The 72,089-nt window shown below is 36.7% G+C and overlaps 2 protein-coding genes across 3 annotated transcripts in view; one reads left to right on the top strand and one right to left on the bottom strand.

The window, feature by feature from the left end:
• Positions 1-2,109, bottom strand: part of LOC136203181 (inactive protein kinase SELMODRAFT_444075-like) — a 5,143-nt gene extending 3,034 nt beyond the window's left edge. Inside the window, exons 1-4 of the mRNA XM_065994267.1 lie at positions 1,511-2,109; positions 1,127-1,281; positions 956-1,050; positions 1-658 (exon numbers count right to left, since the gene is read on the bottom strand). The exon at positions 1-658 is cut by the window's left edge and continues 364 nt beyond it. Coding sequence (XP_065850339.1) covers positions 1-658; positions 956-1,050; positions 1,127-1,281; positions 1,511-1,676 — 1,074 coding nt within the window. The 5' untranslated portion in view covers positions 1,677-2,109. The remainder of the gene's footprint in view (positions 659-955; positions 1,051-1,126; positions 1,282-1,510) is intronic.
• Positions 2,110-56,784: 54,675 nt separating this feature from the next.
• On the top strand, positions 56,785-65,683 carry LOC136203503 (protein EFFECTOR OF TRANSCRIPTION 2-like). 2 transcript variants are annotated; one of them, XM_065994667.1, is made up of 5 exons: positions 56,785-57,005; positions 57,126-57,488; positions 60,893-61,262; positions 65,104-65,388; positions 65,494-65,683. In XM_065994667.1, exons 1-5 carry the CDS (start codon positions 56,904-56,906, stop codon positions 65,574-65,576), a joined length of 1,203 nt encoding a protein of 400 aa, XP_065850739.1. In that variant the 5' UTR covers positions 56,785-56,903; the 3' UTR covers positions 65,577-65,683. The 2 variants fall into 2 exon arrangements, with proteins under 2 accessions (XP_065850739.1, XP_065850738.1); XM_065994666.1 differs by having other exon boundaries at positions 56,786-57,005; positions 65,104-65,683.
• The last annotated feature ends 6,406 nt before the right edge of the window (positions 65,684-72,089 follow it).

Below are 72,089 nucleotides of genomic sequence, written 5' to 3'. Positions count from 1 at the left end.
ATGAGGTATATGTGTAGATAAAGAAATTGCTTCCCTTACACTTCTGCTCATATTCAAATCGATTCGGTAATTTTTGAGTCCAATTTGAGGTTCTAAGTCCAATTTAGATAAGTTCTGCAGCAAGTTCTTGTATGTGAATGTTAAACCATCCCCTAAACTTCTTGTAAGTTCGCCACTGGAACTCTGACTATCATCCATCCATGGCTGGAAATATAACTTTGTAGAGGAAGCCAAATGTTTTTCAGTGTCGGAATCCGATGCAGATTCATATATACTTTGAGTTTCTTCAGTGAATAATAAATGCTCTTTCTTCCGGCTACCGTAAACTCCAGAGAGAAAATACGGTGAAGTCCCTGGATCTGAACTTGATACTGATGATGATGTTCCAACATCTGTTGTAGTCAATGATGATTCGTGATCAGGACTACTTACAGGAGTAACATCTGGCCCCTTTAATGTATCTAGTTTTTCATACTTGTTCTCAAACTTCTTCATAGATGCTTCTATATCAAATGACAGTGACCATGAAACTTCTGCTGGTTGACTCAATGGTGATCCAATCAAATTTAATCGAAGAACCTTCGGTTCTGACCGTTTCATCACCACAACATTACATTGCAACTCTTCCATGCAGTATCTTGTCTCATGTTTCAAATTTCTGTCAAGAAACATGAGTAGCAATTTTACTTGAAAGAGAATAAAATGCTTGCATATCTCAAGAACAAAGTTAATAAAATGGATAAGATCATAAAGAAAACCTTGTGTTTTCGCACTTTGACACTTTCGAGGACTGTGATTTTTTTGTGACAGAAATGTTAACTTTGACACTTCAAGTCCAGTCCAGTCCTCAAAGCATCAAAACGCGAAACCATAGAGTTTTTCTTTTTGAACTTTTCCCTTATTAAAATTCTTATCACATCAAGTGCCAAAGATTGACATGATTTGTTATAGTTACCTATCCAATACAACCCAGTTTGAATGAACTTTCTTAGCTTCAGCAGCCACCAAACCACATGATGAACCAGAAACAACTTTTATTCTGATTTTGATCTGTGCAAAACAACCAAAAGGTGTAAATTACTCAAATACTAGACATTTAGAAGAAATCAGAGCTTAAAAATCACACCTTATCAGGGTCATAAACATCATGGAGAAGACTCAACATTTCAGAGCAGGAATCTGAAATATCATCCCTCTGATCTAATCCGGTTCCTGGCAATGATTTCCGGTTACTCATAGTGCAGTCACTGGTGAATCTTGAGAATCCCCATGCTTTTCTACCTGGAAAAGGTATTAATTTGATCTACTTTAGCCATTTCAAATCATCAACCTCTTGAACTTACTATAAAAACCTAACACAATCAGAGCAATTGAAACACATGAAATTGAATAGCAATTTATCTTGAACCAATCAAAACTTCAAGAGAGAAAAAAGTCAACAACAAATGATTGGAAGGAAACAGAGGAAAGTAAATGAGAGAGAGAGAGAGATTAGGAATTAGGAATTTACTTGGGGAATGAGAAGGAATAACAACCAATAGCTTAATGAAATCACCAGGTTGAACAATATGAGTCAAAGCCCAGACCAAAGCCCGCTTTGGTATCTCTTTTGATACCTTAACAGCAACCACCACAACTTTCCCAACCACCATATCTGAAACTCCATTTCCATTCATACCCAGAACACCCAAAAATCAAATTTTAGAAAATAAAAATCAAACCTTTAACCAAAACTCCCCCATTCAAACAAATTTCTTACTTCCCCAACACAAGGATTGCATAGTATCAATCAAGTGGGTACAAGCACAGAAACCCAAATAAAGTTGAAGAGGGGGGACTTGGTGTTGAAGAAGTGACTTTCCTATCAGGGGGCAGTGCTGTTTTTTACATGAAAAAAGAGTGTAGAAAGCTTTGGATCAAACAAACGGAGATGAGGTTCTGAAAGCACAAGTTACTATCATGGAAAAAGGAGCTGCCTTTTATTGATATTATTCATGGGGAAAGCGTGAGTTTAGAGAAATGAAATGAGAAGAAGTTTTTTGGTTCATATGGGAATGGGAAGGAGGAAAAGCAAAACTAACTAACGAAAAGCAGGAGTTGGCACAGTTTCTAGGACGTCACTGTTTGGGCTGTTTTGTGAAATTTCTTTTCTCTTTGGGTTTTTACATAATTGCGTATCATAAAGCGCCAAAATCCGATGCAGTAAAAGGAAACAGACAAAACGACAATATGAAATTCCACAAACGCCTTCTTCAAATCCCTAGTTTTTTATTTAAACCATAAAATTAGTAGTAGTAGAAAGGTCTAAAGTAGAAAATTAGCTATTTGATTATTGGGAACAAATTTAAACTTTAGGTACAAAATTGTGTAATATTAACATTAATATTTTTGTGATCCAACAACTTTGTACTCTATTAACAGCCTTATTTTCAATTAATGAGCTACATTGGTAGTCACGAATATAGGATTAGTCGGTTGGGAGGCCGATTTTATATGTGCATGCGTAAAAAAAATGTTAAATTGAACTTGTTCAAAAAATTCGTGTATATATATACGTGTCTAATAGAAAATTCGGATTTAAGAAGGGTCTAACCCCAAAAAAATGTAGAAATTTGGAAAGCATGTCAAATAGATCAAAATAAATTAGAATTTTGAATTTAGATATGATCTAATAGGAAGTGGGCCAACTATGGAGATACTAATTCAGCACTCCATCAAAATTTATTGGAAAAGTGGATCGAAACCACCCCAACGTCAAATTTTATGGAGACATTGTTAGGAATAATTGAAATTACGATAAACGAAAAATAAGCAAACACATAAGAATTGTTTACCCAGTTCGTCATTCAATATGAATGACTACGTTTGGGGGCACTACCAAGCTAGGATATTTACTATAATGAATAAGATACGGATTACAGAGAAAGAGGTTACATTTATACTCCTCAAGAAACCCTAACCGTCTGAAACCCTAACAGGCCGAAACCCTGATCGCCCAAAAAAAAAAAATTTGGGCCGATGGCCCGATAGGGGCTACCGCCCCCGTACCCCCGTCCAACTTAGCAGCGAGTTGGATCGCTTCAGTTGGGCCTATATATATTAGTCTCCAAAAGCCCAACAATCTCCCACCTGGAGACTAACTCCGTCATCTGCTGGTAGTGCCATGCCTTCAACTTAATTACCAAGGCCAACTGAAGCCATACAAAGCTTCAGCTTCTCTAAGGTTACAACCTTAGTTAATATGTCTGCAGGATTCTCTGTGCCTGGAATCTTCATTAACTGCAATATCTTCTTGTCCAAGAGATGTCGTATATAGTGATACTTCAACTCTATGTGCTTTGTTCTTGAGTGAAAGGCGGGATTCTTTGCCAAATGAATGGCACTCTAACTGTCGCTGTACAGAATAGGATCATTCTGCTCCTTTCCCAACTCACGCAAGAAATTCTGCAACCATACCATCTCCTTATTAGCCTCAGTCACTGCAACATACTCAGCTTCTGCAGTAGACAAAGCCACCACCTTCTGCAGCTTTGAAGCCCAAGAGACAACAGTACCACCCAATGTGAAGACATATCCGGTTGTACTTCTTCTCTTGTCAAGGTCACTAGATGCCAAATCTACATCCACATATCCTGTCAACATAACTTTCTTGCCCTCAAAATATAAGGCTTGTTCAGTGGTTCCCTTTAGGTATCTCAGAATCCACTTTACTGCTTCCCAATGCTTCTTACCAAGGTCTCCCATGAAACGACTAACAACTCCCACAACATGTGCAATATCCGGCCTTGTGCACACCATTGCATACATCAAGCTGCCAATTGCTGAGGCATACGGAGTTCTCCCCATCTGGGCTCGCTCTTCTCTGCTCTTGGGTGAGTACTGTTTAGATAGCTTGAAATGGCTACCCAAAGGAACCGTAGCTGGCTTGGCATCTTACATGCCGAATCTAATCAAGACCTTCTTGATATACTCAGCTTGTGAGAGATACAACTTTCCAGCCTTCCTATCTCTTTCAATCCTCATGCCTAGAATCTGCTTAGCTTCCCCGAGATCTTTCATAGCAAACCGCTCAGATAACTACTTCTTTAGTTTTCTCACTTCTCGAGCACTCGACCCTGCAATCAGCATATCATCAACATATAACAGTAAAATTATGTAGCCTTTATCCAATTTCCTGAAGTAACAATAATGATCAGCTTCACTCCTCACGAACTCAATTTCATGCATGAATCCGTCAAATTTCTTGTACCACTGTCTTGGAGCTTGTTTCAGACCATACAAGCTCTTGTTCAACTTGCACACCAGTTCAGCGTTATCAGACTCATAGCCCTAAGGTTGCTTCATATATATGTTTTCATCTAAGTCCCCATGAAGGAATGTCGTTTTTACATCCATTTGATGTAGCTCCAAATCTTCTGCAGCTACCATACTCAACACTAAACGAATAGTAGTCAGCTTCACCACTGGAGTAAAAACGTCAGTATAATCTATGCCGTACCTCTGCTGAAAGCCTTTCACGATGAGCCTTGCCTTGTAGCGCTTGCTACCATCAACCTCTTCTTTGATTCTGAAAATCCACCTGTTTTGTAAAGCCTTCTTACCCTTTGGAAGCTCAACAAGTTCCTACGTGCCATTGGTCATCAAGGAATCCATCTCATCATCTATTGCAAGCCTCCACTTGCTCGCATCCTCTCCACGAGATGCCTCCAAGTAGCTTTCTGGTTCACCACTATTTATCAGCAGCATGTAGTTGCTTGAATGCGTGTACCTATCAGGTGCTCTACGCTCTCTAGTGGATCTGCATAGTGTAATCACTAGAGTTTGGGGTTCTTCTTCCTCCTCAACAACTACCTCCTTGCTCCCATCAAAATTCGTGATGTCTATCTCCACGATCTCTGGTTCTGAATCAGCAGTATTAGATGCTCCCAGACTATCCTTGTACATCATCTGCTCATTGAAAACAACATCCTGACGCGGCCTCACGCGGTTGTGGAGTGAGGCCGATCTTAGGGATAAGTGTACCCCGTTGTTATCAAGTAATAAATTCTGGTTAAGTCCAGGTTATCGTCCATAGGATTTATTTCTGCAAGTATCGAGTTACTTGGTTTCAGGTGTTATCTAGGCTTAGGGGGTTTTGAGTTGGTTTTTCTAAGTTAATCTACTCCTAGGTTGAATTATAATATTCCTAGCTAAGTTATCTGATCCTAATTAAGTTACTCTACCCCTAATTAAGTTAAACTACTCCTAAGTGATCTTCTACCAATGCAATTATCCGAAGGAACATGAAGGGATACGATGATAATGAAAATAGATTGTTTAAGCAATTGAATTAAAACCTAAGTCACTTGTGTCCGAGGCGATTAACCCGACCTATCCTCCTAAAGTCCCTAGTTCGTGATTCCCTTGTAAGGCCGAAACTAGCTCTAAGGCTCAGCAATTTGGGCTTAATCTTCTATAGGGTCGTCAATCCTATAGGCACTGACTAGGTCAGATTCAGCTCGCAATATGTGCCAACTTGATTTTGGGATTATCGAATGAGTTAAACCAATCAGACAAAGCGTAAAACAAAGATTAAAGCATTAAAACAATTGAATGAACAAGAACTATAATATATATCAAAGATGAAAGTATTGTCACGAAGTTACAATGAGCCTAGGATTCATAACATGTATCAGAGGCTAGACAGAATATAAAAGAAGAAAAATCCCTTTCAGGGAACCTGTCTACCAATGCAGGCGTCTTCCTAGGACTTAAGGATGGAGCTTGAGCAATCCTCGGTGAACGGAGCTTCGGAGGTGTCTTCAATGGAGGTTTGAAGGATATGGAAGAGGTGGAGAGGATTTCTCAAGATGAAAAGCTAAGAAAATTACAAAGATAAAAGATGCCTAATTACATTGGAAAAATCCTATTTATAGGCGTGGCTCGGGCCCTTTTGATGACCTAATTCGTGTCCTTATGCAGGTAGGAAGTCGTGGGGTCCATCGTGGCGTCGTGGGGGCAGAATTGGTCTTTTTGACCAATTCCCGCAGGCCTGCTCGTCGAGCAGGGCGAGCTGCTCGGCGAGCAGGCACTGCTCGTCGCGAGCAGGCACAACCTGCTCGGCGAGCAGGCACAGTGCCTGGGCAGTGCCTGGGCGGTGCCTGGGCAGTGCCTGGGCAGTGCCTGGGCGGTGCCTGGGCAGTGCCTGGGCAGTGCCTGGGCGGTGCCTGGGCAGTGCCTGGGCAGCACCTAGACTGCTCGCCGAGCAGCGCCTGGGCTGCTCACCGATGCTCAATTCGCCGAGCGACTGCCGAGGGTCCCGAGACACGATTTTTGCCTGAAATTGATCATGTTTTAACCTGCACACGCACATAAACTCCAAACAACATTAGTCCAAAGGCTAAATTGACCCGCCAATCGCTTATTTGAGCAAACGCTTCGTTTGGTGCGACTTTTGACGGATCAATTAGCTTCAAAAGATAACAGAATTATAATATGCATGTCATTTTGGCCGTATTTGCCTAAATTGATCATAAAACGAGCCTAAACAACGAAAAGTAAATAAAACATTTCCAATTTCTAACTAACTCACACAAAAGCATTTAAATGCGAGAATTGCTCGCTTATTAACTAAATAACGCTAAAAACCGTTCTAAAACCGTACCCAAAGATAGGGGTTTTTGACCCCTATCAAACCTCCTCGCACTTAAAACTTTACTTGTCCCCAAGTAAACTAAAAAACTAAACCCGCAATCACAAGCAAGCTAGAAAACCTCCCAATTTGACTAGGTGCTTGACACAATTTCGAGCATCTGTAATTACATGCATTCGGAAATACAAAGTAGAGACACGATATCCAAAAGCCGCATTTCAATTATCATAGGTCATATGTTTTAAGAAAAAGGACACATGTTCAATTAAACGAGCTTGAGGGGATCACTAAGTAAAATACCTCACCATAGGTAGTTCACTCATTTCACACAATTTTGGTGGCTAAAGTGTTTACTCTCGGCTTATGTTCTTGCTTAGGATTACGTTGATTTTGCACGTTCATCCAAGTTCCTCTACTATGCTATATGACTCCGATGATATCAAAAACAGCCTCGAATTGGGGTTGTAATGTGGTTAGAGGGTTAAAGGTACAACAAGGGTTAATAGTTCTAGCGTTAGAAAAACAAAGTTCAAATGGCTTTAGCAAATATGAAGTGACTGAGCTTTTTATTCATTCCTTATTCTCTTTTTAGGATGTTTTCTTGAGACGTTTTGATTTTAAGAACTGGGGAATGAAGTTCTCCCCTTTTTGTTCGTCCCTTTTCTTTTCTTTTCTTTTTCTGTTTTTCTCTTTTTCCCCCTTTTTTTTCTTTTTGGGATAGCGATGCTCATTCACTTTTTAGCCTTTTGGCTTACTACTATGATGCCATAAACAAAGATAAAGCGCTAGAAACGACAAAGGCTCGATGTGAGCTTTGCAAAAACTTTGGGTTAAGTAGCAAACCAAGTGATGGTTTGCAAAAATTGGGTTAGAATGAAAGAAAAATCTATAAACTACAAAAATATAGGCTCAAAGGGGCTTCCTAGAGTGGATGAAAAAGAGAAAATAAGGTAAAGAAAAAGGTTAATTCTAATGAGGCTGATTCATCGTTTATCATCTCAAATCATTGCATGTAGGTTCAACACAGTATTAGGTGCAAAATCTGTAATCTTTCCACAAGTCAAAGCGTTCACACAAAAATGTCAAGAAAAAGAGCTTTTTGATGTTCGCTCTTGGGCTCAAATTCAACTCACAATTTTTTGGGTTTCAATTTTGTGTTTACTAGTTCTCCCCAAACTCAAGTTTAACATCACATGCCTTCAATTCTTAAGTTATCTACCTAAGTAATGATTTTAGCATTTCTTCAAAAGTAGGGTCTAAATGCAAACTTTAGCTCATGCTTTTACAGATACAAGGATTGTGTCCTACACCTAAACTAGTTGTCATGCAATCTTAGATTCGGTTCTCAGCCCTCAAGGACAAATAACGAAGTTTAGATTCGAAGGAGGTTCACGGTTTTAGCTCCTAAACATGCAAAACATAAATAAAACCCGAAAAACGCAAAACTAAACTAGACACGACGCAACAAAAATTTAAAAATTATACAATTTTTGTAAGTTTGTCTGCCCCTCCTCCTCACACTAAAAATATGCAATAAGTTCCAACATTGCATCACAAACCATAAAGTACAAGTGCAAAAAGTTAGGGTGGAGAAGACAACTTACTGAGTTTATCGCAATTGCCAAAAGCTTGATGATTTGCGGTGGCAAAAAAAGTTTTTATTTATTTTTTATTTATTTTATTTATTTTTTATTATTTATTTATTTATTTCAGCTTCGTTCGGGAAAAAATCCCGAACCGTTGCTTATCTCGGCCGAGCAGGGCGGTAGTGCCCAGCGGCGGGCTGGGCGCCAACGCCCAGCTCGCGGCGAGCAGTGCCCTGCTCGCCCGAGCTGGAGTGCCCAGCTCGGCGAGCTGGGCGTCCTGGGGCCAATTTTTTTTTTTAATTTTATTTTAAACCTGAAAACTTAAAAATAAAAAATAAAATAAAAAATAAAATAAAATAAAATAAAACTAAACAACTAAAAAAAATATTTATTTATTTTTTTTTTAAACGAACATTTTAAAAAAAACGTAAAAGAAAACTAAAAAGACTAAACTAAAAGATCAATGTATAATCTAAATAAAATAAACCTGAAAAGTTTTATTAAAACTTGGGTTGCCTCCCAAGAAGCGCTATGTTATAGTCGATGAGCTCGACATAGAATTCCCGCCTAGGTGTATGCTGACATTCGCGTTAGGAATTCAAATTCCTGACTAAATAATCCGTACCTGCAAAACGGATTATCAGTTTCAAAGAATTTTAATAAAAAAAAGGATAAAATTTAAATAAGTTATGAAAAAATTTAGTTTGCTCCCTTTTTGATTCCCTTGGTAAATCAAAGAGAATGAAAATTTCTGGATTTGGAGCAAAACCGAACTATTCTATTTTTGGATTCTTCTCTAGAGGCTCAATTTCAACTGATTCCTCAATTAATATTGAAACTTTTGGTTTCTCATAATTAGGGATCAGTTCTTCATTGTTAATGGGAAAAGATATTACCTTATCAACATGACCTACCAAATTGGGTTCTTTAATTGATTCGTCCGCGGTTGAATCAACTAGGATCCCTTTTTGTATGCATAAATTTTTAATTGAGGCATACAAATCGTCAGTTTGATCTTCGTGAGTAGATAGAAAGTTAAGCAAATGCGTAATAGACTCCTTATTTCCATTGTTTCTAGCTATTTTCTCAAAAAAGAAGAATCATTAGAAATAACAATAAAAATTAAAAACAAATATTCACAAAAGTATAAAGGATTATATATAAACAAGTATAAACGATTATAAACAAAGGATATTCACAATGAATGCATAAACTAACAAATCGACCTTTGGTTCGATATTGCAGAAGAAATAAATCCCCGGCAACGGCGCCAAAAACTTGACGCGGCCTCACGCGGTTGTGGAGTGAGACCGATCTTAGGGATAAGTGTACCCCGTCGTTATCAAGTAATAAATTTTGGTTAAGTCCAGGTTATCGTCCACAGGATTTATTTCTGCAAGTATCGAGTTACTTGGTTTCAAGTGTTATCTAGGCTTAGGGGGTTTTGAGTTGGTTTTTCTAAGTTAATCTACTCCTAGGTTGAATTATACTATTCCTAGCTAAGTTATCTGATCCTAATTAAGTTACTCTACCCCTAATTAAGTTAAACTACTCCTAATATCCGAAGGAACATGAAGGGATACGATGATAATGAAAATAGATTGTTTAAGCAATTGAATTAAAACCTAAGTCACTTGTGTCCGAGGCGATTAACCCGACCTATCCTCCTAAAGTCCCTAGTTCGTGATTCCCTTGTAAGGCCAAAACTAGCTCTAAGGCTCAGCAATTTGGGCTTAATCTTCTATAGGGTCGTCAATCCTATAGGCACTGACTAGGTCAGATTCAGCTCGCAATATGTGCCAACTTGATTTTGGGATTATCGAATGAGTTAAACCAATCAGACAAAGCGTAAGACAAAGATTAAAGCATTAAAACAATTGAATGAACAAGAACTATAATATATATCAAAGATGAAAGTATTGTCACGAAGTTACAATGAGCCTAGGATTCATAACATGTATCAGAGGCTAGACAGAATATAAAAGAAGAAAAATCCCTTTCAGGAAACCTGTCTACCAATGCAGGCGTCTTCCTAGGACTTAAGGATGGAGCTTGAGCAATCCTCAGTGAACGGAGCTTCGGAGGTGTCTTCAATGGAGGTTTGAAGGATATGGAGGAGGTGGAGAGGATTTCTCAAGATGAAAAGCTAAGAAAATTACAAAGATAAAAGATGCCTAATTACATTGGAAAAATCCTATTTATAGGCGTGGCTCGGGCCCTTTTGATGACCTAATTCGTGTCCTTATGCAGGTAGGAAGTCGTGGGGTCCATCGTGGCGTCGTGGGGCGGAATTGGTCTTTTTGACCAATTCCCGCAGGCCTGCTCGCCGAGCAGGGCGAGCTGCTCGGCGAGCAGGCACTGCTCGTCGCGAGCAGGCACAGTGCCTGGGCGGTGCCTGGGTGGTGCCTGGGCTGCTCACCGATGCTCAATTCGCCGAGGGTCCCCGAGACACGATTTTTGCCTGAAATTGATCATGTTTTAACATGCACACGCACATAAACTCCAAACAACATTAGTCCAAAGGCTAAATTGACCCGACAATCGTTTATTTGAGCAAACGCTTCGTTTGGTGCGACTTTTGACGGATCAATTAGCTTCAAAAGATAACGGAATTATAATATGCATGTCATTTTGGCCGTATTTGCCTAAATTGATCATAAAACGAGCCTAAACAACGAAAAGTAAATAAAATATTTCCAATTTCTAACTAACTCACACAAAAGCATTTAAATGCGAGAATTGCTCGCTTATTAACTAAATAAAGCTAAAAACCGTTCTAAAACCATACCCAAAGATAGGGGTTTTTGACCCCTATCACATCCCAACTATGAATAATCTTCCTGTTCTGACTATCCCAGAACCGATATCCAAAATCATCACCACCGTATCCAATAAATATGCACTTAACAGACTTCGCATCTAACTTACTTCTCTCAAGTGGAGCAATATGAACATATGAATCACATCCAAATACTCGTAGAAAGGACAGATTTACCTGCTTGCCACTCCAAGCCTCTTCAGGAATGCCACTCTGCAAGGGAGTCGATGGCCCTATATTGATCAAGAATGCTGCAGTGTTAACTGCTTCTGCCCAGAACATCTTCGGAAGTCCGCACTTCAGTCTCATGCTTCTAGCACGCTCACATAGAGTTCTGTTCATTCATTCTGCAACTCCGTTCTCCTGAGGAGTTCCTTTCAGAGTCTTCTCCATGCGGATTCCATTCTCACCATAGAATTCCTTGAATTCCCTAAGCTCATACTCCCCACCATTGTCAGACCTCAAGCACTTTACCTTCAAACCTGTCTCATTCTCAACCAGAGCCTTCCATTTTTTAAAGGAATCAAAAGGATCAGATTTCTTTCTCAGAAAATAGATCCACACTTTCCTAGTGGAGTCGTCAATGAGGGTCATGTAATACAAAGCTCCACCAAGAGATTTCACAGGTGCAGGACCCCATAGATCGTTGTGAACTAACTCTAACTTCTCTTTCTTCAAAGTTCTTCCACCCTTAGAGAAACTGACTCGTTTCTGCTTCCCGAAGATGCAATCCTCACACAGCCCAAGATCAGCAGATTTCAGACCCAACAGTAGACCCTTTGAACACAACACTTTCATCCCCTTTTCACTCATGTGACCAAGATGATAGTGCCACAAATCTGCATTAACATTCTCCCTCACGACATCAATGTTATTGAAAACGTTGTCTGTTAAGTACAACGATCCAACCTTCTCACCATGGGCAACCACCATGGATCCTTTGGTCATTTTCCAAGTACCACCTGCAAAGATTACACAATAACCTTCATCATCCATTTGCCCAATTGACAACGGATTTCTCTTTAGGCCAGGAAGATGCTTCAATCCAGACAGCTTTATCACAGATCCATTCGGGGATTTGATCGAAACATCTCCCTTCCCTACAATCTCCAAAGGCTCATCATCAGCTAGATAAACCTTTCCGAATTTCCTAGGGGTATAGTTTTCCATCAAATATGCACTACTACATGAGTGAAACGAAGCTCCTGAGTCTAATACCCAAGACTCCAAAGGACTTCTTACACTCAATACCAGGGCTTCTGCTGCTGTTTCTACAGTTGAATTACTCAGAATCAACGCATCACCAAAATCCTCGCTGGCTGAATTCACTGACTTCTCCTTCTGCGGTGCCTTACATTCACTCTTGTAATGACCATTCTCATTACAATTCCAGCACTTGATGTGGCTCTTGTTGGTCCCGTGTGATTAGTTCCAAGGGGGGGTTAGGAACTAATGTAACTTTTTCGCTTAATTATACTGACTTAATCAATCCTTTAAATTACTTAACTCGGTTTTGGTCAGCACGGCCGAGAGAGATGTAAGACAGCTTTAGTCAAAGGCTGACTAGAACCGTTTTACTTGTGAGTTGGGAATTAACACTTAAGGTCAGCTTCCAACTCAGCACTCTGATTACTCAGTGTCGGCTTATACAATTTATATCCTAAGTAAATTAAGCAAACAACACATACATATATATTGAGAGAAAGGGTTAGAAATTACTCAGCAGATTTATCCTGGTTCGGCCTCACCACCTACGTCCAGTCCCCAGAGTCCTTCCGGGCTTTTTTAATCCAATACTGAGCTCTTTAAAGGTAGAGCACAAACCGTTTACAAAGCAGATGAGTATGCAAGAGTACCGTCCTCTATTCATCTACTCAACCGCACTAAGCGCTATAACCGAACACTTAGATTTTCTCTACCGCTGAGTACTAAAACCGAGTACTCAGCACCACTCTCTCAATCTTTACAATTGATACAAATCTGTTCTTTCTAGATCAAGAACACTTTAGATGAATACAAATTCAATCAAGACTTTTACACAGAAATAGGAATTTGGTGTAAGATTTTTCTTTTCTTGTTTGAATGTGCTTTGTATGTATGCTCTTTTCTTTTGTACTTCGGTAAAAGATCCAAGAGTTGGACTTGTCCTTTTATAGTGAATTTCTAATGCCTCAATCATTTGAATTCGGATGTATCCGTTGAATTCAAACGGCTCCTTGCGTCATTCACTGGTTAGCATACAGATATTGCAGGCCAATCCTGTCGTCTGAAATTAGCAGGCGTTAAGCTTGTCTTCTTTCGTCAGGTTTGTCTTCTAGCGCCAGTTTCGTCTTTTAGCCAACGGCCAGTTGACCCATGCATCTCGAAACTGTCTCCGTGGGTAATTCCAAAGCTTTTGAATTGACGCAGACAGTTATCGGATCTTGTCTTTTAGCAAACGGATCATTCGCGCTGTCCTGACGAGCACTCAACTTGACTCGAATAGACGTTGCCTTTGATATTTTATCTTTGGCGAGGCTGAGTCATGTTCCACCTAGTTTCTTTGGTCAGCTTCGTCTTTAAGCATTGGTTCTGAAGAAGACTTTTCTTCTATTATGCTGAGTCGTGTTCTACTCAGCATCTATGGCTCATGCTGACTTCGTCCTGTCTTACTTTTTATTTCTTTTCACATTTATGATCATACTCAACATTGAACAAACACATTAGTACAATTAAATTAAGGCACTTAAATTTAATTGTCTTAATCATGGATTGACTTAAATAATTTTTTTAAATCAAAATCATGTGGAAATGTGTTTCAACAAACTCCCCCATTTTGATGTTGGAAAAAATATTTAATTGTGGAACTCAGCATCGACGTTCCCCATGATTAAATCACTTTTCATACTTCTGAAATTTCTCCCCCGTAAGGGTTGTATCTGTTGACTTAAATTAACTCTAAACCTTCTAAGATTTAATCGAGTAAAAATAAGACATGGTTTTACTGACTTAGTTCAATTCTAGACCTTCCAAGATCTAATTCAGATGAGCCTAGGTTAGTTTTCAAAAGATTGGCAATACTTGGAACATATAGTTATTACTCAGTGTGGCACATAGGTATCAGAGTTGTTGTATAGGTATCAAATTTATGTGTGCTGAGTATATTTTACTTGTATTTTCCTTATGTTCGCAAGATTTTTACTTTGTTCAATGTTTAGTTTAAGTATGACAGATCATCATAGAATCATAATAGGTAAGCATCGCATATAGATAAGCCAGTTTGGAAAAGAAAAGATGCTTATATAGATAGTCAGCAACAAAATGGGACATGCCACATATGAAGTTACAAGTCTAAGGCTATTTTTAATCTATCTCTTTATATTGACTTGAAGTTTGCCTTTGCCTTTGGCAGTTCTTTTTTGCTGACTTGGATTTTTTGGGTCAGCAGAAGATGGACCAGGCTTCTGCTGAGTTTCGGCGGCAGGCTGAGTTCCAGCAGCGCGTTCTTTCTCCCCCGTTTTGCCAGCATCGGGATTGGAAGGAGGAGGAAAGAAGATTCCCTGCTGAGCAGCACGAGATAATTTAGATGAGTACAGTTGAAGTTGACTCGTACTTTCCCGAAGACCGTCGAAGACTGCCATGCCATCGGCCATAGTGGAAGCGGGGATCTTAATGTTGGCACTGAGCATACTTAAGAGATACTCTTGAGATTTCCCGATCCAAGTGATAGATTCTGTCAGTTTGGCATAGGATTGATGATACATCCTGAGTAGGGCAGTGTCATATTGTTGACGTTGAACGTTGGTGTACCGAACCTGCTTAAGGGTAGATTGAGAGCATTGAAGAATCTCATTAGTCTTCACGAGGTCAGTGTCCATTTCCTGTTTATTCAGGTTGAGTAGGTGAACGGCTTCACCAATCTGTTCGATGGAACACTAGGAGGAGGAGGAGATAAGCTCACGAGCTCCGGTCAGCTCAGAGGTCAATTGGGAGAAGTGTTGATTTACCTCAGCTGAGGTTGCATATGTTGAGTTCACAGCTGATAAGGTATTGAGTTGACCTTGAATGGAGTTCATATGGTTCACCATCATCAGCTGGAGTTCAGCCAGCTTTACTATTGACTCTTGCTTGGGCTGTTGAGAAGCAAAAGATGTCATGACACTCATTAAGTCTTTGAGACCCTTGATTTCAGTTAAAAGTTGAGTGACAGAAGAGAGTTGAGTTGGCTCAACATTAACAGACCCAGCAGCATCGGCATTGGTTTGATGAATATCCTGAAGTAAGGCTTGAGCTGAGTCAATGATTCTTCGTCCAAACTCAGTAGCATGCAAGTAAGCATAGGATTCATCATTATGTGGTTCAGCGGCCGGAATATGAGTACCACCGGATGGAGGAGGTGTTTGGTGCTGGCCAGAAACAGACGTACCAGCGTGGTCAGTGGCTGGACTTTTATTCAGGTCAGCAGCAGGAGCTGACTGGTTATCATTCTACATTGAAGGATGAGGAAGAGGTGGATCAGCAGAAATATTGACTTGCTCAGGGTCAGTCTGAAGCTGAGTATTTTCAAAAGGTTGAGGTAGTTCAGAGCTGACTTGAGTAGGATTTTCCTTTGCTAACTCTTTGTTTTGAGCAGCAGGAACTTTGAGCATTTGCTCGGCAGAAATTGGACCTTCAGGAGCTTTGGGATTGGCTTGTTCCTCAGCTTGAGAAACAGAGGCTTGCTTTTTCTTGAGTTGGTCTGGAGTTGGCTCAGTGACCGTGGAGAAGAATTGAAACTGGAGTTTGGTGAGGTCAGTGATTGGTTCCCTTAGTGGAGAATCGTCCAGAAGGTCGATGACTGGAGATTTCTGAGCCTTTCATTTGAGTCATTTGCCTGTGCTGTCCTTGTTGGTTTGAGAAGGGGGGTCAGCAACAATAGAGTCAAGTGACTCAGAGGCAGAGATAGGACCAAGGTCAGCATCAAGGCCTTCCACAACCTTGTCCTGTACTTGTTGCTCAGTTTGATTCTCAGTCTGCTCAGCATCAACTGTTTTATTTTGCTCAGCAGCAACTTTCTCACTTGGCTCAGCAGAGCCTGTCTTGTCAGCATGAGACTGACCTCCAATATCACCCAGTTCTTCTTCTTGGTCAGTAGGGGTTTTCTCAAGATCAATTTCTTGGCTTCTCACAAAGTGTGAGTCTTCAGAGATTACAAAGTCAAGAGGAGGTGCATCAATCGGTTTCAACCCAGAAGTTTTCTTCTTCTTTTTCAAAGGTTGCTCAGGGGTTTCCTCACTTTCTTCCTCGAGCTCAGCTTGCCTTTTCTGTGCAGCAGCTTTACTAGAGATTATTCTCAGCTTCCTTGGAGATGTGTTGACATCCCTTGCGGATTGGTCAGCTTTTCGCTTCTTATCTTGCCTTGTTCGGTCAGCAGGTTCAACCATTACCTTCTTTCCTTTCTTGGTTGGCACATCATGTGCTGCTTCAACCATATTATCCCCTTCTTCATTTTCTTCTGCACCTTTCCCTTTCTTGGACTTGATGGGTTGGTTGTATGCTAATCCGAACAGCAGTGTCGCTGTTATTTCTGTTCCCCAAGTCTCAACTTCTTTGACCGTGCTTACTTGATGGTCCTGGAGAATTTTTGTGATAAGGGAGCCCATCCTGAGTTTTCCGGTGCTCCGTTGAAATGCGCCGATAAGAAATACGGGCATATTGAGTGGTTTGTAGGTCATCATGTGCCAGATGAAGCACTGCTCAAAGTTTGAGGCCGATGAGGAGGAGTTGACCTTTGGGAATAGGAAGTTGGTCAGGATGTAATGAGCCATTTTCTGAGGCCGACCCATGCACGTGCTGGCTATTTCTCCTTTGTGGGTTTTTGGCTTACAGAACTCAACAGGATGTCAATTTTGGCGTGGTCGTTTGTGGTCCTGAATTCTGTACCCTTGGCCAGCAGCTTTAGTAGAGTGGCGAGATAGGTCGGAGTGATTGTGATATCCTTGCCCTTAACTTTGGTGATCAGGTGGTCAGTATTGTCCTTGTTAACTCTGAGGTTTGTGTAAAATTCCCTTACCAGCTGTGGATAGGTGTTACCGGGGAGAGAGAAGAGTTCAGACCAGCCGTTTTTGGAGATCCATTCACAGAAGGGTTTCTCAGCCTCTACGAACCCTTTAGAGAACCAACGACAGCAGAGTACCTCACAACCCTTAACGCTGTTGTATACAGGAAGGAATACATTTTCCTTAGGCTGCTTCTCCTTCTTCTGTTTCTTTGACGGAGTTGCTTGGTCAGCTTGAGGGTTCTTGCCGGAGGTGCTGACCTTAGATTGGTCATGCTGACCATCCCCTTGAGACTCACTTGAAGTCTCTTCATAGTCCTGCTAAGCAGGAGAAGGTGGATTTTCATCAGAGCGATTGTTGTCGTAACCGGCACCGAAGATGTTTTGAGAATCGTCAGACATGATTCTGTTTGAGAGATTTTGAGAAGATTTGGGGATTTAAGAAAGAGAGAGATTAAATGCCAAAGATTTCAGATGTAAAGAGGGATAAGTGGGAATTTGTCCACTATTTATAGAGGTGCCGAGTTGATCTGATAGGTCGGAATGGAGGTTTGACATCGAGATGATCAATCGACAGTTATCCCTAGAATTTATGACACATTCGGTGCATGTGTTTTCTAATTATTGCGCTTACGTCATCCTAGGTGGCTATTCAATGCGCGTGCTAGCAATTATTGTTTTACTGGCTTTACCCAGTTTTACGTAGTGGGAATATTCATATGTTTAGTAACTCAGCTTATGATAATCACTCAATACGTATGTCTACTCAACATAAGGTGATTTTATATAATTCATATTAGCTCAGCATGCAATAGTTACTCATCAAGCATAGATCACTCAGCATGGTAATCACTCATCATTCAATTAAACATAGATTTTTATTGAGGAGGATTAGACATATAGATAGCTTCCCTTAGTATGTTAAATTGCTCACGAGCCAGAGGCTTCGTAAAGATATCCGCAAGCTGTTCATCGGTCGATACATAGGTCAGCTTGATCTCACCTTTGAGTACATGATCTCTAATGAAGTGATGCCGAATGCTGACATGCTTCATCCTGCTGTGTTGGATTGGATTTTTGGATAAGTCAATGGCACTCTTATTGTCGCATTTGACTTCAATTGTATCAGTTTGTACTCTGTAATCCTCCAGCTGTTGCTTAATCCATAGGACCTGGGCCACACAGCTTCCAGCAGCAATGTACTCAGCTTCAGTTGTTAACAGGGCCACTGACGATTGCTTCTTGCTGAACCAAAATACTAGACAGCTTCCAAGGAAGTGACACCCTCCTGAAGTACTCTTACGCTCTAGCTTATCTCGTCCATAGTCAGCGTCAGTGTATCCAATGAGTGTGAAGTCATTTGTATTTGGATACCATAAACCTGTATTAACTGAGCTCTGCAAATATCTAAAAATTCTTTTTACAGCTATAAGGTGAGATTCCCTGGGGTCAGCTTGGTATCTTGCGCAATAACATACTGAGTACTGAATGTCAGGCCTACTAGCAGTAAGATAAAGTAGAGTGCCAATCATACCTCAGTATAACTTACTGTCTACTAACTTACCTTTCTCGTCAGCACAAAGGACAATGTCAGTACCCATTGGGGTAGATATGGGCTTACATTCTTCCATATCAAATTTCTTTAACATTTCTTTGGCATACTTGTCGTTCTTCCCTTGCTTAATTTATAGTCCAAGGAAGAAATTGAGTTCCCCCATCATTGACATCTCGAACTCAGTTTGCATCTGTTTACTAAACTCTTTGCACATAGATTCATCAGTAGCACCAAAGATTATATCATCTACGTAAATTTGTGCCAGCAGGGTATTTTTACCTTTTTTCTTAATGAATAAAGTTGTGTCAGCTTTGCCTCTGACATAGTTCCTGGTCAGTAGGAAACTGGTCAACCTCTCATACCAAACACGTGGTGCTTGTTTCAGGCCGTACATGGCCTTCTTGAGTTTATAAATGTGGTTTGGAAATTTTGGGTCTTCAAACCCTGGAGGCTGACTAACATATACCTCTTCGTTTATAAATCCATTAAGAAAAGCACTTTTGACATCCATTTGATATAGTTTGAAGTTCATAAAACTAGCATATGCACATAATATTCGTATAGCCTCTAACCTAGCTACGGGAGCAAAAGTCTCACCATAGTCAATGCCCTCTTGCTGACTATAGCCTTGGGCTACAAGTCGGGCTTTTTTCCTGACTACATTGCCTTGCTCATCTAGTTTTTTTCTAAAGACCCACTTAGTTCCTATGGTCTTTTGATTCCTAGGTTTTGGTACTAAATCCCATACCTCATTTCTCTTGAATTGATCAAGCTCTTCTTGCATAGCATTGATCCAGAATTCGTCGTGCTCAGCTTCAGTGAAATTCTTTGGTTCATGGACTGAGACGAACACAACATTGCTAAGATATCTCCTGAGTTGATTTCTTGTCATCAGGTTGTTCTCAGCAGCATCAAGAATGGACTTCTTCGAGTGTCCTCTTGGAATTTTGATTTCTTTGGGTAATGTTGAGTTGTCAGCAGCAGGTGTTTCAACAATCTCTGCAGTTTTAGATTGGTCAACAAAGGTAATTTCAGGTTCGTTTTTACCTTTGGTCAGCCCGTGTGGTAATGACTCAGCGGCTACATTTTGGTCAGCGAAGCTGAGCCTGGGTCATCTTCGGCAGACCGACTTGACTTTGCTGCAGGGTCAGTTTCATCGAACTCGGTATGGACAGACTCTTCTACTACTTGAGTTTGTTTATTAAACACCCTATATGCTTTACTGTTAGTTGAGTACCCTAGAAAGATCGCTTCGTCAGCTTTAGAGTCAAATTTGGTAAGGTTGTCTTTCGTATTGAGTATAAAGCATTTACAACCAAAAGCACGAAAGTATCCAATATTGGGCTTTCGTCCTTTCCAAAGTTCATAGGGGGTTTTCTTAAGAATAGGTCTAACTAAAGCCCTATTGAGTATATAGCATGTTGTGTTAACAGCTTCTCCCCAGAAATACTTTGGAAGCATATTCTCACTTAGCATTGTCCTAGCTATTTCAACTAATGTTCTGTTCTTCCTTTCAACAACCCCATTTTGTTGAGGAGTTCTAGGAGCAGAAAAATTGTGGTCAATGCCACTAACTTCACAGAATTCATCAAACTGTTGGTTTTTGAATTCTCCGCCATTATCACTACGGATGTGAGCTAATTTTAAATCTTTGTCATTTTCAAGTTTTCTGATCAGTGTTGAGAACGTCTCAAAAGCTTCATCCTTGCTACTCAGCAAGATGACCCAAGTGTACCGAGAGAAATCGTCTACAATGACCAAGGAAAATCTCTTACCGCCCAAGCTGAGTGGCTGGACAGGTCCGAAAAGATCCAAGTGTAGTAATTCCAATGGACGCTTGGTTGAGACAATGTTTTTACTGTGAAAAGATTTTTTCGTTTGTTTTCCATACTGACAAGCATTGCATAATTGATCCTTTTCGAACTTAAGTTCTGGCAGTCCCTCAACTAATTGCTTTCTTGCTAATTTGGCAAGGAGGTCCATGCTTACATGACCAAGTCTCCTATACCATAGCCAAGAGTTATCCTCCTTTGACACTAGGCATATGTTTTTTGAAAAATTCTTTTCTAAACTCAACATGTAGACATTGTCAACACGAGGGGCAGTTAAAATCAAATCGTTTATTTTTCCCTCGAGTATCCGACACTCAGTGTCATCAAATACAACCTTTCTACCGCTGTCACATAGTTGAGCTACGCTCAATAGGTTATATTTGAGACCCCTGACTAAGGAGACTGACTCAATAGTAGGGTTACCTCCGATAGTACCTGAACCTACTATCTTACGCTTCTTGTTGTCTCCGAAGCTTACACTTCCACCTCGTTTACGCTCAAATGTGATGAATTGAGTTTCATCACCAGTCATATGCCTCGAGCATGCGCTGTCAATATACCAAAGCTTTGACTTCTCCGCGCACCTCAGGCTCACCTACATTTTAAACTATTCATCTTTAGGTACCCAATTCTTTTTGGGTCCTCGTTGGTTAGCATAAATAGGTGGCACATCATATTTTATTTTGTGACGACATACATTCATGGTGTGGCCAGCTTTACCACAGAAGTCACAATAGGTTACCCTTTGAGGGTGATTTTGTTTGTGGTCAACACGATTGTGCTGAGAATGCGAGCATACCTTAGTGGTATGGCCTTTCTTTCCGCAGAAGTCGCATTGGACATTCCGCCGAGTATACCAACACACATCAATGGTGTGTCCTCTTTTCCCACAACAGTCACACTGACTGTTCTGCCGAGTGTACTGTCTATGCTGACCAATATCTTAATACTCAACATTGGGATGGAACCTTTTCTTAGCCGATGTACTCAGCTGGTTCTGTATGGTTGTGATGTCCTTTCTCATCTTCTTAGAGTCTGATTGGACTTCAGAGACAAATCCATGCATTATTTTTAAGTTTTCGTCTTGCCTAGTGTTGTCCTGAAGGAGATGTCGGATGTCACTCAGTTTGACTTCCTCGATCTCATCACATCGCCTGCTGAGTGCTCTAATTTTCTTATTACACTTTTTGGCCAGTGTATAGGGATCACTCAGGGCGTTATCCATTTCATTTCAGAGCAAAAGAAGAGATGTTATCTCATTGGAGTGGTCCTCTTGGTCAGTGTCATCTGAGAGGTCAGCTTGCTCAGATCGGCCTTGGTCAGCAGATTCGTCCGCCATAAAACATATATTTGCAGACTCCGTGGCATCAGCTTCTGATGAGGTTGACTCATCACTGTCACTCCATGTTGCCACCATTGCTTTTCTGCTACCTTTCTTTTCTTTCTTCAGAGTTGGACAACTTGATTTAATGTGCCTAGTCTGATGGCATTCAAAGCATGTGACAGGCTTTAAGCTGTCCTTTTTGTATCTATTGTCGTTGGACTCAGCTTTGCACTTATCGCTTCTTCTGAATGGCCTTTTGCTGTTCTTGTCATTCTTTCTGAACAGCTTCTTCATCTTCCTGGTAAACATGGCCATTTCCTCATCGTCCAATGAGTCAGCTTCTGTTGAGTCAGCTTTCATGACAAGAGATTTTTACTTCTTGTCTTCTGACTTTTCTTTAGCTTCAAAGTTTTTCATAGAGATCTCGTGGGTCAGCAGAGATCCGATCAGCTCGTCATATTTGTATATGGTCAGGTCCTGAGCTTCTTCCACATCTGTTTTCTTAGCTTGCCAGCTCTTGGGTAGACTTCTCAAGATTTTCTTCACCTGCTCTTCTTCTGTGAAGTTCTTGCCGAGTCTTTTCAGCTCATTTATGATGTTGGTGAATCTAGCATTCATTTTAGAGATGTCCTCATTGTCATTCATCTCGAACAACTCGTATAATCTCATGTGTTGGTTCACCTTTGATTCCTTGACCTTGCTTGTACCTTCATAGGTCACTTCCAGCTTCTTCTATATTTCCTGTGCTGACTCGCAACCTAAAATTTTATTGTACTCTGCAGCATCTAACGCACAGTGAAGCATATTGATAGCCGAAGCATTATTTTGTAGTTTTCTAAGGTCATCTTCTGACCACTCAGTTTCACTTTTAACAACTTTCTCGTTGTTAACCATTTTGTAAGGCACAAATGGGCCTTGAACTATTGCAAGCCACGCACTCATGTTTGTAGCTTGAATAAAGTTTTTCATCCTGTTCTTCCAAAATGTATAGTTTGATCTGAAGAATAAGGGAGGCCGACTAATTGATAATCCCTCAGGGAGAATCTATGTTGTTTGATTTCCAGGAAGGAAATGAGTGCTGATCTCAGCCATTTAGGGATCAGCTCAAGATAGTTATATCTTTGAGTAGTGAGCTATTGAGCTCTGATACCACTTGTTGGTCCCGTGTGATTAGTTCCATGGGGGGGTTAGGAACTAATGTAACTTTTTCGCTTAATTATACTGACTTAATCAATTCTTTAAATTACTTAACTCAGTTTTGCTCAGCACGGCCGAGAGAGATGTAAGACAGCTTTAGTCAGAGGCTGACTAGAACCGTTTTACTTGTGAGTTGGGAATTAACACTTAAGTTCATCTTCCAACTCAGCACTCTGATTACTCAGTGTCGGCTTATACAATTTATATCCTGAGTAAATTAAGCAAACAGCACATACATATATATTGAGAGAGAGGGTTAAAAATTACTCAGCAGATTTATCATGGTTCAACCTCACCGCCTACGTCCAGTCCCCAGAGTCCTTCCGGGCTTTTTTAATCCAATACTGAGCTCTTTAAAGGTAGAGCACAAACCGTTTACAAAGCAGTTGAGTATGCAAGAGTACCGTCCTCTATTCGTCTACTCAACCCCACTAAGCGCTATAACGGAACACTTAGATTTTCTCTACCGCTGAGTACTAAAACCGAGTACTCAGCACCACTCTCTCAATCTTTACAATTGATACAAATCTGTTCTTTCTAGATCAAGAACACTTTAGATGAATACAAATTCAATCTAGACTTTTACACAGAAATAGGAATTTGGTGTAAGATTTTTCTTTTCTTGTTTGAATGTGCTTTGTATGTATGCTCTTTTCTTTTGTACTTCGGCAAAAGATCCAAGAGTTGGACTTGTCCTTTTATAGTGAATTTCTAATGCCTCAATCATTTGAATTCGGATGTATCCGTTGAATTCAAACTGCTCCTTGAGTCATTCACTGGTTAGCATACAGATATTGCAGGCCAATCCTGTCGTCTGAAATTAGCAGGCGTCAGGTTTGTCTTCTTCCACCAGGTTCATCTTCTAGCGACAGTTTTGTCTTTTAGCCAATGGCCAGTTGACCCATGCGTCTTGAAACTGTCTTCGTGGGTAATTCCAAAGCTTCTGAATTGACGCAGATAGTTGTCGGATCTTGTCTTTTAGCAAACGGATCATTCGCGTTGTCTTGACGAGCACTCAACTTGAATCTAATAGACGTTGCCTTTGATCTTTTATCTTTGGTGAGGCTGAGTCATGTTCCACTCAGTTTCTTTGGTCAGCTTCGTCTTTAAGCGTTGGTTCTGAAGAAGACTTTTCTTCTATTATGCTGAGTCGTGTTCTACTCAGTATTTATGGCTCATGCTGACTTCGTCCTGTCTTACTTTTTATTTCTTTTCACATTTATGATCATACTCAACATTGAACAAACACATTAGTATAATTAAATCAAAGCACTTAAATTTAATTGTCTTAATCATGGATTAACTTAAATAATTTTGTCAAATCAAAATCATGTGGAAAGGTGTTTCAACAACTCTTGTCCTTCACAGGTTTCCCTCTCCCTTTAGACTTAGACCTACCACGATTCTGCTTTGACCTGCAATCTGACATGTCCCGATTCTATGCATTCAAGGCTGATCCAGATATGGAACCTGACTCTTTCCTGCGAATCTCCTCACTTATAATCAAGTCTCTGACATCATCAAACCTAAGTTTTTCTTTCCCTGCTGAAGCACTTAGGGCAGTAACCGTGCCACTCCAACTCTCTGGTAAAGAAGATAACAGAATTAGGGCTAATACCTCTTCGTCGAAATCAATATCTACAGAACTTAATTGAGTGATTGTCATATTAAAATCATTCAGGTGCGTCACCACTGCTATATTCTCCGTCATCTGCAGATTAAACAGTCGCCGCATCAGATGAACTTGGTTTGCCGCGGAAGGCTTCTCGTACAATGAACTCAAGATCTCCAATATCTCCTTCGTGGTCTTTGCCTTCACCGTGTGATGCGCCATGTTTCTAGAAAGCGACAGGCGAATCACGCTCATCGCTTTTCTGTCCAACAGCTTCCACTCTTCATCATACATATCCTCCGGCTGGTCACCCAACGGCTGGTACAGATCTTTACCGTATAGGTAATCCTCGATCTGCATCTTCCAGAAACCGAAATCCGAACCATCGAATTTCTCTACAGGGATTTTTCCGTCTCCCATCATAATTACCCTCGCTCTGATACCAGTTGTTAGGAATAATTGAAATTACGATAAACGAAAAATAAGCAAACACACAAGAATTGTTTACCTAGTTCGCCACTCAATATGAATGACTACGTCTGGGGGCACTACCAAGCCGGGATATTTACTATAATGAATAAGATACGGATTACAGAGAAAGATGTTACATTTATACTCCTCAAGAAACCCTAACTGTCTGAAACCCTAACAGGTCGAAACCCTAATCGCCCAAATTTTTTTTTTGTCTGATGGCCCAACAGGGGCTACCGCCCTCGTACCCCCGTCCAACTCAGCAGCGAGTTGGATCGCTGCAGTTGGGCTCATCACTTCAGTTGGGCATATATATATTAGTCTCCAAAAGCCCAACAGACATATGAGACCGGAACTACTCATGATCATGGTGATTCTAACAGTCGGAGGAGCCAGGCCCCTGCATCCGCCCTTGTCCATTGGTGCCCATGTAATTAAAATTATTGTTACCATTGTATTGTTTTATACGATAATCTAACTTAGTGTTTGTTTACTCTATTTTCTACTCTCGTCTGTCACTAAAAATGAGAGTTTTAAATGTTTGGTTAAGAAGTCAACTTTTCCTTTTATATATAAAAACAATCTTGATCACATGTACCTTAATGAGCATGTAGAATTTGCCCATTCACCATTAGATCTAGGCTTTTTAGAATTCTAAGGTGAAAATTCAAAACATCCTAAGGCTTAGATTTAATAAGTCTATATCTAAAAGTGAATGAGCAAATTCTACATGCTCATTAAGATGCATGTGATCAAGACTGTATATAAAAAATAGTTTTCTCCAAAATCTTTATTTTTCAACAACAACAAACAATTATAAATTCATTATTTCTCAAAGTGGCATAAGACGAGATGTGGAACAAATTAATGAAAAGTTGACTTTTGTAGGATATGTTGTTAATGGAGTCTGAATAGATGGAATTTGCTTAAGCTCCATTTTGTATTTATTTTATGAATATATGAAGGATTTTGGTTTCAATTTGAGCAAATAATTAAATTAAAAAGGTTAGTTGTTAGGGAGGGAAGGAATATTTGTTCAAAGCTGGCATTTGAAGTAGTATTATTTTATTTTTATAAGAATTTGTATGTATATTCTTCCCGTTGAATGCTTCATTTGCACGATCAACCATTAAGTTTTATTTTATTTTTTTTATATTATATTGAAAAAATTGAGTATTGAATTATAATTTGATATATCAGTTGAGTTATATTCAAGTAGTGATCGACCATGAATTTAAGAAATTTACATTTTGTTTTGTAGAAAATAAATTTTGCACCTTAATAAATTGTTTAGGTGAAATATGGAAACTTATATATATATATATATTTTTTTTTGAATCAAAATCACTTTATTAATAATAATGGGGAGCCTCCCGATGTAAGATACTCCAAATGAATACAAGACTAGACAAATAAATGAATGAATTAGCATAGGAACGTGCACTACGTGCCATGGCATGAGCTGCCTCGTTCGCTAACCTTGAAACATGCTTCACCTTAAAACTAGGGTGATTTATAAGAATAGTTCTCACATCACTGATAATCTCACCGAATTAAGATCTTTTCGTTGTGCTTGAATAGAGTCTGTAACAGCTTTTGCATCTGTTTCGAAAATGACAGCCGTGTAACCCAATGACATTAGCCATCCCATGCTCTCCTTTAGCGCTAGTGCTTCCGCCATCTTAGCTGAAACAACACCTACTGTGTGTGTGCTATATCCCTGAATGAAATTACCCATGCAGTCGCGGATGAGTGCTCCTGCACCGATACTTCCTTCATCCAAGAATATTGCAGCGTCAAGATTACATTTCACAAAATCACATGGTGAAGGGATCCACTTTTTATCTGGTTTATTGATCCTAACGAGATGGCTGCCTTCGTTGTCGTTTATACTGTCAATACTAGCTGCTTCCCTTGTCCTCACGCTCGTGCTGCCAGCTGAACTGTTTTCTCTACCTGCCACTGCTTTGCCGCGTTGTTGATCTCTCTGAACAGCTCCAATGTCCGTTTCGGTTTGCAGGCTCTCGTCTCTGTCTTCTTGCATTCAACCGTCGCTTGCTGCCACAGCGACAACAGCAGCGATGACCGCGTCGGGTGGGAACCCGAGTTGGGTCGACTGCACTACTGCTGCGGTTCTTGCAGCAGGACCGACTGTAGTTCGGCCGGTGTTCTCTCCTCTGATCGTGCGTGCCCTGTTTCTCGAAGGCCCATTAGCGGCGTTGACCTCGTCGGATGTTACTCCGAGTTGGGTCGCCTGCGCAGCTATTGGGTCTGTTTCAACAATTCTCTCCGGGTCCGCAAATTGCTGGGGTCAGGTATGCTCTGCTGTGTTCTGGTATGTTGCCGCCATGGTACCTGTAAAACCAAAATTTGTTAGATTAAAATTGGTGGTGCGAGAGGAGCTGGCCCCAATGACGGTTGAGCCGGCGCCTCCCTTACCCCCTACTGCTGTCCTCTTCTCTACTTGGGCACTTATCCAATCCTCAAAGAAGCGTATCGCATTTGCCATGACCACTTCGGGTCTGCACATTAATTGGTCCCATAGTGTGCTATTTCTTGCTTGCCATATCGCCCACATCACAGCCCACCTATGCTTAATTGCATTGCTGTCCGATGAAGCACACATATGTAGAGCCCATTCTTCGATATGCTCCCACTCCTCCCCCGGCGGTGCCAACCTCACAACCCGCCAACATGCCCTGGTAAACTCGCATTCGGCAAAAAGGTGCCACCCAGACTCAATACCGTTCGAACACAGAAGGCAACAAGTTGATATGGGTATCCTCCTATCGGCTAATCTGGTTCTAGTGGGGAGGATGCCAGACATCAGCTTCCAGGCAAAGAGTTTAACCTTAGGTGGTAATTCCTGTCTCCAAAGGGCTTTCCATCCTTCAATATCTCCTTGGTTATTTCGACTCGCGGCCTGCAAATTATAGCCCGATTTGGACGAATACAGCCCATTTGTCGTGTAATGCCAGATCATTCTATCTGCTCTATCTGAATACGGAATAACCATTATACTTATGTTCTTTGCTACCTCTTCACTGAAATAGTTCCTCAGCTTCCCACGATCCCATATCCTTGACCCATCCACAAACAATTCTTCCACTTTTACCTCCTTATTTGTACTGTTATCAAAAGGGCCAGGCAAGAGTCTGTCCTGATTCCAGACCCAAGTGTCCTCGTGTGCCGCTACCTGATCAGCCCTTCCAATTTTCCAACGCAAGCCTGCTTTCAACAAATTAATTGAGCTCCAAATACTTCTCCAAACAAAACTAAGATTATTGCCTAATTTGGATTTGAGGAAAGTCCTTCCAGGGTAGTATTTAGCTTTGAACATTCGACTCACCAAAGTATTAGGCTCATCAATTAACTTCCAACCTTGCTTCCCTAGTAATGCTATATTGAAATCTCTAAGATCACGGAAACCCAGGCCACCTGTACTCTTCTTACCACACATGCGCTTCCATTCTAGCCAGTGAATCCGTTTACTCCCATCTCCCTTCGTACCCCACCAGAACGAGTTCATCATTCTCTGTAGCTCTTCACAAGTAGATTTAGGGAGTAGGAACATACTCATACAAAAGGTTGGGAGAGCCTGAGCTACAGACTTCAGCAGAACCTCCTTACATGCGGCAGAGAGGAACCGGAAGGTCCAATTACTGAGGTGTTTTGACAATTTGTCCTTCAAGAATCTAAAGATGGATTTCTTTGACCTACCAATCAGGGATGGCAGTCCAAGATACCTCCCAGTATCCAATGGAGTCTGGACCTGGAGGATAGTACTGATAGCCGTGCTTACATCTCCCCTCACATTCGAACTAAAGAAAATTCCAGATTTGCTCAGATTAACTGCCTGACCCGATACTTTCTCATAGTTAGCCAGGAGATCTTTAATTTGACTCCCCTCTTCCACTGAGGCATCAAAAAACAGGAAGCTATCATCAGCAAAAAAGAGATGTGATACGCTGGGTGCATCATTGCAGATACGACAACCCCTTATCCGGCCCTCCAATTCTGCTTTTTGGATCATCTGAGAGAGGACCTCTGCGCATAACAAGAACAGGTACGGAGACAGAGGGTCCCCTTGCCTAAGTCCTCTTCCAGGCTTAATAGGACCGATCAGATCAGAGTTTACCGCCACGGAGTAGGAGACAGTACTAATACAGAGCATAATCCACCTAACCCATTTGTCACAAAAGCCCAATCTTTCCATAACTTCCTTCAGGAAGCTCCAATCCACCCTATCATAGGCCTTGCTAATGTCAATTTTCAGGGCAACTTGACCCTTAGCGCATCTATTATTTCGCTTCATAAAATGGATTATCTCAAAAGCCACCTGCACACTGTCAATCAAAGACCTTCCAAGGACAAAAGCAGATTGGCTCTCTGAAATTACCTTAGGAAGAATTACTTTCAGTCTATTTGCCATGACTTTTGCGATCAGTTTATACAAGACATTACAGAGCGAAATCGGTCTCAATTCTGTCATCTGCCGTGGATTTTCACATTTCGGTATCAGGGTAATAATTGTATCATTGAGATGTTCTGGGAAGACAGTCTTATCGATCCATTCCACACACGCAGTAAATACATCTTGTCCAATTACAGGCCAGAAGTGCTGGAAGAAGCCTGGATTCAGCCCATCAGGTCCAGGGGACTTGTTAGGGTGCATTTGATTAACCGTAGTAGTGAATTCCTCAAAAGAGAAGGGTTGTGTGAGGCCCTCATTCATTTCCAGCGATACCTTCACCGGGAGATGGATAATCTCCTCTCTTCTTACCTCCTCCCCTCCCAAGAATACTTTCTCGAAATAAGCTTTTGCCACATCTCCCATTTCCTGTTTACCTGTGACCTCAATACCCTCCTCATTTATCAGACTAGGGATTTTATTCATTTGCTTGCGTGCCTTTACACTAGCATGGAAAAACTTTGAGTTACAATCCCCCTCTTTCAGCCAGAATGCCTTAGCCCTCTGGTACCAATAGTTTTCCTCTTGCTCAAGTAGCGCATTAAGCTCCCTACGAGCCTGAAGGAATCGTTCAATGCTATATGAATCAGTCCTATCACGTGTTCGATCCAACACCATTCTACATTTGCTAATTTTTTTGTCAAAATGGGCTTTGAAATGGCTTCCCCAGCTTACCATGGCTTTACAACACAAATCAAGCCTGTCTGCAATCCCGTATTGTCGATTTTGTTTCCATGTGTCGAAAACCAGACCATCAAAATCAGCTTCCTTTGTCCATGCTCTATCAAACCGGAATCTGTGTTTCCCTTTCTTCCTCAGAGGTCCCCCCAGTTCGATTAGAATCGGTGAATGATCAGAATAGCCTGAGATCAGGTTCGTGACCGAATATTGTGGAAATTTGCTACACCACTCCAAACAACCAAGGACTCTATCTAATTTTTCTCGAATCCATGCGCCAGTCCCTTTCCCTCTTTCCCATGTGAACTGACTACCCTTCATTGGCAGATCAGATAAAGCGGCTCTTGACACAGCTTCGGAAAATTGGTTTATTAGGCTTTGTGGATAAACCAAACCTCCCTGCTTCTCCTTCTGATCAAGAATACAATTAAAATCTCTTACCACAAGAGAAGGTAGAGAGCCCGAGCTTACAACATTATTCAGAAGTACCCAAGATTCCTTTTGCCTCTGTCTGTCAGCAAAGCCATAGAAACCGATTAGTCTCCAGTCCCCCTAGTCACCACCATGAACAGTAACCTTGATGTGATGATTCGAAAAAGACTTGACACTGGTATCAGTTGTTGTTTTCCATAGTAGAGCCAACCCCCCACTGTGTCCCCTTGCCTCTACAGTGAAACAACCCGCATAGCCAAATTTACTCCTCAAAAACTCCATCCTTTCTTTATTCAACATCGTCTCAATTAAAAATACCAACCTCGGAGAATGAGCTTTTATTAGCTCCCCAAGAGAACGAACTGCCCGGGGGTTCCCCAGACCCCAACAGTTCCAGCTGAGGCAATTCATGTCTCCTGGCGGACCTGCTCCCCAGGTCTCGCCACTTCATTGTTAGTAGTGCCAGACTTATCCTTAGTTTGTTTGGAAAGGTCTGTCACTGTCATGGTAACTTCCGGTCCTGCAATGTTACTCTGCGGTTCCACATTTTCTTTTTCCTCCCTCCTACGTTTTTTTGCATCCATCAACTCCAGTGTCAATTCCTCATTCAGCTCCATTGTTGGTCCCTTGTAGGGTTGCAAATATAGTTCCAAGGGGGGGTTAGGAACTATTTTACCCTTTTTAATTAATTAGGGCAAATTTCTTCTTCTTAAGAAAAGATTATATGACAGCGGCGCTGATCAATCGACAAGACACTGGCTTATTCAACTAGTGACTAGGTCAGTTTCTTTGCTTAGGTCAGGAAATAGCACTTAGAGTCTATTCCTGAACTAATTCGTTGGCAGCGCACAACTCAGTTTGACCTCTTTTACTTGGTCAGTTTTAGTTTGTTTTAAGCAAGCAATATAAATAAGGAGTTAAGGTTTAGAAATACTTCACTCAGCAGATTTATCCAGGTTCGGCTTCTTCTAAGCCTACGTCCTGTCCCCGGAACACTTCCGAGATTTCAAATCCTCTACTGAGCTCTTTAAAGGTAGAGCCTCAAACCTTTTACAATATCAGCAATTGAGTATGACAAGAGTACCTTCCTCTATACTTCTACTCAATCCTAATCTCTCCGCTGAGTACTTAAAACGGAGTACTCAGCCTCTCCTTTCTATTCCTAGAAATGATTAAGATTTGTCCTAAAACAACAATTGCTAGAACACTTTAGATGATTGAGGATCAATCACTCTAGACTTTTACACAAATGAATAAGCTTGTAGTGTAAGAATTTGCTTTGCTTTTGATGGAGAACTTTTTGTACACGTTTGGTCAGCGTAACGGTTTTTGCTCAAAGTTCTCTATTCAATGTGGATTCTGAATGCTCTATTTATAGAGAGCTGTGAGAGCTTCTGGTTATTTCGAATTTCGAAATAACCATTGGAGGGAAACGGCTACAGGTCGTTTTCACTCAGTCTGTCAGCAGTTCTCTTGGCCAATCAGATTCCAGCATCGTCTGTTCTTCGGTCAGTGTGACAGTATGTTCCTCCATTTTAGGTAACGTCAACCAGACAGCTTGCTGCGTCTTCTGATCTGTACTAAAAGAGGAAATACTTTGTCTGGAAGCTGCTTTGTAGTCAGCGACTGTCTTGTACGTTTTGTCGAGACAGCTCAGCAGCTTCATACCGAAGTTGTCTACGTGGATCTTCTTGATCCTTCATTGGTGAGCTCCGTTTCAATACTCAACGACAACGTTTTGAAATACGCGGGCTGAGTGATCTTGAGCTTGTTTGACTTGGGCTTTGACTTCCATATAGGGCTTGGGCCTTATGATCTTTATGTCTTATAACAATTATAAACTCAACATTGAACAAACACATTAGTAACAATAAATCAAAGCATTTAAACTTAATGTGTTATAGAATATTTAATTTCACTTAATTAACTTTGTCAAATCAAAATCCTGTGGAAAGGTGTTTCAACATCCATGTCCACATCAATCTCACTATTCACCTCCTGACTTCCTTGCCTGCTTCCCTGTCCAGTCTGTAGTTTACCACTCCTTCAACGCCCTTCTATCACACTTCCTTTTGTCGCTGCCCCAGTACCAATATTACAGTTCAGTTCTCTCAGCCATTTTGACTCCTTTGGTTCATTATTCCTTCTTATCGGTGCACGTAGCCATTCCCCCCATTCCCGTGTGATTTCATTAGGTGCAGTCCGGAACAGCTTTTCACAGTATCTATCTGTGTGGCCCAGCAGCCCACAGATGTAACAGAAATTACACAGTCGTTCATACTTGAAATGGATGAAAGCACATTCTGTAGCAAACTTCTTGATCTTTTTATATCTCTTTAGCGGTGCCCTTGTGTCCACCCCAACCCTAATCCGCATAAATTGACGTCGTATGCCATTGTTATTGTTTATGTCATACTCAATGAAAGATCCAATAAAGTCTCCTATCTGCTTACCGATACTCTCCGTCATACAGCCTATCGGTAGGTCATGGATTTGCACCCACATTTCTACATGTTGTAAATCTACCTCTTCAGGCAGGGTGCCACTTTTCCACTTACTCAGTACCAGCATATTGTTATCAAACGACCAGGTCCTCCAGCAAGGATCCTGTCTCTATCAACACTATGAAAAAACTCAAATATGAATAAATTCGGCTCTATCTCAGCAATGTCGACTCCTCTACCTGGCCTCCATATATCAGCCAATTTCGTCTTCATGGCCAGAAAATTCACTGGCCGTTCAGTTAGGAACCGCCCTACAAGAGCCAAATTACTATCAATCGGCAATCCCTCCTGTACCGGCTTTGAGAAATCAAAAAGATTGACTTCATCGTCTGCAAGTTTCAGCTTTTCCATTTCTGCTTCCATTCTGATTATTCAACTAATCCACAATACCCCAGGACTTATAACAACCAGAGCAAACAGAATCCAAACACACAAAATCGCACAACAGTACTAAACCCAACTGGGAATAAAAACACACCAGAAACAACCAGGTAGCAGAGAGTAAAATCTACTAAGTAAACTGACTACAAAACAGTATCCGAAGGAAAGGAACGGAAAAACCTCAAGGAGACCAACGCCGACCAAAGAAGAACACGCGTCGGGAATCGGGAATTCCACCTCAGTTCCGTCGGTCAATCGATCAGTTCGCACCCACCTCGGTGCCGATGTAAGCTCAGGAGACTTGTTCTCGCTCACCGTCGTGCCTTGCGGAATCTGACTCGCAAAGAAGGATCGATAATCTCCGGAAAATAGCAACACTACCGTGATCACAGATCCAAGATACAACTTGGAAGGAGGTACCCTCAACACAATACTCATCCTCTTATACCGGCGGACGGCCAAGAGACACTCTCACGTTCTCGATAGCAATGGCGGAAGAACGGAGAGAAGGCTGGCGGCTAAACTTATATATTTTTTAATTAGTTTTAATTAATCGCTTTGAAATTGTTTTTTTAAACATTAATTGTTATTGTTATTATTTAAAAAAAAAGAGATATTAATAGAATGTTCTTTTTCCTTTTTTTTTTTTAATAAACACCTAACACAAATATAATAACATGCTGATGAATTTTTAAATGTATAAAGTTTAAACATGTAGTGATAAAATTATTTGCACATGCATCACGAGTATAAATTGACCATTATCTTTTAAATTGTTATACTTACTAATTTCATCTTCTTTACCCTAAATTATTCTCTCTCTTTTTTAAGGTGTATTTTTTTTTGAATCGTTTCATCAAATATAACGATTTGATTTCATTATTTATCAAAGGAATTAGGTTGAATTTGTAAAATTATAAGTATGGGATAAATTTAAGTAAAAAGTGAATTTGGACTAATTTCAATAAAGAACAAAGTAGTGTAAAAACAATTTAATCTTCTTCTTCTTCAAAAAAAAAAAAAAGGGAAAATTACAAAACTGGGTCAAATGGGAGGCCCATTTACATATTTAACCTATTTACTCATCGTACTACATATCTAGACTGATTTTGTGTGACTTTCCCATAATACCCATAACCTTCCCACTTCCCACCACTCGCGAACGACCGCTCCCCTATCTCTTTGGTTACGCGAAAAGTTGCTCATGCATTAATGATTTGAAGACTTTTGATCTTCCTTTCTTCCTTTAAATTGCACGAAATCTGCACAATTTCGTCAAAATCACAATGAATTTCTCTTTTTCCTCTCTTCATCTCTTGATTCTGCAACTTCCTAACCCTAGAAAACGAATCCATGGTTTTTCATCTTCATGTTCGTTGCTTGGTTTCTTTCTTCTTGTTACCATCAAAGAAATGGTTTTTCTATGATATTTGCTTCGTTCTTCCCATGTTATCATATTGTTATTGTCACTTTTGGGGGTGAAAGGGGCGAAAAATGTAAGTATCTATTGTTTTTTCTGCATTTTTTCATGAAATCACTTCGCAATCGATGGTTTCGTGAAGCTTTGCGAAGAGAAAGAGCATGGAAAGTGACGATCTACTTCGTTAATCGATGATTTCGCGAAGATATGCGAAGAGAAAGAGTCTGAAACGTATGGATCTACCTCGTGAATCAATTAGTTCGCGAAGTCTGCGAATAGATCCTCACGTTTCAGTCCTCGCAGACTTCGCGAAAGCATCGATATGCGACGTAGATAGTCACGTTTCAGACCTCGCAGACTTCGCGAAACAATCGATTAGCGAAGTAAAATCACCTCTTTCCCTGCACATTTACATTCGCATGCTTCGCTAATCTTCATTTCGCGAAGCCAAAATCGCCTTTTTCCTTGCCTAGCACGATTAATTTTTTCTGAAGGTGGTTGAATACGTAACATCCCTTTCTGGAAGGCGACGTACTGAGCTGCAGGGGAGATGATTTTCCTTCCTGTATAGGGATTAACTTCCCTCAAGATTGATACCTTCACTCCTAAAATGGTTGGTCATGAGAGATTGTGTCAATCTTGGGTGCACCATGGGACACGTCCATCCCATGGTGCCAATCTTCAAAGTGAACCTAACTAATCTGGTACCAATTTTAAATCGGATGAGTAATCTTGGTGTGCACCGTGGGACACGTCCATCCCAAAAGGTCTGGAAGTCCAAACCTTTTAAGATGAGAAATGGAAGTCCAGACCTTTTGGGATGGATGTGTCTTATGGTGCACACCAAGATTACTCATCCGCTTCAAAATTGGTACCGGATTAGTTAACTTCACTTTGAAGTGATTTGTTAGGAGTTTATTGTGGCAATCTTGTTGTAAATTTTGATAATGTTATGATTTGAATGTTGTTATTGTGGCAATCTTGTTGTAAAGTTTGATAATGTTATGATTTTAATGTTAGAATCCGTTGTTGTTTGCCATTTTTTTGTTATATACCACTTCGCGAATTAGCTTCAAAACATATCCAGCCTTCACATATGCGAACTAAATTTATCAAGCAAAACAAACTTCAGTTTCGCAGGCTTCGCATATGCGAACTAAATTCATTAAGTAAATTCAAACATTAGCTTCGCAGGCTTCGCATATGGTCGAATCTGCGAAGTCAGACGAGAGGGAGACAGACGCGCGTAAATATTGAGGGTATTATGGGAAAGTCACACAAAATCAGTCTAGATATGTAGTTGGATGAGTAAATGGGTTAAATATGTAAATGGGCCTCCCATTTGATCCAGTTTTGTAATTTTCCCAAAAAAAACAATTTAATCTTTTGCCTAATGCTACTTTTAACGTTTTTGTATTAAAATAAAGGGATTATACCCATTTGGATCCCCAAATTAAAACTTAAAAATCAATTAGGACTCTAAATTATTAAAATCATCAATCAGCTCCTTGAACTAAATAAAATTATCAATTGAATCCTCATTCTATCCTAAAATCAGAAACTGTGATTATTTCATATAGACTATAATAATCTCTGTGTTGGTTTAAAATGAGTTTAGGGAAGATGATCTGAAACTATTCAACTGAATGATTTTCGATGAGGCCTCAATTGATGATTTTTGTTTAGAATGAAGACTCAATTGATGATTTTTAGATAGTTTAAAGACCTGATTGATGATTTTGATAATTTAAGGTACAAATTAACTTTGAATCCTTAGTATAAGGACCAAATAGATATTATACCTAAAATAAATAATGTAATTTTTTTTTTGTTTAAATTTTTTTTTAGTTGGATAGTAGAGGGCACAGAATGACACATTGGTAGGGCAACCACGACTACAAGCTCCTAAAAATAAAGACAAGTTTCAATCTAGCACATGGGCATTCTCGATTTGCAAAATTTCCCATCACCTTATTATTTTTGGATCAAAACACCAAATATCTCCAACTTCTTCAATTTTTATTGATTAAATTTCTATTTTGTTAATTAATTATTGAATTTTTAGTTAATTATAATTATATATTAAATTCTTAGCTATTTATATAAAACCTAATTAAAATACAGTTTTTCGTATGTTGAATGTAACTATAAAAACTTAATTTTGTAAAATGAGTAGTGTTTTTTAGTGTGAAATTCTTTAACCAAATCAGACATCCCAGTTATGTTGGCACATCCGAAAATCACAGCAAACTCGAACCGATATTATTAAAAAAGCAAAGAAAAATTACAAAGAAACAAATACAAAGCTCAAAACAAAACCATGTCAAGAGAAGCGGTAAAAACCACGCCCTTCAAGATCATGCAAAAAAAAAAATCAAGCAACAAAAATCTGTAATCAAATCCCACCAATGTAAACTATCAACCATATTATCAAAAGAGGTAAGAGAATCAGCAATCGCATTTCCTTCACAATAAATGTGAGAAATGACAAATTGCTTTGAATCAATTTTTTGACAAACAATCAATCCAACTATGTCGAACCATCCAAGGAACACTATACGACTTACTACGCAACAACTGAACCACATAGGTTGAGCCACTCTCTAACCATAGATGATGTCAACCCTTGTTAAAAGTCGTATGAATGGTATGAATGACAACCTTCAACTCAGCTAAAAATGCAAAAGAAACATCAAACGGAAAAACAAAAACACCAAGAAACGTACCATTTGAGGATTGGTAAATACCACCACAACCCGTAATACCCGGACTATCCAAAACAGAAGCGTCAGTATTAACCTTAATCCAACCAACATAAGGAATTTGCACATATTAATTCCTCATATTAATTCACAAAATTCCTCATATGAATTTTTAAATGTATAAAGTTTAAACGTGTAGTGATAAAATTATTTGCACATGCATCACGAGTATAAATTGACCATTATTTTTTAAATTCTTATACTTACTAATTTTATCTGAATTAATTTGAAAGGAGGTAAATCTTTGCCCAAATTATTCTCTCTCTCTTTTTAAGGTGTAATTTTTATTTTTGAATCGTTTCATCAAATATAACGATTTGATTACATTATTTATCAAAAGTATTATGTTGAATTTGTAAAATTATATAAGTATGGGATAAATTTAACTAAAAAGTGAATTTGGACTAATTTCAATAAAGAACAAAGTAGTGTAAAAACAATTTAATCTTCTTCCAAAAAAAAGAAAAACAATTTAATCTTTTGCCTAATGCTACTTTTAAAGTTTTTGTATTAAAATAAAGGCATTGTACACATTTTGATTTCCAAACTAAAGCTTAAAAGTCAATTAAGACCTTAAATTATTAAAATCATCAATCAGGTCCTTGAACTAAACAAAAATCATCAACTGAGTTATCATTCTATTCTAAAATTAGAAATTGTAATTATTTAATATAGACTGTAATAATATCTGTATTGGTTCAAAATACTCCAAACCTTTCATCTTCCCCATTCTTTCTATCATTTTCAACCTTTTATCTTCTCTATCATGTGTATCGATTTCAACCTTTCATCTTCCCCCTTCCTATATATTTTACGGAATCACCTCCATTTTCTTCATCATAATGTCTGTCTCTTCTTCATCTCTTTATCTCTTGATTCTTTATCTTCCTAATTCTAGCAAATTGCGAAATATGTGAAGTAAATTTCATGTTCTTAAGCAATATTATCTTTGCAAACTTTGCAAATTGTGAAATATGCGAAAAATCAGACGGAATGGATAAAGAAAAAAGAGTAAGAAATTTCTAAGTGTTATATATGTTAAGAGTTGTTATTAGCTGTATTAGTTGACAGCTCAGCTTTGTAATTGTTGTTTTAGTTTGTTTTTCCTTTCCTGTACTCTGCTATATAAGCAACACTCTTCTTCAATAATATTCATTTGGTTTTCTCCATTTTCATTCTCTCAACTGATTTAATATGGCATCAGAGCGCACGGTTGAGGAATCCATACTTTTTCAATGGTAAAGCATTCGTATTCCTATCTACACGCATTACAGACGGAATTCGAAGATGAGAGACTTGAAGATGATTTCTCTGATTCATCAGTAGCATCGACTGAAGGAAATCAAGACGATCACTTTGATTCTTCAGTAGAATCGATCGAAGAAAATCCAACAGCATCGCATCTGAAATTCAAAGAAACTACAGCAAAATTCGAGATGAGTCGCAATGATGAGAAGATTCCAGATCTGTTTCGCTCAACGCCACAAACAGAAAATCCTGGTTTGATTCTGGTTCCTATGCTTCTCAACACTAGGAATTACATCTCATGGAGTTATGCGATGATTCGAGCTCTTCGAGCTAAGCGAAAGCTTGATTACATCTTAAAGGAAGATTTCGAACCAAAGGAAGATACGTCGGAGCATATTCGCTGGGAAGAAGAAGACATCCTTGTGTCCTCCTAGATTTGCAATTGTATTTCAAAGGAGTTTGCTGAAGGTTTTCTCGACACTACTTCTGCATATGCTTTGTGGAAGAATATCAAACAACGCTTCGGTGCGAATAATGGAATCCTCTTTTTCCGTCTGAAACAAAAGGTAAACAGTATTGTTCAAGGTTCGATGTCAGTTACTTCTTATTTCACAAAGCAAAAGGAAAGTCTGGGATGAAATGGCTACTTTGAGGCCTATTCCTTCCTGTAATTGTGGAGTCCAGAAATTCTGTAATGAAGATCAATTGATGTTGTTCCTTGGTGGCTTAAATAATGAATTTGAGCATGTTAAGAATCAAATCTTGTTGATCGATCCTTATCCAGAGTTAAATACAACTTTCTCTATGGTTCTACGTGTTGAGAAGCAAACTGACTCTGAGAACACAATAGAATTTTCTACTCCAACTGTTAACGCGGTCCATACTTGTAATGATTCTCTTAAGAAGAAAACTGCTCTTGTGAAGGCAGATAAGCAATGTTCACATTGCAAGAAAGGAGGTTATGTCAAGGAAGAATGCTTCAAAATTGTTGGCTATCCGGAATGGTTCAAGTCGAACTACAAAGGAAAGAAGCCTCAAGCAGCTTGTGTAGCCTATGAGACTGGTTCTCCATGTGAAGTGCAAAATGATAAGCTTACTGAAGGCTTTTCTTCCGGAATGTTTGATAAAGGATTTTCTGAGATGTGCAGAGGGAAATGCACAAATATTTCAGCGGCAAAGGCATAGGAGCTACTGGAACTGATTTCTCTGCTTTTGCTAAGGGAGATTGCAGTGGTATTGTACAGTTTCCTGCTCTCTCAACTAATTCTAATGTTGTTAAAACTAGTGATAATCAAACATGGATTGTTGATTCTGGAGCTAGTGCTCACATGTGCAACAACAAAAATTTGTTTTCTAGCATTCAGAGCCTAAGAATGCCTAGAAAAGTTTATTTTCTAGATGGATCAACATAAGCTGTTACACACTTTGGAGTTGTTGATATCAACTCACAATTACAGCTGAAGAATGTGTTGTACATTCCTATACCTTTCAGTATAATTTACTGTCAGTAGGAAAAATAGTTGAAGAACATAATCTATGTGCTAAATTCCTTGCTGGAAAATGTGTATTGCAGGCATTGGATTCTGATTTGGTCATAGCTATTGGAGAACAAACAGGTGGCTTATATCAACTACAACAATTGGGAGTAGCTAGTAAGAAAGATATTTCTCATAGCTTTATTACTAATGTTGTTTTACAAAATAATGATGAAAATGACATGGTGCTTTGGCACAATAGACTAGGTCATATTTCATCTAGCAAAATAGCTCATATCAAAGATTTGCCATGTAAACAAACTGATCTTGTTTGTGATGCTTGCTACAAGGCTAAACATCATAGATTTTCTTTTTCTAAGAGTGAAATAAAATCTGTAAAGTCTTTTGAACTCTTACATCTATATGTCTGGGGTCCCTATAAACAATCATCTATTACAGGAGCTAGATATATGCTGACAATTGTAGATGATTACTCTAGAATTACATGGATCTTTTTGTTTGCTAAGATCAAGTTCCTTCATTAATTCAGAGGTTTTTACATCTGGTCAAGACACAGTTTGATGCTGCGGTTTGCACCATACGAACAGATAATGGCACAGAATTTACTGGCCAACAAACTCAACAAATATTGCAGGATTTTGGTGTTGTTCATCAAAGATCTTGCATTAACACACCACATCAGAATGGTGTGGTGGAACGGAAGCATAGATTTTTAGCTGAGACTGCTAGATCCTTGCTTTTTCAGACAGGTTTGTCAAACAAGTTTTGGGGAGAGGCTATGCTACATGCAACCTACCTTATCAATCTTATGCCAACTAAAATTCTGAATTGGCAAAGTCCTTATAGAAAATTTTATGATAAGGATCCTAATTACAAAGATCTCAAGAGTTTTGGTTATCTCTGTTATATTAAAGATACACAAACTCATAAGGATAAATTTGCAACTCGATCCTATAAGGGTTTATATTTAGGATTCTCACCTGGTTAAAAGGGTAGTAAGGTGTAACTTGGAAACTCATAAGATTTGAGTTTTTTGTGATGTTAAGTTCTATGAATCCATTTTTCCTGGAGATAATACTAGGAATCAGACAGTAGATGCTTTTATTCCTTCTGGAACTACCATCTTACCTTCAGATATCTCTTTTTCACCTATACATTTACCCCATACTACTTCACCTACAAATACATCCTCAGTCAATGTCTCTGAAAATTCACATGCTCCTTCTTCTTCTCCAACAACAATACAAGCTTTGACACCTTCAAATTCTTCTTTAGCTCCCACAAATGATACTCCTCCTACTTATCCTGTTTCTGCAGAACCACAAACACCTGTAATGCCACTTGTAAGACACACAACCAGAATTTCTAAACCCCCAGCTTGGATGCAGGATTTTGTTGTCAATTATATTGATCAATCTTTGATTTGTACTGATGATCATTCAGCCCACTTAACAGAGATCATCAAAGTCAAGGAACCAAGCACTTTTGCAGAGGCCAATGCTCATCCTGCATGGCAGGAAGCAATGAAAAAGGAGTTGCAAGCTTTAGAGGATAATGAAACTTGGATTCTAACTGAGTTACATGAGGGCAAACAGACTGTTACTTCAAGGTGGATTTTCAGAGTTAAATACAATGCTGATGGAAGTGTTGAAAGGTATAAAGCAAGGCTGGTGGCTAGGGGTTTTGATCAGAAATTTGGTGTTGATTATACATAGATTTTTTCTCCAGTTACAAAGACAGTGACAGTAAGATTGTTCATTGCTGCAGCTTCTGCTAATGGTTGGCCAATAGAGCAAGTGGACGTGAATAATGCTTGTCTTCATGGTTATGTAGATGAATATATATATATGGCTCCACCAGCAGGTTACACAAAGGCACAACCAGGGCAAGTCTGTAAATTGACTAAATCCTTATACGGGCTGAAGCAAGCAGGCAGACAGTGGTATAAGGCTTTTACCTCTGTTTTGAAGAATTTGGGCTTCACTAAGTCCGTACATGATTATTGTCTATTTACTAGACAATCAAATGGACATTTTATTGCCATTGTCATCTATGTGGATGATATGCTGCTGACAGGTTCTTCACAGCAACAAATAGAAGATATTAAAGCTGCTTTACATCAGGAATTTACCATCAAAGATCTTGGTACTACCAAGTATTTTCTTGGAGTGGAGTTACACAGGTCTGAAGATGGCATTTTGCTTTCACAAAGCAAATATATTACTGACTTACTGATTGATACTGGTTTAGAGACCTGTACACCTGTTTCCAGTCCTCTTCCAAGTGGAATACAATTAGATGATCCAGATGCTAATGCTGCATCTCCTGCAATTCATGATATTGACAAATACAGGAGGATCATTGGCAGGCTTTTATACTTATGATTCACTCGTCCTGACTTGGCTTTCATTACACAACAACTTAGCCAATATATGAATGCTCCTACAGAGATGCATTGGGATGTAGCTATTCATGTGATTAAGTATCTAAAAGGCACAAAACAGTTAGGGTTGTTTTATTCAGCTCAGAATACTTTTATTTTGTCTGCTTTCTATGATTCAGATTGGGGCAGGTGTCAAACTACAAGACGCTCAGTGACTGGTTATTGTATTTTGCTTGGTAATAGTCTCATTTCGTGGAAGTCCAAGAAACAACCTACAGTGAGTAAGTCCTCAACTGAGGCTGAATATCAAGCCATGACAACTACAACTTGTGAGTTAAATTGGCGTAGTTACCTGCTACCAGAATTTCAGATTTCTGTCAATTTACCTATTCAACTTCGATGTGATAATCAAGCTGCTATTGCCATAACTGCTAACCCAGTTTTCCACGAAAAGGTTAAGCATATTAACATTGATTGTCATATAGCGCGTGAGCTTTTGCAACAAGGATTTATCTCCACACCCCATGTTTCTTCACATGAGCAGTTAGCAGACTTGTTAACTAAGAACCTCACTGGCACTCGAATGCATACAACTTTATCCAAGTTAGGTTTGATGATATATGCTCACCCAACTTGAGGGACGGGTGTTAAGAGTTGTTATTAGCTGTATTAGTTGACAGCTCAGCTTTGTAATTGTTGTTTTAGTTTGTTTTCCCTTTCATGTACTCTGTTATATAAGCAACACTCTTCTTCAATAATATTCATTCGGTTTTCTCCATTTTCATTCTCTCAACTGATTCAATAATATATATAAAGGGTATTTTGGAAAAATCACCAAAATATAGTCTAGATATATAGTAAGTTAGGTAATTGGTCTAAATATGTAAATATATCTTCTATTTGACCCAGTTTTATAATTTTTCAATAAAAATCCCATTTAGCATTAATAAAATTTGAAAATCCACTACAAATATTATATTTAAAAATGCAATGTTTTACAAAGTCAAGTCTAAATCAGTTGTTTTCTAATAATGATAGCCTATCCAAATCCAAATAATAGATAATCAACATGTTATTTCCTTTTCGGCAGCTCGTTTACCAAGATACTATCTTGGCGGAAGGAGAGTGCCCACCACGTTTCTGTTTCTCTTTACTTGGTGACATGTAGAAATTATACTTATGCTATTATGATTTTCTTTTCTTTTTTTGAAATCACTTATGCTATTATGATTTTTTTTTTTTGAGAGGATAAAGTGCAAAGGTAACTCTTAATATGAATAACTATCAAAAAAAAAAAAAAAAAAAACTCTTAATATGAATAACTAACGTGTTTAAAATAATATAATTTTATTAATAGTAACGAATTTGATCAATTTCAGATTTTATTATAAAATACAGATCTTTTGTTTTTTTTTATCATGCACCAATTGCATATCGGTTTATTTTTAAAAAATTATATTTTCTTTGATTTAATAATAGAATTAGAGATTAATATTTATAAATTTGGTGAAATATTTTGATTTTTTTTGTCCAACTCGTGCAGTAGACAATACATTTTTCAATTTTTTACACTTGATTCCATGTCTTAATCATATATTTATGATCTGTTACTATCGAGTGATAAAATGACTCACATGTGAAGTGTAGATGATAAAATTCATGACCGAGAAGACTGTTTGATGAATTATTTCTCAAATTGACCAACTTGACAACGTTATGAGTAAAATTACATAATTTTAGATATTAGAGGTAAAATTGCTCCAGACTCTAAACATTGGGGTATTTTTGCATCTTATCCTTTTTTTTAGCTTAGTACATTGTTTACTCAGCATTTAAAAAAAAAAAAACTTGATTAACACTCTAAACTTTTAAAGTGTTCCTATAACTCCTTTAATTTACTTAAAACATCCTGATAAACTCCTCAACTTGTTTAAAATATAATTATTCCATTTCAAAAATGTAATTTGCATGTGTAATGAGTATTGCATGCACCTTAAAAAAAAAAAAAGTAAAACAATCAAAATTGGGTAATGAGATTCTAATATCATAGAGGTCAAATTTTATAATTAAGTAAGTAAAAATTTCATTTTTAATATATTTTAATCTATTTTATGAATTATTTAATAACAGTCCAAAATGTGTGTAACATATTTTTCGTATGCAACTTACTTTTTTTACAATCGAATTGATTATACTTTAAATAAGTTTATAAAATTATTAAGAGATTTAAACATGTTGAAGAAGCTATCAAATATTTTGAAAGTTAACCACAACAATCCAACTTTACGAACAAGTTAAAAAAAATGATATATTACTCCTTTCTTTTTTTAAGTGAAAAGGAAAAAATAATCCTTTTTCTTTTTACTTTACTTTTGCACTTGAAGTTATTTTAAGATTATCTATATTACCATTAGAGTTCCCCTTCCGATACCTTGGAATCCCTCCTTTTGTTGGCATTCCGCGGACAAGGCACCTGCTCAGCTTAATGGACAAGGTCCTGACTCAGTTTTCTAAATGGAAGGGGGATCACCTCTCTATGGCGGGCCGGATCACTTTAGTAAACTCGGTTATTCATGGAAGTTTTATACATTCATTCATTGTCTATAAATGGCCAGCCACCATGCTGAAACGTCTCTCCCGTTGCATCAGAAACTTCGTCTGGACGGGTTCGATAGATGCCAGAAAAATCGTGGTGATACCCTGGAAGGTCTGTTGCCAGTCGCTGGCTGAAGGAGGTCTGGGATTGAAAAACCTTCGCAGGTTAAATGATTCGATGCTCGGGAAAATTGCATGGGGGGTGCTTCAGTCAAATACCATCTGCTTTAGGCTTCTGAGATCTCGTTTCATTTGTGCTGCTAAACCTCGCGACGTGATAATTAACTCTACCATTTGGAGTTCTATAAAGCATGTGTATCACAAGTTGGACATCAACTGTCTCTGGTGGATTGGCCGTCGGTCGCAGCTTAATTTCTGGAACAGTGCCTGGTTAAGTCCGACTGTCGGCACAATGGTTGGTCTGACTCCGAAGGAGCAGCGACGTTGCTTGGACACGGTACAAGATTATCTCATTGATAGGGGTTGGGAGAACCTACCTGCTCTGCAGCAGGATATTGTTAATCGTATTCAAACGATCACTAGAAGCACTGAGATAATTGATGTCTGTATCTGGACCCCGGCCGTCAAAGGCGACTTCACTACCAAGCTATTCTACGCTTGGCTACATCCACAGGCTCAGCTACCAACTTGGCGAAATTTCATTTGGAGCAAATATATTCCCCCTGCGCGATCTCTGGTATGCTGGCGGGCATTACAGGGTGGGCTCCCAACCCATGACAAACTCTGCGGGAGAGGAATGGTACTGGTCTCCAGATGTTGCTTGTGCGAATCCTCCGTGGAAACCGTGACTCATGTGTTAATCACCTGTCCATTTGCGATAGAAATTTGGCGAGGGATTGGGAACTTATTCGGACGAAACCTTACTGGTTCTTGTCTTGAGGAATTGATCACGGCTGCTGCTAAGGAGCGGTTTAACTCTCAAATTGTTGCGCTTTGGGCTGCTGCTGTTGTAAATGCTGTCTGGATAATTTGGTTAACCAGGAACATGTGCATGTTTGACGAAGAACGCCCATCTATCTTCCTATCCCTGCAGAAATTATGGCATTCGATCAGGGAAGCTGCAGGCTTCAGAATCGGCTCCTCAAGGAATTCAATTATGGAGCCACATATATTGCAAGAGCTTGGCATTGACAGGATCCCCAGGAAAGCTCCTAATGTAATTCCGGTTTGCTGGCAGCCGCCACCGGTGGGTTGGACCAAGGTCAACACCGATGCATCAGTCGATGGGTGCCCGCGTTCAGCAGGATGTGGAGGAATCTTTCGAGGATCGAATGGAGAGTTCATCGGTGCTTTTGCTTTCTCCATGAAACTCGCCTTCCCTTTTCTGGCTGAGCTTGTTGCTGCTGTGTTCGCGATCAAATCAGCGATCTCCCGTGGTTGGACTCAAATTTGGGTTGAAAGTGACTCGACATACGTGGTTGGGATTCTTAGAAGTCGTTCAGAGGACGTCCCTTGGTCAATCAAGCAGGATTGGAAGTTTTGTTTACAGCAGCTTAGCCCCTTGAACCTGGCAGCTTCACACATCTACAGGGAAGGTAATCAGGTAGCAGACTCATTAGCTAGCTTTGGTAGAACGGCCAATGCTCCTGTCTGGTGGGATGAGCTCCCCAATTTTTGCTCGTCTGCTTTCTTTAGCAACCTTGCGGGACGACATATTTACCGTTTCACATAACTTTGTTCGCTTTACTATTTTTATTTTCTTTTAATAATATCGGCCTTGGCTCGGGGGATCTGCAAGGGGTGCCGACCTAGTTGGGATGTCTTGCGTTCCTCCTTGCCAATCGCCCGCATTCATTTAAAAAAATATTACCATTAGAGTTTCGGAATGAGTAAATTATAATCAATTAACATATCACATCTACATTATTGTGAAGTTAATAAAATAATATTTTAAACAACTCTAATTTTTAAATGTTATAATTTGGAGGTTATTTAGATATGTGTTAGTAAAAGCGAAAATAATTGTTTTAGAAAGAAAAACTTTTAAAAATATCATTTTGAAAACTTCTAAACAACTTTGATTTTTGTAATTTTCTATCTTGAAATTATCAACGGGGTCATAATATTAATAAAAAGTAAAATTGAGTGATCTTTTTACAGTCAGATTTAAAAGTTGAGAAGCTAAAAGTTGAGAAGCCACACTTTTAATAAAAAAAAGTTGAGTGACTATAAATATAATCTACCCATTTCAAAAGTAGTATCTAATGTAAACTTATTAAATAAAATCAAGAGATAAGATGTAAAATTACCCTTAACGTTTATACTCTTAACTTTTAAAATTAACCAATAGTAATTTTATCCATAATATTATAAAGTTTGGTCAAATTGAGAAATAATTCATTAAACTGTCATCTTAGTCATGAATTTTGCCATCTACACTTCACATGAGTCATTTTTATCATGCATTAGTAACAAATCATAAACATATGATTAGATATGATTTTTTAAAAAAAAATATAAACTATAGTGTCTATTGTACGAGTTGGATAAAAAAATTCAAAATGTTTCACCGAATTTATAAATATTAATCTCTAATTCTATTATTAAATCACAGAAAATATGAAATTTTTTTCTTAAACGAACAAATATGCAATTGGTGCCGAATAAAAAACAAAATATCTGTGTTTTATAATAATGTCTAAAATTGACCCAACTTGCCAACCATAGGGATAAAATTGCTCTTGGCTGCCAACATCGAGAGTAAAATTGCACTATTTTAGACGTTAGAGATAAAATTGTTCATAATTGTAAACGTTAAGAGTATTTTTACATCTTATCCCTAAAAGTAGTAGTTATTCATGAAGTTGATTGGGTTGAAAATGGAAGTTGTGGGAAACACCTAATATGCTGACTTGTTTCAATCTAAAACCACCTAATTAGAGAAATATTGAAATTGGAGTTAGGGTGTTGTAATTCACTAATTAATTCACATGTTCTTGGGCCATTTTTTCTTTTGTTTGGTATCTTTTACTATATACTATACTATATAGTCTAACAAGTCAATTGGATTGGGCCCTTCCATAGACCAAACCTCCATTTGTTTTGTTTTGTGAAATATAATTCCCCCCTTGAAAAAATTAAATATTTTTTTCTTATTTAGTATATAATAATGAAAATCTATAAAATAATGATATGATCATAAAAAAAAAACATGGTAGATGGAGGGGAGACAAATTTTAATGTTGTTTTGTGTTTTTTTTGGTTATGAAAATAATTTCATATTTTAAAACATACATAACATTGTTTTTTTTAATGAAATGAAAATTTGCAATTAGATATTGATTATGATTTATAATGATATAAACGATTAAAAAAAAAAGTGAATCATGCAGTTAAATTTGTTAATCTCATTGTTTAACGTTTAACGATGTTTTCTATTTAGATTTTAATATTATAACAATGTGAAATTTAAAAACTTTAATATCATAAAATAAAATTTAAAGACCATAATATCAATAGCATTATTAGAAATGAAGAACAAGAGAAGAAATTATCATTGATTAAATGAAGAGACATTTAATAAAAAGAGACGTTACAAAAAGAAAGAAAAGAAAATGAAGATAGACAATTAGTTACAATGTGGTGTATAGTAAATATAGGGCCCGTTTGGTTTAACTGCTGTTTGCTGTTGCTGTTTGCTGTTTGCTGTTGCTGTTTCCTGTTTGCTGTTGCTGTTTGCTGTTTCCTGTTTGCTGTTGCTGTTTGCTGTTTGATTATTAGTGTTTGGTAAAAATATGATTGCCTGTTGCTGTTAGTATGTAAAATGACTAATATGGACATGTTTTAAATAAATATATAAAATTAATTATAAAAATAATACAAATAACTAAATAAAAATTACAAAAATAAAAATTTATAAATAATTTCATTTTTTCCATAAAGTACTATATATTAAAATTTAAATTACTATAAAAAAAATTTATAATATTTATTCACTTAAAAATCAATTTTTATCTCTAAATAGGATGGAAGCAATATGATCTCTCAAAACGTTCATTTGAGTTGCTCCAGTTTCCTCATGATTTTCATTTGTATCAACATCATTTAAACTAGTCAATGAGTCATATGGCACAAAATCCGGATATGCATCCAAATGTTTAAAGCCCGGATCTGCTAATGCGTTTCTTCGAATATAATTATGTAGTGCCATTGACGCAATCACAATATCCCTCTGTGTAGTAAATGCATAAGAAGGCATCTCTCGTAATATTCTCCACCTTGCTTTCCAAACACCAAAAGTTCGTTCAATACAACATCTAAGAGATGAGTGCCAACGATTGAAAGTCTCTTTATGCCCCTTTGGTCGACTTTGAAAATCGGGTAAATGATATCTTGTTCCCTTATATGGTGCAAGATACCCTTCAATTTGTGGATATCCAGCATCAACCACATAATATTTTCCTGCATATATCCTTAAATACATAAATAAAACAGTATATCATATATATTCTAAAATATAAAATAAAAAATTGGAATATGATTACCTAGAGGTGGTTTAGGAAAATTTACTTCTGTTTTATTGATAGCATATTGGAAAAGTCGTGAATCATGAGCAGTACTTTCCCAACCAGCCAGTACAAATGTGAATAATATGTCAAAGCTACATGCAGCCATAATATTTTGTGTAGGCACTCCTTTTCTACCAATAAATCGAATGATCTCTTTTTCTTTTACACAAGCTAGTATATGAGTTCCATCAATTGCTCCAATACAATCCTAAAATTTCATTATGTATATGTAGTTTATAAAATATGATGATATAGAAAATTAAGAATATAAATATAATAATAATTACCTTAAAATATGGCATGTATCTCTCATCGTTAGCTATTTCAGGCGGGATTGTGGAAAATGTTTGGTCCTTAGGTTTTATCAAGTCCATTGAGAATTGTATCATTACTTTTAACACTTCATGAAAAATCCTACTAACTGTCTCTCCCGAGTGTTGGAAACGTTCTTGAACAGCTCGATTTGAAGCTCCTTGAGCGAGTACGTATAAAAATATACAAACTTTCTCCAACATAGACATTCTATTTGATTGAACCAGTCCATAATGCTCTCCAAGATCGTGAGAAAGATTTATCAATGTCTTCTTATCCATTCTAAACATATTAGTACATCTTGTTTCATTGCCTCTCATTATTTCCAACAACCATAAAATCCCTGTTTGGAATGAATCCATGCATGGTTCTTTTTTAATATATTTCAAATAATGTTGAGTTAGAACCTCAACGCTATATATTACTGCTCTTAACATATCATCATCTTCATTGTCATCATCAAAAATAATTTCACGAACAACATCCATATCTATATAAAGAAAAAAGAAAAAACAATATCATAAAAAAATTATTATATAAATATAAAAAGTCATCAATGAACTAAGGAAAGTTTAGACAAATCCAAATTAATAGTAGTGTAAATAATTATAAAAATAATAATAACAAAACTCTCTAAGGTAAAATATAAAAGACATGAAATCGGTTCTTAATTTCTGCTACTTTTTCGAATTAAATTTATATTGAAGACATTTAATCTTCAAATCATCATTCTTTAGTGTTTTGTATAGTTCCCTGTGCGATTTATCAAGAAACAAATCCCCGCAAAAAAAATGAATATCAGAACCAATTTCTATCTGTGGCAAACTCAACACATCATCCAAGATCTCTTCCAAAGAATAATCACGAGGCCGTTCTCCTAACATTTTACCCCATGCAACAATTTTCTTTTCAGCAGTTACTTCAATGCTGTCCTTTAATGCATTAATAACATCAGTAACTTCTGTAGTACTAGACTTCTTTTTCCCTTTATCACCTATCTTTTTCTTTGTTGCTTTGTCTACAAATGTCATTTTTCTCTTTTGTTTATCCATGTTCTGCTGAGTATCAATTCTATCAGTATTCTCAAAGTTAATAGTATCATCACCAAGCTGAATGGGTGAACCTCCTAAAACAGAATCTCGATTCATCATCCTTTCTAACTGATCTTCAAAAGCTTCTTCTAAGTCATTGTTGTGCACCAAATTAATCACATTATTATAAATTGGATCCTCCTCAGTATCATTAGGCAAAATTCCAGAAGATGGCGCATATGCATATTCACCAGTAGCCACAGTGTCCATAAACAAGATTTCATATTTTTCATAGACATCTTGTCCAATCCCTTTCTCACGTAATGGAGCATAACTTGAATTTTCCTAGACATTCCAAGTGGAAATAAAATTATTCATAAATCAACCAATTAATTTAAAATTTATTATTCAAATAAATGTTATCACACTTAACTTACTTGTATCTTAGCATTCCACCACTCATCAGAAGCATCTATTGTGCCTTTAATAGGATCCCATCCTAAACCAGTCTCTTTTCCCTTTAGATCTTTCCATAGTTTCCAATGTACTTTCATAGAATCCCATTTATGTCTCATCTGATCTTTAGTAAACATGTGACCCACAATCTTCATTTCATTTTCTACCCATAGCCATCCTTTCGGACCCCATCCCCCTCCACTTCTTTTACCAAGAGTAGTGCCCCAGACACAGATATCAATAAACGCATTAAATTCTACATCATTCCATTTTTTTCTTGGAACCTTTTTTTTTGCTCGTGCTAGCACCTATGAAAAAATATAGATATGTATGCAATGATCCATTCAAATTCATTCAAACTGTCATATGAATTCTTTAGGCTAGTTCTCAATAAAACTAAAAACAATTCAATTATATAATACCTATATTTGAAGATGATGGCGCTGCCATGAGTAAGAAAAATGGCAAAGTAAATTGATCGCAGGATAGTTCTGATAGAAACAAATAACAAAATTGTTAGTGGTAGATATTCATATGATTCTATCTAGTTCTCAAAATTGTTATTCGGTCTATTTGATTCGGTTTCTGTTACAATACATATAATATTTCGGTAATTTCGGTCGGTTCGATTTTTATGACGAAATTACCGACTTAACCAAACTGATCAAAATAAACTCTATATAGATTGAGAACTATAACCGGATGATTAATAGTTTTCTAAGTTTTTTTTTTGAAAGAGTTCTCTAAATTTTTAATGTTTCAATTAGTCAATTTTATTGTGATTAAAAAAGAAAAAAAATCCAGTTCTGTATTTTTTTTGTGATGAATTTGGTTTTATATTTTCACATAAATAAAACAATTACTCTAGTATTTTCTCTAACTCTACTATTGGTAATTTTCAAAAATACAAAATTTATAAATTAAGTATAAAATTTATTAATTTTAAAACAAGCTCATGTTGTCAATATCTTTTATTCAAATTTAAAATATTAAAAATAACTAAATTGATAAAAAAATTTTAAGAAAGTCAACCTAATAAAGCATGAATGAGCTAATCAATAGGTCTTGAAAACATAAATATGTAGCTGTGATAAAAAAGCTATGATAAAAATATATGAGGTACTCTGTACCCAAAAAAAATTAAAAAATATGTAAGGTACTCTGTACCAAAAAAGTTAAAAAGGATGAGCTACTCACTTGACAAGTTGCCGCGGCAGTAGTAGTTTGGTAATGATGAAGTCAGAAAATAAAATATAGAAAAAGAAGTTTGGTAGGGAATTATTGATTTACAATGGGGGTATTTATATGATAAAAATCGTAAAGGCAGAAGTAGATTAGGAAAAGTAGCACAATGCTACTTTTGTGAAACGCAGCTTTTTCTTTATTAAATAGGAAAAGACAGTTGTATTTTATTTTAACCAAACACCCTGTTATCTGCTTTTGAGTGGTGAAAGGTAAAAGGAGGTTGAAAAGGAGTTAGCCAAACGGACTCATAATAAACCGTAATAGCCCCCTTCAAGTTGTAGTGTGAATGTTTAAAACACTAAACTTGGAAGAGAGAAGCTTGAATTGTGTGAAAGGTAAGGGTTTTGTGAAGATATCTGCTAACTGAGACGTAGAAGGAATAGGAAGAAGATGTAATAAATCAGACGACAACTTCTCTCTGATAATGTGACAATCAATTTCGATGTATTTGGTACGTTCATGGAAAGCTTGATTTTGAGCAATATGAATGACATATAGATTATCACAAAAATGAAGAGTTGGTTAAGAATGCACAATGTGTAGATCAGTAAGAAAATATTGGAGCCATTGCAATTCACAAGTGACAGATGCCATGACACAATATTTTGATTCAGAAGAAGACTAAGAAACAATGTTTTATTTCTCACTCTTCCAGGAAATGAGAGAGATGTCAAGTAAAACACAAAAGCCAATTATAAAACACCTGGTGTCAGAGAAGGTAGCCCAATCAGAATCACAAAATGCCTTGAAATGAAACGGTGAAGAAGAAGAGTAGAACAATACAACCCTTGATAAGCTACTCCAAAATAAACTGAGGTTAGTGAAGCTAGAAATTGACTGAATTGAGAAACTCCAAAGCTGATACCTAGACTAGTATTTGTAAGATATATCTAAACTCCTACAAGCCTTCTATACAAAATAAGATCAACAAGGGGAATGTCCTATTTTTTAGTCAAATCAGTGGTAGAACTCATAAGGGTAGTCGATGGTCTACATCTCAAATAGCTAGCATCCTCCAAAACATCCAAAGCATATTCGCGTTGGCAAATAGAAATCCTTTTTGATTTCCTAACATTTTCAAGCCTTAGGAAATACTTCAAAGCACCAAGATTTTTGATTTTTAAAAGTGTCGTGAAGATAAACTTTGAGAGAATCAATTTCACCCATGTATTCCCACATAAGATAACATTATCAACATAAACTAGTATAGTTGTAAAAGAAGTACCAGGTTGTTTGAGGAATAAAGAATGATCGGCAGTTGAATGATCATAACTAAGTTGAAGAAGTGCAGAAGAAAGGTTGGCAAACCCTTGTCTGCTGACCTGCTTTAGTCTGTAGAGGGTTTTCTTCAACTTATAAACCAAATTGGAGTTAGGAGAATAAAATCCATATGGCAATGTCATATATACATCTTTAACTAATTCTCCATCTAAGAAGGCGTTATTAACATCCAATTCAAAAAGAAACCAATCTTGTATAGCTACAAAAGCCAATAATAAACGAAGAGATGTCATCTCAACAAGGCTGAAAGTACCAAGATAGTTTACTCCTTTAGTTTGAGTATGGCCATTAGCTACTAAACGCTGTTTATAACACTCAAGATTGCCATCAGAATTGAGTTTGACTTTGAAAACCCAACGACACCCTATAATAGGCTTATCATAAGGTATTGGAACTAGAGTTTAAGTATGATTAGCTTCCAAAGCTTGTATCTCAACATCCATGACAGTTTTCCAACGATCGTGCTTGATAGCTTCAGTGTATGAACGTGGTTCACGAATGACTGAAAGTTGGAGAGTATAAGCTCTAGATCTTATCTTACTTTGTCATGTAATATTTAGAGGTTATCATGTCATTTTAAACAAGTTTAGACAGATAATAAGATATCCTTAAAGTTAAAAGGACCAATCGGTTATTTAAATCAAATTGAGATGTCCCTCATTTATTAAGCCAAAAGTAGAGTTATCTAGAAGTGTCAAATTTACATACGATCTTACTACACGCCACGAAATCTGAAATTTTTTAATGTTTTGATTTGACTTAGGCCCTGTTCTTTATCACTTAATTTCAGTAACAATCAGTTCAGTTCAGTTCAATTCAGTTCAGTTCAGTTCAGCAATCAGTTTCAGCATTCAGTAATTTATCATTATTTATTATATTATAATAATTATTATTATTTATCTATAATTTATTATTATTTATTATTTATTATTATTATTATTATTATATATTATTATTATTATTATTTATACTTTATCATTATCTATAAATTAGATAAAAGTCAAGAAATAATAGTTTATTAAAGTATATATCGTTTAATAAAAAATTAAAACTAAAGTATGCATCCATATTTAAAAATTAGAAATTGCATCCATATTATAAATTGTTTCTAAAATTTACCGAATTTATCAATGTTAGGGATAAAATTGCACAATTTTAGACGTTGGGCGTAAAATTACTCCTGACCCAAAACGTTATTTTTGCACTTTAACCCTCAATTAGAATAAAAAGTTAAGAGTTGATATTCATATGAAAATTTGTATTTAATTTCATAGGCTTTAAATTATATGTAAATTAGTGTTTGTATGTAATTTGTATTTTTAATTTAAATTAGACTCATTTTTATTTAATTTCATAGGCTTTTATCGAACCAAGATTTTATCAACCCGAGCTTTTATTTGATATTCAATTTAGTTTTATCTTTAATAATATATTTATTTATTATTGATATTATTAAATTTATTAGAATCATTATTATTATTATTATAAGTTTATTAATGTCCAATATTATCATTAAAATTATTTTAAAGTCTAATATCATCATTATTGTTAAGTTCGGTAGCATTCAGTTAAGTTCAGTAGCATTCAGTTAAATTCAGTTCAGTTCAGTATTCAGTAGTATTCAGTTCAGTATTCAGTAGTATTCAGTTCAGTATTCAGTAGTATTCAGTTCAGTTCAGTTCAGTTCAATTCAGTTCAGTTCAGTTCAGTTTTTTTCAGCGATAAAGAACAGAGCCTTAGTAGGTAATATATTATTTTTAGGTTGATACAAATTTTTAGAATGGATTAGTGTCAACAAAGTAACTAGAAAGTGACACGAATGTTTCAATTTTTTTTTTATCATATTCTATCATATAACAATCTCCCATATTTTTATATGTAATCCTTAATATATATAGTAAAATTAAATGTGACTTATAAACATATTATACAGACTCAATAATGATGTTAACGGATTTTTCGATAGTTAGTTTTAACATGCTAATCTAAAAATAACATAAAATATTTTGAAGTATTTGTTATTGGTATATAGTAAAATCGCGTGTGACCTGAAAATACAACACGAAATCGAAACTACCTCTATTAGATTGACATGATTGTAATATCGATTTTTTTGGGTTGGATTAAAGGTTTACTCATTTGACACAACACAAACCCGACAATTATTACCTCCAGAGTTATGTTGCTTATGCATACTTCCACTATTTAGTCCCTAATTTTATCTAAAATGTTTGTTATTGACATCTCATCTATTAGTAATATTTACTCCTGATCTATCCAAAATATAATATTAACCGATTTTTTTTCAATAGTTTGTGTTAACATATATATATATATATTTTGATGAAGTTTGTGTTAACATATTAATTTAAAAATAACATGCATACTTCCATATGCATTAAATCATACCCTTGAAGTTTATGGGCTTAGATTCATTTGGGCTCAGATTATATGGAAGAGTGGGCTCAAGGCCCAAGTACAAGAACTTCTCTCTCATCACAAATTTGGAAACTTCAATTTGAAAATTCAAAATGTACAGCACAAGCTCATCTGGCCTGCCAGAACGCTCCGATGAGCTAACGGTCAGGAATCAGCGCTCGATAATAATCACAACTACTAGAGCTTGCTATAGCTAAAATGGCAGCGGGTAAGAACTCCGTTTCTCCTCTTTCTGCTGCTAGATTCAAGAGAGAAGATTACAAACGAACCAAGCATGATTCTCATTTCTCAAAATGGCAGGTTCGATCTCCACTTTCCCTCTATTTCAAGTTCTAGCTCCAAATCGATTATGATATAGGATGTTCTTACTAGATTCCAATTGTTTTTCCAGTCTAAATTTTGTTCAATTGTGCTTTTCAGGTTCTAATTGGACCTTCTGATTGGGAAGATTACGCCCAAGGGAAGGAAGGAGCAGCTAGATACAGAGTTCATAGCCTTCCTAGTAGATCTGCTCCGGGTTTATATGAGCTTGGCGTAGCTGTATCTCGATCTGGATTTGGCCGAAATGTTGGCAAGTTAGATCCAGATGATATCGCGGTGGTTTATCTTGGTCAAGCTGAGAACGTGAGGAGCCGGCTTCAGAGATATGGTCGTTGTGGTGCTCATTTGGGCAACGCAACTGGCGATTGGAGTGATTCTAAAACGGCGTCGCCTCAAAACGGGATTGGTTTGTTCGAAGAAATTTTCTCGAAAGGGTACCGTATTGTGTATAGATGGGCTCTTGTAAGTATCTCTGCTTCTTCCTTTGATTTTAGTAGCTCAAACTTAATTTCCTTTGTCATTTAAACAAAAGGAGAAGTTATAAATAACGTTTTCAGAGTACATTTATGGGTTTTTCATCTCAATTTTGCAGGGGTGCCTAAATTTATCAATCATTTATGGGTCTATTAGTAACAATGAATCGATCACTTAAATTTGGTTAGAATAACGTTGTTACTTAGATGGTTAATTTTATCAATCATTTATGGGTCTATTAGTAACAATTAATCAATCACTTAAATTTGGTTAGAATAACGTTGTTACTTATATGGTTAATTTATATTTCGATATGTTAGTTATTATTAAATTTGGTTAGAATAACATTGTTACTTAGATCGGTTAATTTATATTTCGATACGTTAGTTATTATTGACTTTTTCCGTAAAAAGATAAGCTATACTCACAACCACACATTCAATGTTATGCTTTCTAATATGATGATCACTATATTTTAATCACCGTTTCAAAATGACGATTTCAAAATTGAAATGTTCAAAATTAAAGTTGTTTAGAATAATATTTACTATTAAACCGTGTTTTTTTATTAGATTAAACCGTTTTTGGCCCCTGTGGTATCATTTTTTTTTGTCATTTCCCTCTCTAGTATCATTTGGTAGTATTTGCCCACTGAGATATTCACATGTATGATAATTAACTTATTTTGAATGAAAAATAACTGATATGTTAATTTTTGCCACATGGTACAATTTTTGACACGTAAAATGTACGCATAGCAATTGTCTTAATATTTTTTCCGATATTACTTACTATGTGGATAAATAAGGAATTAATATTTTTTTCTTGTTTATTCACATATTAAGTCTATAAGTAAAAGAAAAATTAAAACAATTTCCATGTGTATATGTCACGTGTCAAATATTGTAGTGTATTATGTGATAGGAATTAACAAACCAATTAATATTTTATCCAAAATGAGTTAAATGTCACGTATAGGAATACATCAGGAAGCAAATTTTATCAAATGATACTTATCTCTTTAAAAATGTTTATCTGCTAACAAAGAAACATCAAAATGAAAATTTTGAAGATTTAAAAGTTCTTAAAATATCATCAATTTTTGAAATTGTCTATTTTGAAATTATCAACTGTCAATTTGAGGTATTAATTTAAAGTTCAGTGATCATAATGTTAGAAAATATAATGTTGAATAACTCTTATATTACGTTTTAAAGTTTAATAGTCATACCGTGAAAATGAATAAACTTCAATGGCCATGAATGTATTCATCCCATAACAAATAATTGACTTTAAAATTAATATATTATTATTTAAACATTAAAATTTAAATTCAATAAAAAAATCACTTAAATAAAATTGTTTCTTTTAATATTTTTAATTTAAAAATTAATTATAGATATGCATATTTATGTAGAAATAACTAAGATTTTACATATAATCAAAATTGATTTGATTTTCAATTTTAGTCAACCTATTTTTCATTTTGTTTCAATTTTAGAAATAAAATTTTCAATTTTCTTGATAGTTTTTTTTACAACCCACAATTTTGAGAGCACTATCCTTGAATGTTAAAAGTGGGGGCAGGACATTTACGCCTTACAAACAAGGGTAAGTTATATAAAAAAAACGTAACCCGAAAAATCGCATAACTTTATATTTTTTATATTATGGTCATTAAATTTTAATTAACACTTTAAAATTATGATTGATGATCTCAAAATAAAAAATTTTAAGAATTGTTTATATTCTAAGAAACTTTAATTTTTCAAAATTTTTTGTTTTAAAGTTATTTAGATGTTGTTTGGTTAGTTGAGAGAAAATCAATTTTTAAACAGAGAATTCTACAAATGATGATTTTAGAAAATAAAAAATATTGTTTCATGGTAAATATCGGTCTAAACAACTTTAATTCCTGAATATTTTCAATTTGAGATTGTCAATAGTAATTTGGAGGCGTTAGTTAAAGTATAGCGGCTATAATGTTAGAAAATATAAAGATAAATGATTTTTATGTTATATTTTGAAGTTTAGTGGTCATACTGTAAAAATGAGTAAAGTTGAGGGTATACCCTCAAAAACACTCACAAACAAGAGAGGAAGTGTACTCTAAAAATAATATATATGACTTAATGTTATTTGGTCCTTGAACTTTAAAAGTTGGTTGAGTCCCTAAACTTATAAAGTGTCTTATTAATTCTCTTAACTTGCTTAAAATCAAAATAATCTATTGACCAACTAAATTTATTTAATGTGACATTTGCCTTCAAAACTTACTTAAAGTGATATATTGTTTCATGAGGTTGCTTAAAATGATATATATATATCAATTTGTTAAAATACTCTCTTGTTGTATCACGTGGACGTATGAGTTAATCATATAACTTTAAACAAGTTCAGGGATCTAACAAGATACTTTGTAAATTTATAAATTGAGAGAACTAATCGAATTTTTTTGGCCCAAGGGACTCTTCATGTATTTAGCCTAATACATATATATAAAGTCATCTGATCTTACCCTAGCATACATCCTCTTCTCCTTCTCCTAGAAATTCTAATTTTATTAATAAATTTTGTAATGGGTTGGTTGATTTTTTAACCCATTTAGTTGAATATAAGTATGGTAGCAGGTTAGCTCGTATGATGTGTTATCTTCTACTTATATTCAGTATTTTTTAATTAATTGTATCGACCTGTTTAAATTTTGTGTTATATTAATCCGTTTATTAAATGAATTGCGTAAAGATTGATTCTTAATGGATTACTAGAGTTAATCGACATGATATCCATCAATCCATTTTAACACCCTTACTATTAGGGCTGTAAATAAACCAAGCTGCTCATAAGTGGTTCAACGTTCGATTCGATAAAAGCTCGATTATTTTCGGTTCAATTTATAATGAGCCGAGTTTGAGCATGATTTTGAGACTGGAGCAACTCGAAACTTTGCTCGAAAACTCGCAAACACGCTTAGTTATGTGTTCATGAATAAGCTCATGAACAAAATGTTTATGAACAACTCATAAGCAAGCTGGGTTCATTTTTTATTTTTTTTTATAATAATACTACTTTTAATGCAAAGGTAGATAGTTTGTAGATTTCAAAACTAAGTAGTTTTGTGTTTGGGAAATTTCAAATGAAATTGAAACTTTATCTTCCATTTTAATTCTTCATTCATTTGTTTACGAGCTCGTGAGTTTGCTTATGAACATTATTATGAGTTTTGCTGGTGAGTTTGCTTATGAACGTTATTAATGAATTGTTCGCGAGCAAAGTTTATAAACAAAATTAACGTGTTGCTCACGAGCAAAACTTGCTGCTGGCAAGCAGTGCATAATCAAATAATTAGTGATTAATTCTAGTCTTCCTGATTCCTGAATGAATATAAACAGATGAGAGATAAGCGGAGTGCTGAGAAAACAGAAGCTCAGCTGCTTGACACATTTGACTATGCCTGGAACAAAGGCAGTAATGGGGATAGACGCCCTAAAGATATCATACAAAAACTTGGTGAAATTGCTTCAAGAAGCTCCTTTAAATTTACAACAATCTCCAAAAAGCTCCTGTTTCTACGTCCTGGTCAAGTGGGTATCAAAATTGAAGCAGGCAAGCCACCATTGCCAGAAGAATGTACAGTGGATGGAAAAAGTTTTCTCCATGGAATTTTCAAATTTAGCAGATGGCAGCCAAGATTATTAGTTCCAGAGAAATCTGGCATTGAAGAGAATTCCTCCACCATATGTGGAATCCTCACAAGTGAAGGTATTGTTTAATTTGTTACTTGTTGTTGGTTTAAAGAAGTGTTTTCAAAGTTCTCACATTTTGAAATTTGTAAGCATGGTATGGGTTACATTGATTTGGGGCATATTACAGTTTGAATCGTGAAAAAATACCCGGCATTTTAAAGCTAGGAGCAATTTTGTTGCTAACTTTTAAAATGGTGCAATTTTATCCTTAACGTCTAAAATGGTGCAATTTTACCTCTAACATTAGCAGCCAAGCAACTTCAAAAAAATCAGAAAAGGTTACGAAATTTGAGGGATAAAATTGCACCATTTTAGACGTTAAAAGATAAAATTGTTTCTAGTCGTAAACATTAGGATTATGTTTTTTTTTTTTGGTAGAAGAGGAAAGGAAAAAACACAACAAACAGCTTAACCTGGGATCAGCTTAGGAAAACTGACCCCAACCAGATCCTCAAAAATCAAGGACGAAATGAAGCCTGGGGGAGAGGAGAAGGTAGACAGGCCCAATAAACTCGAGTGCCCTTCCAGCGCAAGACGGTCCGCGACGCGGTTCTGCTCCCTGTAAATATGAGAGAACTTAATAGACTCGAAGGAGGAACCAATCCTCTTAATGCCTTTAATAATATTCAGGCTATTCCGACAAAAAGACTTGCCCTCAGATCATCTTAACTGCTTTTTGGTTATCAGACTCTACCAGAAGCTTCTTCACACCAAGATCCTTAGCCATCTTCAGGCCCGAAAGAATACCCCAAAGCTCGGCAGAAAAGGAAGAGCCTGATCCCAAATTCTGAGAGAAGCCAGACACCCATTTGCCACCAGCATCTCTAAGAACCCCTCCTGCAGCGATCCTTCCGTCCTTCAAACAAGAACCATCAGTATTAAGCTTAATCACACCTTCGCTAGGTCTACTCCAGCCTAGAAGATTGACCTCCTTCCTCTGCACCACCTTAGCTGAGGGATCTTCACCAAAGCTATCAACCAAGGACCTGATCTTTTTAGAAAAGAACTCAAGGATATTTGGTAAATAAACCACTCCATCACCAAAGATCTCCTCATTCCGCCACTTCCAAATCTGATGGCACACAACCACAAAAAGGAGAATACCTTGATCCTCAGGCAGAAGATTCCCCTTAATCCCATCCACAAACCAATCATCTTCAGAGTGAGATAAGAAAGAAGGTAGCACATCTCTAGGAAGGATTCTCCTCCAAACCTCAAGACTTTTCTCACAGTCTCTAAGGGCATGACATAACGTCTCCTCACTGCAGGCTCCAGAATCCACCAGGTGCCTCCTTTTCCTATCCGAATTAGTCAGCAACCTATTCTTGACTCCAAGCCAAAGGAAGCTCCTAATACGGTAAGACACTTTTAAACCCCAAATTGTCTTCCACACCCCTGGAGAAGCAGACTCCAAGTCCCGATGGAACTCTTGAAAAGCGGACTTACAAGAATAAGCCCCATTATTAGTAAGAGCCCAACATAAACTATCCTTATCCTCCAATTGATTACTTATGTGGACACTTCTAATAGAAAGGAGCGATTCCAGACTGAGGTAAGAATTAAATTTATCCCAGATCCACTCACCCTCAGAATTCACAACATCAGCAATCTTCCAGTCCTGAACATCTAACGGAGGCAAGGAAGTACACATTTCCAGTAAAGGTCTCTTACCAACCCAACTATCCTTCCAGAAACTGATGGATTTGCCATTACCCACATTCCACCCAACCCCAATACGAAACTCAGCAAACACAGCACTGATGCCTTTCCAAAGAAAGGAGCAATTACTCACCCTCTCCTTAGGCCCCCCAAACACCTTATCCTTCCGATACTTCCCACATAAGAGCCTGACCCACAGAGCAGAAGGAAACTGCCACATACGCCAGAGGAGTTTCATTAATAAGACTCTATTATTATCTTTTGCTTTCCTAATGTCAAGACCTCCACAATCCTTAGGCAGACAAACCTCATTCCAGGGTACCAGATGGATCTTTCTACCCTCCTCAGATTCCCCCCACAGGAACCTACGGTTAATTTTATCAAGATCATTAAGCACAGGATCCGGAAGTTGACAAGCCTGCATAATGTGGTTGGGAGTAGCACAATTAACGGATTGAACTAACGTGAGGCGACCAGCGAGAGAAAGAGTCTTGGCTTTCCACGTAGCACACTTCAAATTCGCTTTATCCAAAGTATCTTTAAAAGAAACTTTAGACACTCTCTCACTGTGGAGGGGAATACCAAGATACTTCCCAAGAGAATCCGTCAGAGGGATACCCGAAAGATCGCTTAATCTTTTACAGACTCTAGGGTTCATATTCTTAGAGCACATCATCTTAGACTTCTGGATGTTAAGTTTCTGCCCAGAGGCTGAGCAGAAACAGTCAAGAATATTCATAATAATGCTCAACTGCTCCTCATTACCCTCCAGAAAGATAAGGAGCAGCAAAGAATAAGTGGGTCACCTGGGGACAGAAACTATTGATAGCCACCGGGTGGAAACTCCCATCATCGATAACATCCTTAATCAAGTGGGCAAGCCTCTCCATAGCAATAACGAAAAGGAAAGGGCTCATAGGATCACCCTGACGGATCCTCCGGCCCGGGGAGAACTCCTCCGACATATCCCCATTAATCATAACTTGAAACACAAGAGAAGAGATACACACCTTAATTAACCTTCTCCGGCTGTCCGGGATTCTAGCTCTCTCCAGACTCTCCATCAGGAAGTTCCAGTTGATGCGATCATAGGCCTTCTCCAAATCTAACTTTAGAGCGACGATGCCTTTCTTCCCCTTCCCGATCTTCATAGTATGGACCATCTCTTGGGCGATCACCACGTTATCCATCATGTGTCTGCCAGGCACAAAACTGCCCTGATTCTGACAAATGATCTCAGGAAGAATGCTACGGAACCTATTCGCCACAATCTTTGTAATCGTTTTATAAAGAACATTACAAAGACTGATAGGTCTCATATGCCGAAAGGAAGAAGGCTTATCAATTTTAGGAATAAGAACCAAAAGGGTTCTATTCACCAGCTCAATATCCTGAGAGCCATTAAAAACACCTATGATAAAATTATAGATACCTTCCTTCACAACCTCCCAGTGCTTATGGTAAAAACCAGCCGGCAGACCATCAATCCAGGAGCTTTAGAGGCCCCAATGTTGAAAATGGCTTGATCAATCTCCTTAAGGGATATAGGGTGAAAGGCATCCTGACTGCTCTCCTCACTTATCATAGGAAAGGTAGTAACAGAGTGAGCTCTCTCCAGATGAACAGGTTCATCTTTAAACAACTCCTTATAGAACTCCAGAGCCATTTTCCGAATCTCCTCCTCTTCATACACCCAGTAAACATTAGGATTATTAATCATAGACATAGGCCTAATTTTTGTATTTTTGGAAGGGATAATGTCAAAATTTGTCCCTATCTTTCTTTAGAAGAGCATATTAACTCGTAATGTAGAAAATTGTACAAATTTACTCTTGGCAAATCTAAGTAAAATCAGTTTTACCTTCATATAATGGAAAATATGAACAGACTTGTTTGACAGTTATTTGACCTTCCAAACATTTTGTCGATAAACTCAAACAATTTAGTACATTTTAACTGAGTGGTTATAAATATTTGAGACATAATTAATGTTAGGAATATCATATTTGACTGTCAAATCAGTAGGTTCAAATTTCTTGTTATGTGAGGGTAAATTTGATTTTGGCCGGAAATGTTAGGGGTAAATTTAATTTCAGAGCTTAGGTTTTAAATCTGCACTTTTCAAAAACATTATGAGCTACTTTGTAACTTATACTTTTTGAGAAAATTATATTCAATTCCTGTTCTACATCTTACAGGTATCCCTTGTAAACAGGCGCCAGTTCCAGGGAGAAAGAGATGCAAACAACACAAAGGAATGAGAATTTATGGATTGAAAGCTAAACCAATTGCACCAGAAAATTCCCATTCTCTCCCTGATGTGCATCTTGATTCCAGCAGCAGTGTCTGTGGAGTGAATTTAGGTGATGGTAATTTCTGCAAGAAGGAAGCAGTTTCAGGAAGGAAAAGATGCAAAGAACACAAAGGCATGAGGATTAAAAGCTCTGTGTTTAAGCCAATATCAGAGGAAAAACAGAAACAGTGTAATGTCTCATCTTCAAAAATTAGTTCTGTGAATGAACAATTTTCTGTTACTTGTGGTGTAAATTTGGGGAATGATTCCATCTGCATTAAAACACCTGTTCCAGGTAGAAAAAGATGTGAAGAACACAAGGGAATGAGAGTCAGTACAAAGTACAAGCACCATGTTGTTATTGATGGGTTAAATTGACATCATCAAGCTAGACTATTGTTGCATCACTCTTTAACTTATTAAGACCACACAAGCAAAGCAATTCTTTGCCATATGTATTGGAACCACAGGACATTTTTGTTGTACTTTTTAGTTATAGTGTATGTTTTTTTTTTTGATAGATATAGTTATTATCAAACAGGATGAACAATAATTTACTTTACTAATAAATGCTAGTATTAACAATTTTGAAGTCACAATAGTCGATTGATAGTTAAACTCTCTTACAATTTGTTATAAATTCTATTTCGAAGGATCGTAATTTTTTTTTCCCAAAGCGAAAACAAGAAAGGCTAGCTATGAATTACCCTACTTCAAAAAAACCACAACAGTCACAAGAATATTTTAGATACGTGAAAGAAATATAATGCACTCGTGATAACCCAAAAGAAGAAATCATACATCATGATATAATATGAATAAACAAACCTGATAAGTGAATATTTGATGTGGTTTTAAGCAGACCTAGATCAATTCCTTATACCAGGATGTTTTGGAATGTGCTTCCAGAATCTTCTCCCTTATAAGATAATTTGTAAAATTGAACTTTTTAATTGTTCCAATTTGCTCTCTTTGAAGGTAAATTACAACAACATTTTTAGACGGAAACCATGGTGGGTAGACGGAAGTGTTCACATGGACCTAATGACTACGGACAATTTGGTCATTTACCATTAGATGTAGGCTGATTAAAATCCTAAGGTGGAGATTCAAAGCATCCAAAGATTTAGATTTAATCAGCCTATATCTAACGGTGGATGACCAAATTCACGTAGTCATCAGGGTCATGTGAAAAATACTGTGGTACTAGATACTTGCAAAAATGTTAAATCACAATTTCTTGCGGTACTTTACCCTAATTATAGTATAAAAGCTATCTACTTATTTTTTTTACAAATTATCTTAAATATTTAATAAGGCTTAATACATCATTTGTGTCTTGAACTTATTCAAAAAAAATTAATTGGCCCCTAAACTTTCAAAGTGTTCCAATAGCCCCTCAACTTGCATAAAATGTTCAGTTAGCCATCTGAACTTTCGTAAAATGTAATCAATTGATCACTCGGTTGCAAAAAAGTAAGTTAAATGCAAAAAAAATTATCGCACACGTCTTAAAAAAAGTGAAACGACCAAGATTGTGGTATGCGGTTCTAATATGTAGAAAAAACAAGTTTTTATAATTGAACAAGTAATAACTTCTAAGATGAGTGGAATACATCTTTCGCATTTAACTTTTATTTTTTTATAACCGAGTGATTAATTGATTATATTTTACGCAAGTTTAAGAGGCTAACTAAACATTTTATGCAAATTGAAGAGACTATCGGACACTTTGAAAATTCAGGGATCCAATAAATCTTTTTAAACAAATTCAAGAAGCAAATGATATATTAAGGGGATTTAATAATTTATCTTCCGCCAGTTACAATTAAATTTAAATTTATAAATAAATAAAATAAAATAAAACTAACCCTAATAAGTTAAGAAGTGTTTGTTTCCTAGTTAAAAAGGGACTTGTAATGTATTTTCGTAATTTGGGTTTTGTACTTTGACTATCCCTCCTATTTCTACTTCTATTTTGAATTAGATTACTAAACGCTTAAGGATTATTTATTGCTGCATCTCCTAATTAGGGGTTTAAAAAACTCATCTATAAATTAATAACCTTGTACGTTTAACACATAATTTTCAGCAAATTGAGAAACAATGTCCATGGAAATCAAAATGAAGCTTCATTATGATACCCCAAATTCAAATCACCATTCATACAAGGAATATCAATCCACATTCTCTCTCAACTTTGTGTTCAATTATAGGCATGAAAGAGTAATCAGAGATATTCTCGGAAGGAATATTGTACTCGGTTCTTTCCGGTACCAGAATCCTCTGATTTCGCCGTGTTCTTCTTGTCCGATTGATCCTCCATTAATGGCTTCTCAGGACCCTTCTTTGCTCGGCAATTATATCCAGAATTTCCTTAGTTCCTGTAATCCTAATCTGGACCACCAATCACGACTTTACTTGTCTGAGACCATTGCTAATTCTCTTAAATCCACTGCAGTTTTTCCTTTGTTTAGAGTGACGGCGGATGTCGAAATTATCAGTCAACAATGGATTCCGAGCCATCATCACCAGAGGCAGACGGTGGATCGTGATGTTGACGGAGCATCGAAATTAATTCTGGAGGAGTTGATGAAGAAAGGGAGGTTTTACTACCTTGACGGCGGTGACGGAGAAGGAGAAGAATGTTCAATTTGTTGGGAGGATTACGGGGAGGAGATTGAAGCGATTAAGATGCCTAAGTGCCTTCATGTTTTTCATCAAAAGTGTATATTCCGATGGTTGAAGACGAAGAACTCGTGCCCTCTTTGTCGACAAATACTTTAGGAATTTAATTAAAAACTGTTCTATTATATATTAGCTAATCAAGGTGTAATCTTTTGTTTTAATTAGCGTAATTATATTTATACTTTTTACAAATATATGTTGTTTTAAGTAGATTTTACTATTTTGATCCTTTTAGCAGGTGTTTTGTATTAGATTTTACTATTTTGATCCTTATCAGGACCAGACCCCTCTAATTGATGTATTTCTTGAATTCAAAAATCTTAACTATGGCTATATGATATCCGTAACATGTTTTGTTTTATTGATAATGTGCACACACGTGGTAGATGTTATTTCTAAAATAAAATCTTCATAAAATAGCTTTCAAACAAAAACAGATATCAATATAAAATGTGTACTCGACGTGGCAAGAAATCAGACCCGTCGAGCTGGATGAGCGTTGGGTGATCTCGAAGAAAATGTATGGTCTGACATGTTGTGTTAAAGTGCAAGGACCTTAGTTAAGGCGTAGATTGGACTAGCTCTTGTCGAATCTAAAGGCTGAATAGCGATATATCAAGGGTCGGACTCTTGAGATTGGTTTCGAAATATAGTCTTTGATCTCAAACCTTGCCAAATTTCAATCCTTTTTCACCCAAAATTCAAACGATTTAGTCAATAATTAAATAAGAGGTAAATGCTAGTTTGACTCAATTAATTTGAATAACAAGTTAAGGATTTTGTAAGAAATAAAAACTAAGGGCGTGTTTGGTTGCTCCTTTTTAGGCTTTTATTGCCTTTTCACTTCAAAATGGAGAGTTTTAGGTGTTTAGTTAGTGATCTTCTGTATGCCTTTTACAACCGAAAAACAGCCTTTTGGAGAAGCAGTTTTTTCCAACAGCAAACAGCAAACCGTAACAGTAAACATCAACAGCAAACGGTAGATAAAACAAACAGGTCGTAATTAAACTAGAAAATAAGCTAAATATTGCTAAGATAAAATCTAACTTAATAAAATAAAAATAACAAAATGATAAAACAAGGCAACTAAATTTAATTTAAACTAAGAATAATACAAAAGATTAATGTATACTAAAACATAAAACATGAAATATACCAAATAAACTATATAATAGGTTAGATTTACGGGTTAATCTATATATAAAGATAAACAAAACATAAACTGGAATAATATTGATTATAGAGCGAACAAAATATTACAAGCGGAAATACAAAATGAAAATGATAATACCTTCAACATAAAGGCTATGATTACTTTGTTTTTAACAAATAAACATTACTTTGTTTTTTCCACCATTGGATGAGCTTACTTTGTCAAATTCCACCACCATCCAATGGTAGAAAAAACAAAGTAAGACTTACTTTATTAAAAACAACTTTCAAACATTTGAATTAGCAAAAAACATATGTTGGTTGTTGCTGCCTAAAACTACTGGTTTTATAAAGGTCAATGTAGATAGAGCTATTTTTCAGAACCTGAATAGTGCTGGGTTCAGTTTTGTAGCTCAAAATGCCAAGGGTTCTTTTGTTGCTATTTGAAATGATGTCATCTTTTGTATTTTTAATTTTTTTTTTTTGATAATATGTATTTTTAATATTTAAGATGATAGTTTTTAAATATAAAAATAAATTATATGTATACTAAAATTTAGATATAAAAAATGTAATTTACCTTTAATAAGCAAATGGAAAATTACTCATTTACATGGATAAAATGAATAAATTGTTGAATAAAACAAATGCTAAGGATTTTATAGTATATTATAAAAAATACGAGGATTAAACTGTATATTAAGTGCTAATGTAGGGACTAATAAATTATTCATTTTTTTAGTAATATAATAGATGTAGTTTTAAGTTTAGTGAGTGGCCAGGACGCTGGAAATTGAAAAAAAAAACATTAAGGGCCTGTTTGGTTCAGCTGTTAGCTAATAGCTGTTGTGGTTGCTGTTAGCTGTTTGCAGTTGCAGTAAGTTGTTTGTTATTAGCTGTTTAATTACTAGTGTTTGGTAAAATTATATTAAACTGTTGTTGTTCGGATTTAAAATGTCTAAAATGGATATGTTTTAAATTAATCAACGATGAAATTATAAAAGGAAAAATGTGAAAAATGTCCATAACGTTTACAATTAGGAATAATTTTACTCTTCGTATCTAAAATGGTACAATTTTACCCATAACGCTGGCAACTAAGAGCAATTTTACCCCTAACATTAGTAAGTTGGATCGATTTTAGAAATTATTAGAAAACGTAGATATTTTATTTCTTGTTATACACAAATTGCACATACCAGCAGTTCCAAAAAAGAGATTTCATATTTTTATTATTTAATAATAAAATTGAAAATTAATATTTATAAATTCGATGAAATATTGGAATTTTTTTTTTGTCCAACTCGTACAAAAGATAATATATATTTTTTATTTTCTTAAAAAAAATTTTCACGTCTAATAATATGTTTGTGATCTGTTACTAATGATGATAAAATGGTGCACATGTGAAGTGTAGATAACAATATTCATGACCAATAAGACAATTTGATAAATTATTTCTCAAATTGACCCAACTTATAAATGTTATGGGTAAAATTGCTTTTAGCTACCAAAATTAGGGGTATAATTGCACAATTTTAGACGTTAAGGGTAAAATTGCTCCTAGCTATAAATGTTGGGGGATATTTTTGCACCTTATCCTATTATTAAAAAAAATGTGTTACACAAATTAATAAAAATAATCTATATAAAAAAATAAAAAATTTATTGAACGCAACAAAACCTTGTTTTTCCGGTAATTATGTTGTAGAAATATAAATAATGTTAAAGAATAAACATATTTTGTGGAAATAAAAAGGATAATTCTGTCAATAACAACTAACTACAAACAACTGTTTATGAAAAGCTCCAAATAGGAGCTTTTCATGAAACGCTCCAAAACGCTGCAGTTTTTAGAGAAAATGCTAAATGCTACGGTTATATAAACCTAACCAAACGCTATATTTCCTACGGTTTGGAGTGAAACGCTAAACGCTCATCCGAAAAGCTGAAACAAACACCTTCTAAGTTTCTGTTAATGAACCTTGAAATTGTACTGTTTGTTCAACATTTAGATTTAAGCTTGCACTGTTTGTGTGCGGAGGCTAAATCCGCTTTTCTCCAATAATAATAGACATCTACCTTATCTAAAAAAAAATAGTGATAAAGTTTGAAGCAAAGAAAATAATCTCGACGACTCTAGGGGAGCCGGCCTAGGCACCCATTTAAGAGGGTCTTCCGATCTGAAACTTATTTCGATTATAATACAATAATTAGTGATATCTCAATTACTAAAAAAATACACGTATAAATAATTTGTAGTTTTGTTAATTTGTAAAGTTGAACCTTATATATGGATTAATTTGTAAAATCAAACTTTATACATGAGGTGATTTGTAATTTTTTTTTTTAATGAAAATGTCACATTTTCATTAGATACGAAAAGAACAAGTACAACAAGAAACGGAAAAGGTAAAAAACCTTACAAAATCCATAATGGGACAAAAACGACCACAAAGAGCAATAAAATCCATAAAAGGTAGAAAACATACAGAAAAACAATAACACATATACTTCATTGAAATCCTAATCCGCAGAAAAGCAACCACAATCAAATTTTCATCATTTAGACCCTTCCGAACATTCGGATCTGCGTTTTTTTTTTGTTGCAACCACACAGATATATTGATCCGCGTATAAAATAAATCGTTTCTGCTCTTGCTAAATCCGAAAAAGGTATAAATAGCAGAATAATAGAGAGTAGATACAATTCAAACGGATAAAAAGATCTAACAAAATATATAAACACGGACTAAAAAAATACAGTAAAAAACAATACAGTAAACCTAACCAGACGAGAGGAGGAAGAAGGACTTCCTCCTTCCTCCTTAAAGTTAACCTTAAAACCCTTTGGTGGTAAATTGCAACAATATTTTTCGGAGAATAACAAACTCATATTATAGTGTTTTAAAATGAGCGGTATTATGTTTGGAAAAAGACCAAATCATAATTTTTTTAAAATACTTTACCTAATAATAATATAACGTTAGCTACCAAATTATCTCACATATTTAATAATTTTTCTTCATCTAGTTAAAGATTAATTAAATT

The sequence above is a fragment of the Euphorbia lathyris genome, chromosome 8, assembly GCF_963576675.1.
Source record: "Euphorbia lathyris chromosome 8, ddEupLath1.1, whole genome shotgun sequence".
In the NCBI taxonomy this organism is placed as follows: Eukaryota; Viridiplantae; Streptophyta; class Magnoliopsida; order Malpighiales; family Euphorbiaceae; genus Euphorbia; species Euphorbia lathyris.
This window is presented reverse-complemented; position numbering and strand designations above follow the sequence as displayed.

What these genes read in the sequence shown, in the direction of transcription:
- LOC136203503 (XM_065994666.1), top strand. Translation starts at nt 56,904, where the DNA reads ATGGCAGCGGGTAAGAACTCCGTTTCTCCTCTTTCTGCTGCTAGATTC. An exon ending in TTGTGTATAGATGGGCTCTT is followed by an intron (nt 57,489 to 60,892) that starts GTAAGTATCTCT and finishes GAATATAAACAG; the next exon opens with ATGAGAGATAAGCGGAGTGC. An exon ending in TGGAATCCTCACAAGTGAAG is followed by an intron (nt 61,263 to 65,103) that starts GTATTGTTTAAT and finishes TACATCTTACAG; the next exon opens with GTATCCCTTGTAAACAGGCG.